At 38.4% G+C, this 72089-nt stretch overlaps 2 protein-coding genes across 3 annotated transcripts; both read right to left on the bottom strand.

Moving 5' to 3' along the window:
* Positions 1-8445: 8445 nt before the first annotated feature.
* On the bottom strand, positions 8446-11178 carry LOC133821920 (LEAF RUST 10 DISEASE-RESISTANCE LOCUS RECEPTOR-LIKE PROTEIN KINASE-like 2.8). The gene is made up of 3 exons (XM_062254096.1): positions 10389-11178; positions 10145-10183; positions 8446-9774 (listed from the first exon to the last, which is right to left on the bottom strand). The coding sequence occupies exons 1-3, from the start codon at positions 11074-11076 to the stop codon at positions 8669-8671; spliced, it is 1833 nt and encodes a 610-aa protein (XP_062110080.1). The 5' UTR covers positions 11077-11178; the 3' UTR covers positions 8446-8668.
* Positions 11179-27401: 16223 nt separating this feature from the next.
* Positions 27402-42996, bottom strand: LOC133821918 (LEAF RUST 10 DISEASE-RESISTANCE LOCUS RECEPTOR-LIKE PROTEIN KINASE-like 2.1). 2 transcript variants are annotated; one of them, XM_062254094.1, is made up of 5 exons: positions 42189-42996; positions 40669-40687; positions 40290-40477; positions 31841-31876; positions 27402-29128 (listed from the first exon to the last, which is right to left on the bottom strand). In XM_062254094.1, exons 1-5 carry the CDS (start codon positions 42847-42849, stop codon positions 28005-28007), a joined length of 2028 nt encoding a protein of 675 aa, XP_062110078.1. In that variant the 5' UTR covers positions 42850-42996; the 3' UTR covers positions 27402-28004. The 2 variants fall into 2 exon arrangements, with proteins under 2 accessions (XP_062110078.1, XP_062110076.1); XM_062254092.1 differs by having other exon boundaries at positions 40567-40687; positions 42189-42991.
* Between the last annotated feature and the right edge of the window lie 29093 nt (positions 42997-72089).

Below are 72089 nucleotides of genomic sequence, written 5' to 3'. Positions count from 1 at the left end.
CAAATATAGTGTTAAAAAGGCACAAAATCCAATCCAACCCAACTTTATTTATCATACCATTATACTGTCAAGCTACAGTAACCTACCAATATGGTGGGGTACTGTAGCAATGGAAAAAAACAAAAAACAGTACTATTTTGTTTTTTATATTAGTATTTAATAATAAATATATATGTATATTATGTTATATCACTACAAGAAATTCAGCCTTTACCTACCAATTTTATTTGTGGGTAAAAATAGTGCATTGGTAGGTAAATCCCTTTACCTACTAATTTTGACCAATAACCTGTTGATATGTAATAGTTAGTCGAGAAAGATATTATTACCTACGATTAGTATATTGGTAGGTAAAAATCGTGTGGACCCCACAAAAAATGAGTCAACTTCATTAACTTAGTGTTTGACGTGGCATTATACGTGGTGAGTGATGTAGCACTCCACGTGGCACATGACGTGGCACTAAATGATTGGGTTACTTGTCCCTTTTTATCGGTTACATGGCACTAAATAACTAGTCCACATGGCATGAGCTGGTATACCTATTTTTACCTACACTTATTTATTTGTGAGTAAAGATAATGTTTATATGTAGGTAATTTTAATTATATCTTTAAATTTAATTTAATATAAACAATAAATGAAGTAATTAATTTTAAAAATATTTGTCATTATTCCTCAAATAAATTATTTAACATGAATAACAAAATAAACAAACATATATTATAAAATATTCATTGCTTATTAAATGTTGAGTGTTACATTAATTACATTTCATAAAATAAAATATCAACAATTCTATACAATTCTCTTTTCTCTAACTACATTTTTCTTGATATTCTTCACTTTGGAATTATTGCACGAGAGCCTCCTTCCTCTAACTGAACTTTGAGAATGTCGATGATGGCTTTGAGAGGTGAGGTTTGGGTTGGCAATAGTGGGAATGACTATAATTAACTTCAACATAAAAAATATCCCCAATTTAATCATCATAAGGATTTCAGATTATATATGACTTATTATTATGTGCATTTATGACATACCATCATATATTAAAAACAAATATATGAGCACATCAAGTCTCATAATCACCAACATAGAATAAGTACACTTATTCTTGAACATCATAGGCAAAATAAATTCAAAGTAACAATGGCGAAAATCTACAAACTATAAAAATCAGATTATAGACACAGAACCAAACCCTATAGCCAAAGAGCAACACTAAATCTTAATACAAATATCAGAAACAAAGTATCAAACAAAATATACTAAAATATAACTCAAAATAGATCCCTTCATATATAGGCATTAAAACAGATTCCTTCCTCAAAACAGAACCACACCCTACACTCAAATAGCAACACCAAAGCTAAATACAAATATCAGAAACAAAGTACCAAACAACATATATTAAATCAAATCCTTACTCAAAACAGATCCCTTCATACATAGACATATTAAAACAGATTGTTTGCTCAAAACATATTAAAAAAAAACTCATCCTTAGTCAATTTCATCAGCTATAATACATAAAAGAAAGCTTGATCAATCAGATTTAGGACAGTGAAACACACTAATACTTGAAACATATTAGTTACGCTATAAAGAAAGATACATTTCCTAAGTTTCCCATTAAAGTTTATACATGAATAAATAAAAGTTAAAAACGGCATTCAAGTATAATCAATTAGATTTATATAGAACTACATGTAAAACTAACTTTTCATCAAAATAAAACTAATGAAAGCATAGGGAAAACAATATCAGATATGACAAACTCCCTGAACATGAACAAAACCCCAAAACCATGAATCACAACTCAAAGCTTAAGGATAATCAAACAAATAAACTAGAATATAGCAATGAAACACATAAAACCAGATTACAACAATGAAACATAACTGAAAAACTCTACACAACTCAAAGCCGAAACACACTAATCATCAAAACAGAAATTTGTCAAACCTTATCTCAATAAAACAATAAATAAAGTTTAAATCTGCAAAAGAATCATAAAAACTAGTTTCTTATATACATATATATATATATATATATAGCAAACATCAAATAAGATCACTCAAACAAAATGACTAAGGTATTTTTCAATGAGATATTTACAAGTATGTTAGAAAATTTACAAACATGACACAAATCATAAAACACACTCCAATTAGATTAAAAAAATTAGATTCAAACACATAAATATCTCATACTTAAAAAACATTACAAATATCATTTATGCTTCAGAAAAACCAAATAACAACAAAACAGAGATATATATAAGAGAAAGTGTAAAAAGTCGCCATCATCAATTCTTCATATTACAAAAGACATAAATCCACAAAACATATTTTAAATATCTTGAAAGAAAAAAATACTAGAAATTTGAGTCTTATACTAACATAGCATCCACAATCACAGAGGCAAAATAAAGACTAAACCCAACCTAGAAACACATAGGTCTACAACAATGAAGATCTTTATATATTTTAGATTGTTCAACAATGAAAAAAAAATAAAGCTTCAAAACAATGAAACAAACCTCAAGAACAATAAAACACAACTCAAGCCTCAGAACAACAATGAAACACATAAATCGCCAAAACAGAAATGCATCAAAGTCATAAATTTGATCCCTATAAATCCCACACATTTAAATTCAGATAAAATGAATCCAAAAAAAACATGTATGTGTTAAAATCAATTAATCTGAAAAATGAATCACAAAAACAAAATATAAATCTAACATTAAAACACAAACATACCGTAAAGCTAAATACACATAACATGATCATAAAGAAAACATCACAAAAAACCTCAGAACAATGACTCATCATAAACCCTTCAGATTATTGGGGATTTCATCACCATTGTCTTAAATATTACCTCAAACAACCAGCCAACCAATCTGAAAAATCTCAAACCCACCAAGGCCACAAATCCAAAAATCTGAAAGCCACAAGCCGAAACTCATATTAAAACTTAGATTTACATATTCAAACTTATCCAAAATAAACCATAATTACATTTGAAAACCAAGCAACGAATACAAAAACCTCAAAGCCACTAGCCAACCAATATGAAAACCTCAAACTCGTTCCAAAGCCGCACCTTAATCGCTGCAATCCAAAGCCATAACCCAGCCACTGCAATCCAAAGCCAGGCCCGAGCTCCCTGCCTCCAAAAAAAACCACAAATGAAATCTAATAAACACATATACTAAAAACCACACAATAATCAGAATTGGATAAAACAATACCCACCACAAACATAAAGTTAAAAAAAATTAAGGACCAACCACAAATAGGGTCGAAAATCGAAGGTCGAGCAAACAGAGAAAAAAGGCAACAATGGGTGGCTCTAGAGGCGGTGATGGGTGGTTCTGGATGCTGCAATGGGTGGCTTAAGAGGCGTTTGGGTTCCAACAAGAGGTTGAATAAATGAGGTGTCTCAGAGAAGAGAAAAGAGAGGGTTGGCTGAGTGTTTGGAAGAGATGAGAGGAGGTGGCTAGGTTCGTCGATGGGGAGGTGGCGGCTAGGCCCGATGAAGAGGGAGGCGGCTGGGTTCGTCGATGGGGAGGCAGCTGGGAGGGACTGGTTCGTCGTCGTCGATGGGGAGGTGGCTGGGAGGGACTGGTTTGTCGATGGGGAGGCGGCTGGGAGGGACTGGTTCATGACTAAGAAGAGAGAAGAGAAAGAGGGATTTGAGAGATAGATAGTTTTAGGTTTAAGTTTATAAAAGTTATATTTATGTTTTTATTAAATAAAATATATGTATATAATTATATTTGTTTTTTTTATATATAAATGTATATGATTATGATTTTATGAAGAAAAAATGAATATTATAATGTTAATGTTGTCCGCATCAGCATTAATTTTAATTAAAAAAAATTAAAACTTTAAATAAAATTGGTGGGAAAAATGAGCTCAAAAAGCTGAAAAAATTTCCCTCCAATATATTCGTAGGAAAAACCCGTTACCTACCAATATTATTGGTATATAAAATATAATTCTGGAAAATTTTAATATTTATCTACCAATAGTGCCTACCATTAAATTTTGGGTAGGTAAAAGTAACTTTACCTACCAATATATATAAGTAGGTAATAAATTGGTAGGTAAATGTCAAATTTTTTGTAGTGTATATAAGATAAAATAATAAAATAATAAAGAATATACTTTTTGGTGTTGTGATTGGAATAAAAAAAAAATACAGTGCTAAGATTTCTTAGTTTTGGTATTGGTGCACACCATATATAGTATTATAGGTTGGAGATGGCGTATCCTTTGAGCACAAACTTTTTATCCTTTATCCTTTAACTGCAAAAAGGAAAGAAACAAAATAAAAAAACATTGAATTAGCGCACATTCACAAAGACTCCAAAACTTTCATCGTAATCACTGCAATTTTAATCCCACCAACTCCAAAGTCTCCTTTGTTAAATTTGCTAACTCTATACTATAACTATAGGATACTTTAAAGCTTAAGCAACTTCAAGCTGCGTCGTGACCTGATCATCCTTGTGAGAGATGAGTGTTTGTTTATTATTGTGGTGATATGAGAAATTAATATTTATTGAAGTTTCCAATAACATATGTACTAACCAAGTTGGAAGGTCATACTTTTAATAGAAATACTTGGTATTTTCTCAAATTACAAAATGAAGTGAAAAAACAAAATTGCTAAATGATGATTATAGTTGCCAAAATAATTAACTATAATGGGAAAATATAAATATTATATTAGAAAAAAATAGTACTTTTAGTGAGAAGAAAATAAGAAAAATAAAATTAGTTTTATATTTTAAAAAATATATATTATATTATAGGGAAGTTTTTAAAATTATAGTTTTTTAAAAACTAATGTATAAAAATATGGGTTTACAATATGTGTAAGCTTTTCTTGAATTATTTTTAAAAAGCCATAATTTATAGGTTTTTATTTTGCAATTATTTTAAAAAAAATCACATATCCTAACCTGTGTTAACTAAGCATGCAACAAAAAATATTAAACATGAATAATTAATAAACTATTTATATAAAATACACTCAAAATTAAAAATTTATATGCCTCATTTAAATTTATATATTTATATATAAATATATAGTTTATTGTTATTGTTTATATATACATATAAGTAGTTTATTATTCTTTTATTTTTTTATTTTATCCTGGGTAGTTTTTTTTATATATTTTTTATTTTTTATTTTTTGTTATATAGTTTTATATTTTTTATATAAAAAGTGTGTAAAATTTTTTTTTTTTTTTGTTTTAACGGTTTGTTTTGTTTAATTTTAGTGGAATATTCTAAATATTTAACGGAATATTCATTTAAAATTAACTAAAATAGATATCTATTAATTATATTAATATAAATTCAAATATTATAAAATAGCATTATTATAATAATATTTAATATAATACTACATATATAATCATTATATTTATATAAATTCAAATGTTATAAAATATTATTATTGTAATAAAAGACTTGATATTTAACAATTATATTAATATAAATTTAAATGTTATAAATATTATTTTGATAATAATATATAATCCTAATTTTTTACTAATTATATTAATATGAATGCAAATATTATAAAATATTATTATTATATTAATATATAATATAAAATTAGATATTTAATACTTATATTAATTTAAAAATGTTATCATATTATATATATATATATCAATATTTAAAAAATTATAAACAATGTTTTTGTTTAATTTTTTATTTAATATGTTTATGTCATTATTTTATATATAATATTATTTATTTATTTGACAATTATATGACAATGATATAAATTCAATAAATATAATAATTGAAAAATTCTATAAATAAAATTAAGGAAACAACATGCATTACACATTGCTTGTATCTAGTATATATACTAGGTAGAAGCAACGTGCAATGCACGTTTGCTTAGTTTTAAAGTTGTAAACATTGTCTATCATTTTGATAAAACCTTGTTCGCTATTTTAAATATATATATATAATAGAATGAATTATAGTTCTATAGTATATATAAATATTTATATCAATACTCTCTACATATATGACATCTAAACACAACATTGACATATATATATTTACATGACTACATGACACATATACATAAATTACAATAATATTTAAAAAGAAATTAATAATAGAAAAAGTCATAGTGTAGACATTAATATACATGCATCGACTATTTTTAGTTTCTAATGTATCCCGTAATGTCCTTTGGTGAATTTGATGAAGAAAAATAGCTCCAATCACTTGATAAAAAAAACCATCACACAAAATTATAAGATAAAAAAATGATATGTATGTCTTTATTATTTTTAAATAAATATGATTTAATTATTTTAATTGTCATAAAATATCTTAAAAATATCATATTTTAGTTAATTAATTTTTGTTTAAGTTATTGTTTATTCTAGTTTTTGAATTTGGCAGTGATAACAAAAAATTATATATTATATATTTAATATAATATTAAGTTTAAGTTTAAGTTCAATTAAATTTTATTTAAGTTATAAAATATATGGTTTATTATTTTTAAATAATTATCATTGTAAAATATCTCAAAAATATCTTATTTTAATTTGTTTAATTATTTATTTATTAATTTTATTTATATTTAAGTCATGTTTACAATCTACCATTAAATATAAGAATATTCTATTAAATATAAGAATATTCCGTTAAAGTTAACGGAAAAAATAAAAAAACCGTTAAAACAAAAAACTTTCGTTATCTACACACTTATTATATATAAGAGATATATGAGGACACTCTTAATGGTTACTACCCATGAATAATTATTTTAATATTAATTATTGGATTATGATCAGTGATCCATATTTATAATTGCTAATTAATATTTCTAAAAATAAATTTGGACTTTTCAAACTTTTAAAAGGGCTACCTGATGACATGATGGTCACATAATTATTAATTAAAGAATAAAAAAATCTTATTTAATATTCATTCTCTATTCCTTCTTCATTGTTGATTTATTCATTTTATCCATTCCATAAGAAATAAAATTCATTTTGGAATTAATGGGAATGATTAATATGAATATTATCTTTCTAATTAATATTTATTGCCAAATTAATCTAAAAAAATTGAAATTATTGATTTTATATATTTTCATCATTATTATAATAATTCCTCATCAAAAATTTGTTTATTAATTTATGGTAACCATCCATGAATAATAACCATTGAGAAATCTTTCATATATATATATATATATATATTGTGGTGGATTAAAATCTCAAATGTGAGAATGATTATATAAAAATTTATATTTATATTTTAACAAAATCTAAGTATTATAATTTATATGTATATGAGTAGTTTATATATATAAAGAAGAGTAAGTATTATTCTTTGTGCATTGTATTAGTTGTGTTGTGTGTCACGAGCTGACATTTTGACAGGGAAAATACCTGTGCGGCACCTTGACTCCTCTGAGCCAAGGTTAACCTTCCAACCATTCAGATAACAATGGGCATATTTTTCGTGCGACCGTGTGCCTATGCACACTTCTGTCTCTCGATACTATCTGAATAGCTCATGTCATAGACCAATGACTCCCATACGTCCACGGTCCAATCCTCAAGGCACCATGCCTTCACGCATGTTAGCAGGCCCTCGAGACTAGCTGCCGGACTAGTAGCACACACTGGACCTCCGTCATTCTCAAGCATTGCACACTCTTCAATACCTGTATGCTAGCAAGTCCCACGAATGACTTCCCGTGTCATCTCGTGTCAAGACTTGTGGCCATGGTGCCCCACGACGACTCTCGGAGGTTTGGGCCATGTTCCATGGAAGCGGCATACTGACAAGCCAAGAGAACCGTACCCATAAACCTCTAGCGGCACACTTCAACGCACTTCAGGGTAGCTCGGTAATGTCTAAGGGTACTACTATTCATGGAGACATATGAGTCCCCTCGTGGTTCTCATATGCCCGCCCTACTAGCCCTCCTAACTAGTAGTGGCCCACTTGACGCACCTGCGCCAGTGGGTGGTGGAGAGCTGACACTAGGTGCTTCCCCTACATTGCCTTCTGAACTTTTAGCCTTCTACCAGGAACATATATGATTTTTTTCTTGGGAGACATATTTAGCTCTCATCACGCCAATTCTCTGAATCTCCCAAAGTCAATCGCACCATTGCATTCATTGACCCTTCAATATGGAGCCTACCCAGTCCCGTCCATTTCCGGGCAATATTGAAGATATTTACAGAAATGTCACTGCCATACAAACTACGCATCAACATGCTCACCAACCTACACCCTCGCGTGTGCATCTGACCGAATACCAACCTAGCTTGTAACATGCCCTCAAGGCTGACATGTTATATTGTGCGGGTCCTAATCCCTAATAGCAAATAAAATACAAACTGACAAGGTGTAAACCAAATGCTTTAGGGAAATTCATGGTAGTTAGTACCCTTTTTATAGATAATGGAATTGTGATATAGCTAAAAAAAAAAATTAGAGTACAACATTTTTGCCCAAATTAAATATTTGGAAAAATCTTGAAATTTTCTCAATGAACGTTGCTAGACAATTTACTCTTTAACCAAGTGCTTCCATTATACAGATTATGTATACTCCCAAATTTTATGTTTGAGATTTTATACTACTTATAGAGATAAAAATGTAGTAGAAGAATCAGATGATGGTGGTCTTGGTGGGGAAGACAAGAAAGGCTTGGGTGGTACTTGCAATGAGTCAAGGCTACCTTCCAACATTTCTATGACTTTACTCATTGTTGGTCGGCTTGAGGGATCAGTCTGTATGCACCACAAACTCGTTATAATCATCTTCCTTGCTTTTACATTATCATCTTCGTTCATAACTGTCTTGAGCCCTAGTTCTTCAACCTCAAGGCGCTTGTAGATCCATTGTGGAAAATATATATCATTGATATCTTCTGTTCTAACATTCACATTTTTTCTCCCACCCACCAATTCTAAAATCATCATTCCAAAACTATAGACATCAGACTTATGGGAAACCGCTCCAAAGTTTCTATAGATAACTTCTGGAGCAATATACCCAATAGTACCTCTTGGACCCAACATTGAGAGTAGACTATCTTTCCTAGTGCAGACTTTGGCTAGGCCAAAATCTGATATTTTTGGCACAAAGTCTGCATCAAGAAGAATGTTATGAGGCTTGATGTCAAAATGTAAAATCCGCGTGTTACAACCTCGATGCAAATATTCTAATCCCCTAGCAATGCCAAGTGAGATTCCATAGTATGTTTCCCAATCTAATTGATAACTTTCTTCAGTTTCATTTTCATCGTACACAAATTTTTCAAGAGAGCCATTAGGCATGAACTCATAGATGAGAGCCTTTTTAGCACCCTCAAAACAAAATCCTAACAATCTGACAACATTGACATGGGAAGTTCTGCTGATTGCTGCGACCTCGTTAATAAAGTCTTCTCCATCATTGGCTTTCAATTCGTTTAACATCTTCACTGCAACAAGATGTCCATCATGTAATTTTCCTTTGTAAACACTACCAAAGCCTCCTTGGCCTAGTTTTTTTGTGAATAAGTTTGTCATTTTCTTAATATTCGAATAACTATATCTTCTAACTTGAAGAGGGCCACATGTATTTAGGAATGCCTCAATACTTTGATGAGCATCATTATGTTTCTTCCAACACAATATTGAGAACTTCCTCAAGCAGCAGATGAGCACAATCACAAGTATCCCAATTCCACCAAAAATAATTGCTGCAATACCAAAGAAATTAAGAATAATGACAAACTCACATTGCAAAATTATCCCAAAAACAGAGTAAGCTATTCCTTGAGAGGTTTTCAAATATTTCCAAACACTCGCCCTCACATGCTTAACTATGCACATAATTGTCCATAGAAATAATTAAATAAATCACAAAAAAAAGGACAATGCACCTAGTGCGAGTGGTTTGAGCTTCAACATTTAAGGCATTAAAGAAAATAATTTCTAGAATCATTGTAATGGGCATTCAAGCGCTTGAAAGCCTTGAATTACTTTCTTAGCTTTTGTGCTTTAGATGAGAATAAGGTTAAGGTATATATATCTACAACAATCACAAATTCAATCAAAGAGGACTCTTACCTAATCCTTCTCCTAACTTTAGCATTTTCCTCTTGTGTCCTGAAACAATTCTCATGAAGAAAACATGTGTTAGTTAAACAACTGGAATTTACAAAAATCAAAATGTGCAGACTCATAAAATAAAATCTTCCTAGAATACTATTCATTTTACATAGTTGATTGAAATATGACAAATTATAAAAATTAATTAGAAAGTTTATATGAGTGCTGAGAATTTGTATTGTGTTCCAATACAAATAAATACCTTTTTTGGGGGGCAAAGAACACCGAAATTGATTGTTGGTAGTATTGTGGCATTTCCCTCCTCTCATATCACATCCAAAACAAGAAGAGCTTATTTTCACTTGCAAAGTGAAAGGAATAAAAGGTGAATAAAATGGAAGTGTGGTGTTTGGACATTGTTTTTCGTATGGAAAACTCATGTTTGGAGGTTTGTAGTAGAAATCATACCCAATACACTCAGTCTTGACAAAATCTTTCGTAGTAGAGCCAAGATTTTTGGTGCAATTGTAAAGCGTTGATGAGATCTCAGCTGTGAAGTTATAAGAATCAGTTGGGCTGGGAAGAGAGTACTCATTCATCAACTTACAACGATCTTGTAAATCCGCAGGTAGTGCGTCCTTGACATCTATTGAAATTGTAGAATCTGGCTGAGACTGAGAGATGTTCTCAATCTTAAACCAGTGGCCTCCTCCTTTCAATTGGATCCTGGGTCCATTTTCTGAACAGTTCAGCTTGACCACCCCACATTGAGGGTTCATCACTCTGTTGAAAGGGAGCTGAGTCCGACCATTTTTTCCACACAGAACTGGTGGACATTTTGGAAGGGTTCCCTTTGCTTCGGTGGAGCTTGGAAGCACAGAATGAGTGATGAGAAAGAAGATAGCAAAAGATAGAGGAATAGTAGCAGTTGCCATCTTGAAGCTGAACATCACAAGAGTTTAAATTTGTAAATTGTAATCCTTTGTGGCTAGGCTAAGAGCCACAGCATATTGATATTAAGGCTTTTCTGCTTGACCAGGTTGAAAGTTGGATGGGGACTTCACTTGTTGGCTTTCAAAAGTCTCCTAGAAAATGTTCATTTTAAGTATTGAGTCCACAAGTTACGGCGAAACAGATCTCGAGAAAGAATAAAAATGAACACATTGTCAAACATGAAGCAGTTTACTTTAGAGTGTTACCCATAAGTTGGGTTGGGACGTCGTGGTTATTCTTCTCTCTTAATGTTTATTAAATTCAGATATAAATTGGATCCTATGTTGGGTTAGACTATGACACCTTCTTGTGATGTTAATATTTATGGAAGAGTTTATATTTGTTTTTAGATTATGTGTTTTGTCTTATTATTTATTTAGATTTTGTGTTTTGATAAATTGGTTTTTGGATTCTGTGTTTTGTAAAATAGTTCAAATAGGCTCATAAACCTGATAAATCTGATTTTGATGAATAAAAAATTGAATATAACAACACAATTTTTAGGCAGAATGACTGTATTTTTGTTATGAGTTATTAGTTTGATGAATTATTTGTGATTTTAGTTCAAATTTTTTTCATCAAAATCAGATTTAGGGATTTATTTGAACTATTTTAGAAAATATATGGTCCAAAAAATAATTTTTTAAAACACAGGATCCAAACAGCTAATGAGTGAAAATACATGGTCTAAAAAAACATAAACACTTTATTAAATTCAAATATAAGTTGGATATGATATTGAGTTAGAAAAAATTACTATTTAGATTTTATTTAACTAATTTTTTTAGAGCTATTAGCTTTTTACTTTTGAAGTGAGCTTTCTCACGTAAATCAATTTTTAGTTAAGGCCGATTTCTTACTTCACCTAAAGTGTGTATTATATATACACTATTATATTTAATTTGAAAAAAATTCTATCTTTTTAACATTCTTTTATTATATTTTTTGTAAACTTTTCATAATTTTTTATGACAACTTTTTTTGTTGTCATTTTTTAATCTAATTTTAATCTTTAAAGTTTTAATAATTAATGCTTCCCCTAAAAAAAATTAAGAGTAATGATATGTGCACCCAAAATATGCACCCAAACATTATACACAGTGACGTGTCACTATTTTTTAAAATAGTGGGTCCCAGTTTTAATAAATGTGATTGGTTATGCTAAACATCACTGTGTGTAATGTTTGAGTGTATATTTTGAGTACACATATCATTACTCAAAAATTAATGGATAGTTTCTACCATGGGGCATGTATTTTTCCCCGGGAATGATAAACACAAAATGTTTGATATTTTTATAATAAAAAAAGAACATTCCACTAAATATTTAATGAAATATATTTTAAAAAATAACTAAAAATAGATATTAATTAATTATATTAATATAAATTTAAATATTATAAAATATTATTATTATATTAATATTTAATATAAAACTACATATATAATAACTATATTAATATAAATTTAAATTCAAATACAAATGTTATAAAAAATCATTATTATAATTGTTGACGCCGTTTTTCGTCAACAGATAAAAGAAGAGAGCACGTAAATAATTAAAGACAATGGCTAAAACAAACAAACGAATCAGACACACGGTTTTTACGTGGTTCAGCAGTTAAATCTGCCTAGTCCACGAGTCTCTGTTATTAATCTCAAGATTATCTCTGAACAATTCTTTAGCATGAATTCTCCAGAGTTTTCTCCCAAGGATCAGAATTTCGGTCCTTTACAATGGTGCATGACTTCTCTATTTATAGAGAAAGATGCAGAATACTATCCCACATATTTTGGGTAGTTACTCTTTTGTGAATAAAAATAAATGGCCTTAAATGCCAATAATCAGATATAAAAGGAAACGTTCCCCAAAGATCAGGAAACGCATAACTGACTAAATAATATCCCACGATTCTTGGGGATTTACATCAATAAATGAGGATTACATCCCATATCTACAATACTTGTAGATATTCAAGGTGATCATAGCGTATCTCCAAGGCTTCAGCATCTAAGGTTTCACGTCATTGTGCGAGCCACTGACATCTCCCGAGCTAACATTGCTTTCGAGATAGCATATCGAGCTCGAGATCCCTGCTCCGAAGTTGTTCCTGAAGATGAGGGGCTCTCAGAGCTATCTTTCGAGATCGAGTTCATTTCGAGGTCAGTACATTCTTTGCAGGTTCCGATTTACAATCGTAGAGCATTCCCTAACCCTCACAAGACCATTTAATGCGAACTCAGCTTTCGAGGTCATATTTACTATGGCTCGAAATCTGGGTATAACATTTTGCCCCCTCAAAAGTATTTGTTCGAGTCCTAAGAGAAGGAAACTTTTGAACTACTTTTTCTGGGAACCATACCGTCACACTCTTAAAAACGGACACGTGCCAGATGGGTATTGCTCACTTTAGGTACTTGAGTGCCTTGGGAACACGCCCACGATCGTTCGCCTGACAACTTTTCGGCGCCATCTTATCACCGATTCCCCTCCATTCGATCTGTTGAGGATTTTAGCCAACGCTCCTGATTGATTTAGTTTTCCCACCTATATATATAAGATCTCCTCTTCGTCTTCTTCTTTACGTTTGTTCATTGTAAACCAGAAAGAAAAGAAAAAACAAGAAAGCCAGAAACTTTCTCAAGAAGCTTCCATCCCGTGCATGTTTTCTCGACCCAAAAAACAAAGGAACCCTGGTCTGTTCGAGTCAGTGAGTTCTTTCCTGCAACCTCTTCTCCACTCGACGATTTCGCTGTACTCACCACCACTGTGTAAGTACGCCATTTTCGTTGTTCTTTTTATAATGTGCTTGCTATGTACGTTAGTATGTGTTCTTAGCATAATGCGATAGGAGGTTTTGAACCGATAGGTTTTTATGTTTTCTGGATTTTCTTTCTGGATGTTCGCCTCTGGTTTATGCCCAGTTTTGTCCTTTGAATGGCGTTTCAACTTTCTGGGTTTTGAAAATTTTAGGCTATGTTTCTTGTACACCAAGTTTTCGGGTAAAAACCCTTATTCTTGACAATTACACGAAACCCGAAAAAGCCCTTTCATGGCTAACCGCCACCTTTCTTTCCCTTGAACTTCGGGATTTTCAAAAAATCATCCACGTTCTTTTTCTTCCCTGTGGAATACGCGCTCTGACTCTTTAGTGAGGGTCTTAATATTTAGTTTCTTGCCCTTAGATATCCGAGCTCATCCTATCGAGTTCGTGATCCTTGCATGCATGGCCCTCACCATTTTTTCTTTCTCGTTAGATGTCACAGAATCTGGAAAGACGGTGGGGGTCATTACGAGCAATCCCTTACGAGCCCAAATCTCCGAGCCCGGAATCGGTCTTTGTTCGGAACCAGCGTCGGATTAAAGAATACGAGATCGCACGCGAGCAAGAAGACATTCGAGCCCACTATCGCCGCCAGATTGACGAGGTCATCGAAAAGAAGAGAAGGGTCCTTCGGGAAGCCATCTATCCGGAGCCGAACCTCGGACCTAGGCCAGTTCCCCTCGACCCCGCGTTAAAAGTCACGGTAGCATACCACCCAGGGGAACTTCAGTTTTCCTTAATGGCGGAGCCTTCATCTTCGCAGCCTAGGAGGGAGATGTTTGAAGCCGAATTCTATCAGAGCTCGGTTACCACCTCCGACCAGATAACTGACATCCTGGCCATTCATGGTCTTAGCTCGTTGGACACACTGAAGTGTCGAGCTCCGACAAGGCATGAACGGAGCTGTTTCGCTCCTGGGGGCCGCGATTCCAGTGTGAAATACGCGGCCTGGAGCCAGGAGCACCTAAGGGCAGGAGCTTTGTTGCCCCTGAAGTCCTTTTTCAGGGACTTCATCGATTTCGTTGGGTTGGCTCCATTCCAACTCAACACCAATTCATACAGGGTGCTGTCTGCCCTGAGGTCCTTATTCCACGAACTGGGGTGGATAGGACCTTTACCCCAAGAGATTTTATATCTCTTTTGTTTGAAGAGTAATCCCTCCCGAGCTCGGGGAGGAGATGGTTTCTACTATCTTTCGAGCTACCCCAAAGAGACAAAAATCTTTGAAGACCTTCCGAACCATCCTCCTGACTTAAAGAGGGCTTTTTTCTGGACAGACGGTCTGTTCCCGTCTCGACATCGTTCGTTTAGGCGAATTCGTAAGTATTCTCGTTACTTTCTATTTTTGAGCTCGAATCTTTAGCCCTCGAATCCATGTTTAGTTGAAGTGTATCTCGCCTTTCAGCTAACTTTCAGCGTCCCACCCCTGACGAGACAATGAAGGAGCACAGAGAGAGCCTGCTCCGACTCCCTTATGGCAGGAGGTCTCTCTCATTTATGCTACATGAGGACAAGCTACGAGCTTGTGGGTTGTTGGGACAGGGCCAGTCAACCTCTGACTGGTCCAGTAACAAATATGAACGCTGGGAGGAAGTGCCTCTGCCCACAGGCATCCTTCCTCCGAGGAGGGAAAGGAAAGCATCTCTCCCAATTCGCTCGAGAAGTCTGCGGTCGGGGAACGAGGCCAATGATGAAGCCTCGAGTTCGGACTCCGATGGAGGTAAAACCCTTCCTACTTCGCGAATGTGGTCCCCCACTTTATTAAAACACAGGCCCAATAGACTAGTCTCGTGCCCACAGGATAGATACCACTTCTACATATGGAGTTGGGTAGATGACTGTGTCCATAGGTTTGATAGTGGGCTCGGGAAATACGACACTATGTATACCACGGACGAGATGTGGAATGGGATAGCTGTGCAGTATGGGACCAATGATTATAGGGACCTTTCGAGGTTATCACCAACTTATAGGGAAGGCCCTCCCCCCGCCTCTTCTGAAGACGGGGGAATTTCATGGTCCCCAAGCTCAAGCTCGGGGGAAAGTTCCAGTTAGGTTTTTTCTTACACCACTCTATATATAGTGTTGAGGTAACTTGTATTTCTTTTACTGACTCACTGTGATGACTTGTTCAGGCGATATGGACTCCGACCTCGACGCCCTTATCGACAATGCGGGTGCCAAGAGGAGCAAACGCCCCAGGGCAGGGGGACTGAAAACCAGCCAGCTTGGGAAAAGCTCCAAGAGATCTAAGAAAACAAGTCCTCCTCCCCCGCCGGCTTCGAGCTCTGCTGCTGCGTCGACTGGCCAGACTAACGCCCCCACGACGATACCACCCTCGCAGGCCGTCGTCTCTGTGGTGGCGCCGGCCTCGCAGACTGGTATCGCTGCCGTGGTCGAATCCCAACCTCCTGTGGTGGGTCAAATGCCTTCTACCCAGCTCGCCAAAAGACCTTCTGCTTCCCGAGCTCAGAAGCTAACCATTTCCACCCATATGGATTCGTATGTGGTGGACAATGCGGTCGGTCCTCACGGATCTACACTGATCTCGGATGTAATGTCCCGGATCGGCCAGAGCTACATCAGTTTCGAGGCCCCTCAGTGGCAGAGTCTAACTGGCACTCGAGACTGCACTGTCCTGTACGAGAAGAGTATCGAGCACACTGCCGCGGTAAGTATCCTTCTATATTCCCTTTGCTTACATTCATACTGTCTCGAGGCCAATGATGGTTTCTTCCTTTTTTCAGGCTCTTGCTTTCACTGCCCAGCTCAATTACGAGCTGAACAACGAGGTCCATTCGAGCAGGACCCTCGCCCAAGAGGAGAGGGACCTCCACCTTAAAGCGAATGATGACCTGAAGGCAGTGAATACTAAGCTCGAGGCAGTGGTTAAGGAGCGTGAGGAAATGGCCAAGGAGCTCGGAAAGCTGAAAAACGAACTCGAGGAGCAGAAGAAAGACAACATCCAGCTTCGGGAGACCAATAAGAAGCTCGAGGAAGACAAGGCCATCACCCTCGACCTCATGGAGGATATCAAAACCCGCCTTACTGCCGAGTTCAAAGAAAAGAAGGAAACGGCGGTCGATTCAGCCATGTACCGGATGTGGGCCTATAACGAAGAATTGGACACCAGTTTTTTGGGTCCCCTCGAGGCGTCCTTCCTCGAACGATGGAATGCTCGGCTCGAAAAGGAAGAGGCTGAGCAGCTCGAGAAGGATAAAGCTGCTCCGAGTACCGTTTCGGAGGGAGCTCAGGAGGATAGTCATGCTATTCGTCCTGAGGGGTCCGGTGCCACTGATGATGAGAAGGCCAAGGAGACTCCTCTTCTTTGAATCTGACCTCGGGGAGATCAGTTTTCGGGGCTGCGTCCCATTATTTCTGTAATTATTTTAACTTATGCCCACGGGGCTGATACAATTCCCATTACTATTTTTTTATATGCTTACATTTCTTGGCTCGAAATATTTTGCATATTTTTATAATTGATGGACCGGTTATGTTTATTTATGCATACAAACATAGTTTGGATTTAGGCTCGAAATTCGATGCATTCATGCATAGTTTATTCGAATTATCCGTTTCCAACCTCGTTATTTATCAAGGTCGTACATTACTTTAACCATGAACTGAAAAGTACTTATATGGCATGTAATATGAATGATTTGGTTAATCTTTTAGTCACTTTTCCTCATCCTTAGTATCTTAGCTTCGAGGTTATGAGTTCGAAACTATTTTAAGATGTTCCAGCCTCGATCTCGACATATTTCGTGATGGGTTTAGGCTCCCATTTATCATTGATCGATAATTTGGCTGGTTTGTTCCAAACCTGTTATGCTTGCACATCTGGTTAACTCCAAACGTTTTTGGTTTTTGGTAGTTCGGTAATGTCCGAACTATCTAAGCCCGTGTACTTGGTTATTTCCAAATACTTAATGTTTTTGATAACTCGGTTAAGTCCGAACTATCTAAGCTCGCTCGGTTAAGTCCGAACTATCTAAGCTCGCGTATTTGGTTATATCCAAATACTTTTTTGTTTTTGATAACTCGGTTAAGTCCGAACTATCTAAGCTCGCGTACTTGGTTATATCCAAATACTTTATTGCTTTTGATAACTCGGTTAAGTCCGAACTATCTAAGCTCGCGTACTTGGTTATATCCAAATACTAATGTCCGAACTATCTAAGCCCGTGTACTTGGTTATTTCCAAATACTTAATGTTTTTGATAACTCGGTTAAGTCCGAAATATCTAAGCTCGCTCGGTTAAGTCCGAACTATCTAAGCTCGCGTATTTGGTTATATCCAAATACTTTTTTGTTTTTTATTTTTTATTTTTAAGCTGGAGGTATGTATACCAATGATGCCCCCTTAATATCCTATGAGTGTGACCATAGGTTATTAAATTAAGAGAGATTGCAAAAATAAAAATAAATTACATGTGAAACAAAGTAGACCCTTTATTTGAAATTCAAAAACAAACTAAGTACAGAAAATCATGGTTACGGGCGACACTTCCTACACTATTGATAATATGGTCTAAGGTGTTCGCCATTCCATGCTCGTGGTATGAGGCTCCCGTCTAATCTCGCAAGTTTGTATACGCCAGGGCGGATGACTGATTCTATCTGGTATGGTCCTTCCCAGTTTGGCCCGAGTACTCCTGCTGCTGAATCTCGGGTTGCTAAGAATACGCGTCTCAATACCAGATCTCCTACTCCGAAATTTCGACTTCGAACCCTTTTATTGAAATATCTTGTTGTTCGTTGCTGGTAAGCAGCATTTCTCAGCTGAGCCTCCTCCCTTTTTTCTTCGATCAAGTCTAGGGTTTCTTCGAGCTGAGTATGATTGGAACTTTGGTCATAAATCTGAGTTCGAATCGTTGGAATTTCGACCTCAATGGGCAACATTGCCTCGCAGCCGTATGCTAGAGAAAATGGGGTATGTCCAGTTGATGTCCGAGCTGTAGTTCTATATCCCCAAAGGACTTGGGGTAATTCCTCAGGCCATCGTCCATTTGCTTCTTCCAACTTTTTCTTCAAGGAACTCTTGAGAGTTTTATTAACGGCTTCGACCTGACCGTTCGCCTGAGGGTGAGCCACTGACGAAAAGCTCTTGATTATACCGTTCTTGTTACAAAAGTTGGTAAATAAGTCGCAGTCAAACTGGGTTCCGTTGTCAGACACAATCTTTCTTGGCACTCCATATCGGCATACGATGTTCTTTACCACGAAATCTAGGATCTTCTTTGAAGTTATGGTCGCTAGTGGTTCAGCCTCTGTCCATTTTGTGAAGTAATCAACCGCGACCACAGCATACTTTACTCCTCCTTTGCCAGTTGGGAGTGAGCCTATGAGGTCGATGCCCCATACTGCAAAAGGCCATGGGGACGTCAACATGGTTAGTTCGGAAGGTGGAGCTCGGGGTATCGTGGCGAATCTCTGGCACTTGTCGCACTTTTTCACGAACTCGAAAGAATCCATTTTAATGGTTGGCCAGAAATATCCTTGGCGTATAATCTTCTTGGATAGGCTGTGCCCCCCGGTATGATCTCCGCAGAACCCTTCATGAATTTCTTCAATAATCTTCTTTGCCTCGGGGGGAGTCACGCATCTGAGCAATGGCATGGAATACCCTCTTCTGTATAGTCTTCCATCCAGGATGGTGTAACGAGGAAGTTGATACATTAGTTTCCGATCCTGACTTCGATCTTTTGGAAGAATTCCATTTTCGAGGTATTCAACGATCGGGCTCATCCAGGTCGGTTCTGTCTCGATCATGCACACATCTTCCTTGTCTGGCTCAGTAATGCTGGGTGTTGACAAGTGCTCTACGGGTACAACATTCAGCTCCTCATTTTCGGCGGAGGTGGCGAGGCGAGCTAAGGCATCTGCGTTTGAGTTTTGTTCTCGGGGAACCTGTTCGATTGCATAAAACTCAAAAAACTCCAATGCGTACTTCGCCTTCTCCAGATAAGCTGCCATTTTTGTGCCACGAGCCTGGTACTCTCCCAAGATTTGATTAACTACGAGCTGAGAGTCGCTGTAACAATGTATAGCTTTGGCCTTGAGTTCCTTTGCTATTCGTAGTCCCGCCAGTAAAGCCTCGTACTCAGCTTCATTATTAGATGCTTTAAAGCCGAACCTTAATGCAGAGTGAAATTTGCTCCCTGCAGGAGTGATCAAAATAACTCCCGCCCCCGCTCCATTTTCATTTGACGACCCGTCGACGTAAAGTTTCCACAGCTCGTGGGCCGTGGTTGTTACCTCGTCATCAGCGATGCCGGTGCACTCCACTATGAAATCCGCCAATGCTTGTGCCTTGATGGTCGTCCTCGGATGGTAGGTGACCTCGAATTGTCCGAGTTCAACAGCCCACTTTAGGAGTCGACCAGACGCCTCTGGTTTAGACAAGACTTGCCTTAGTGGTTGATCTGTTAATACATGGATAAGATGTGCCTGAAAGTAAGGGCGGAGCTTTCGAGATGAGTGGATCAGACTGAGGGCGAGCTTCTCCATCAGTGGATACCTTGACTCTGCCCCCAGTCATCTTTTACTGATATAGTAGACGGGTTTCTGTATTCTCTCTTCCTCTCGGACGAGCACCGCGCTTATCGCGTGTTCGGTAGTTGAGAAGTACAGGAACAGTACTTCTCTCGTCTCAGGCTTTGATAGGATGGGCGGTTCGGCTAGGTGCTTTTTGAGCTCCTGAAAGGCTAGCTCGCACTCATCTGTCCATTCGAACTTCTTACTTCCTTTCAATAAGTTGAAGAATGGGAGACCGCGGTCTGTTGACTTCGAGATGAACCTGCTCAGAGCTGCCATCCTGCCAGTCAGGCTTTGAACATCTTTATGCTTCCGAGGCGAAGGCATATCGATGAGGGCCTTTATCTTGTCGGGATTAGCCTCGATCCCACGAGAATTGACAATGAAACCCAGAAATTTTCCTGAAGACACCCCAAAAGTGCACTTCTGAGGATTCAACTTCATGTTGTACTTTCTGAGCACGCCAAAGCACTCTTCGAGGTCATCAACATGGTTCTTGTTAAGTTGAGACTTTACAAGCATGTCGTCAACATAAACTTCCATGTTGTTCCCTATTTGCTCTGAGAACATCATGTTTACGAGCCGCTGGTACGTGGCTCCGGCATTCTTGAGTCCGAATGGCATGACATTGTAGCAGTAGAGCCCTTTATCTGTAATGAAGCTCGTATGCTCTTGGTCGGGGGCATGCATGGGAATCTGGTTATATCCAGAATAGGCATCCATGAACGACATCAGACCATGCCCCGCCGTGGCATCCACGAGCTGATCAATTCTCGGCAGGGGAAAACAGTCTTTCGGGCAGGCCTTGTTGAGGTCCGAGTAGTCAATGCACGTCCTCCATGTCCCATTGGGTTTCGGGACCAACACTGGATTGGCCACCCAATCAGGGTAAAAAGCGTCCCTTATAAAATTATTTGCTTTCAGCATGTCCACCTCCTCCTTTAGTGCTTTCTTTCTGTCTTCATCCAGCTGCCTTCGCTTTTGCTGCTTCGGGGGAAAGATTTTGTCTATATTCACTGCGTGGCTCGCTACATTAGGGCTTATTCCCACCATGTCAGAGTGGGACCACGCGAAGACATCCTGGTTTTTCTTCAGAAAGCAAATTAATTGCTATTTTGATTCGTCTTGGAGGTGTTTCCCGACCTTCACCTTCTTTGAGGGATCAGATTCATCGAGCTGAACCTCTTCGAGCTCCTCCAAAGGTTGGAGGTCAACCTTCTCTTCAATCCTTGGATCGATCTCCTCATCAATTTCTAAAACTGTCCCATCTTTATTCTGTATGACAACAAGTGCTTGCGCGCTTGTTTGTTTCTTTCCCCTTAAGGAAATGCCGTAGCACTCCCTTCCTGCCAATTGATCTCCTTTCAATGTTCCGACCCCGCTTGGAGTTGGGAACTTAAGGGCTAGATGCCTTACAGATGAAACTGCCCCCAGCCCGACCAGGGCGGGTCTCCCGAGCAATACATTGTAGGCAGATGGTAACTCTACTACCACGAACTCCATCATCTTGGTCACCGAGACTGGATAGTCTCCCAAGGTCACAGGGAGTTCAATGGACCCCATACAGGCGGTTCCTTCTCCAGAAAAGCCATACAAAGTGGTTGCACAAGCCTTCAGGTCGCGAAGGGAGAGTCCCATTTTTTCTAGGGTTGCTTTATAAAGAATGTTAACTGAGCTCCCATTGTCTATGAGAACTCGGCGCACTCTTTTGTTGGCAAGCTGTAGGGTGATGACGAGTGGATCATGATGAGGGAACTGGACGTGGGAGGCATCCTCCTCGGTGAAGGTTATAGGCTGAGTCTCAACCCTTTGGCTTTTTGGTGCCCTTGGTTCGGGTTCATATGGAGACCCGTCCCCTGTCTTCAGCTCATTCACATATCGTTTTTGAGCATTTCTGCCCCCTCCTGCGAGATGAGGACCTCCCGAGATGGTTATTACGTCCTCTCCATCTATCGGCGGAGGCCTGTCCTCATCCCGAGATCGGGAGTTATTATTCTGTGCTGCCGGAAGCGCGGCTACTCTCTGGCTAGCAGTAGCCTGTCCAGTATTCTGGTTTTTGACGTACTGCCGGAAATAACCTCTCGAGATCAACCCTTCGATCTCGTCCTTCAGCTGTCGGCACTCATCAGTTGTGTGGCCGGTGTCCCTATGAAATCGACAGTATTTGCTGGAATCCCTCTTGGATTTTTGATTCCTCATAGGGTCCGGACGCCTGAAAGGGACCTGGTTTTCATTAGCCAGGTATATGTTTTCCCGAGACTCGTTGAGCTCAGTGTGCACTTTATATACGGAGAAATACCTTTCTCCTTTTTTCTTCTTTCCTCCATCAACCTCGGGATTATTTCCCTCGCTCTTTTTCCTCTTGGAGGGATTCTCCGAGGTAGGCTGTGTAGCTGCTGGGTCAACCGAGGTTGAGGCAGAGTTAATGTTTATCGTTGTAGTTTCAATCTGCGAGGTCGCCTTGAGTGTTGATCTCGCCTCCTCTACATTGACAAATCTCTGCGCCCGTCTGTTAAACTCGGTTATCGACCTCACCGGTTTCCCTTGCATGTCATCCCAAAGGGCACTCCCGGGTAAAACACCAGCTCGAATGGCCATCAAATGCCCACTGTCATTCACGTCTCGAGCTCGGGCGACCTCTAGATTAAATCTTGTCAGGTAGCTCTTCAGTGTTTCGCCCGGTTGTTGTCGGACGTTAGTCAAAGTGGATGCTTCGGGTCTGACTCCCATCATAGCTCGGAACTGCTTCTTGAAGTCTCTAGACAATTGATCCCATGAAGTTATAGAATGTCTCTTGTACTTCTCGAACCAACTCTTGGCAGGCCCGGCCAGTGATGTCGGAAACAACATACATCTGAGCTCGTAACCCACGTTACTAGCTCTCATGATAGTGTTGAATGTACTCAGATGGCTGCATGGGTCAGTTTTTCCTTCAAACGCTGGGACGTGAGGAATCCGGAACCCTTGGGGGAACTGAGTGTTAGAAATATTGGGAGCAAATGGCTCGAGCTCCTCATCAGAGTCCTCATATCGACCGTTCCCTCGTTCATTCTTCAAAAGCCTAAAGGCTTTTTCGAGCTGATCGATCCTTTCTTGTACTGGGTCCTTAGGCGGTGTTTGGAATTGATAGTCATTAATCGCGATCCCAGGCTCGCGTCTCCGTGAGGGATCTCTACGCCCATTCAGATGATTCCTAAGATCCGGGTTTGTCTGATCTCCCTTTCCCCTGCTCTGATTTAGATGATTGCGCAGGTCGGGATGGCTCTTGTGATTTCCAGTATTTTTACGACCCCGGTCGTGTTTACTGACAGACCTAGTTTCTCCGGACTCATCACTGGTGAAACTCATCGATCGGTCATTTCGTGACGGATCCTTTCTACGTCGCCTTGTCCCTGCAGTGCGAGATCGGGACGTCTGACTTCTCTCGGATGGCGCGCCTTTCCGCCCCTGGAACGTCTCCCTGTTTCCTTGTCTTTCCCCTGTACGCCCTTGATCCTGATCTCGACCAGGTTGAGCGTTCCTGCGGGGAGGTGAAGGATATCTTATGGGAGACGGAGGAAACCGTATAGGAGACGGTGGTTGCCGTCCTTGCCTCGGCCTAGAGGGTCCAGAATTTGCCCGAGATGGGCCAGTTGCGTTTGGTGCACTACCAGGAACCTGAGTCCGAGCCTCGGCAGGAGCTCGGTTGTTCTCAGTTCCTGCAGGCACTTCCACAGGTGGATTAGGCAGGACCCGAGCTTGGGTACTCCTCTGAGGCCTAGAAGGAGCAGATGGCTCTGTTGGTGCTGGAGGTTGTGCTGGCCTCCTTGTGGTAGCATTTTTTCGTGGACGCCCACGGGGCCTCCGGGGAGGAACGTGCACGTCCCTTGGAGGAGGGACTTGGTCTTCGCGCGGAAGCGGGGGCTGAGCCACCTGCACCTCCGCGGCTATCCTAGTCAACTCCTCGTTACGTTTGTTGGCATCTGCCAGCAGTTGTTTTAGCTGCCGATTCTCCAATTCTACAATAGGGACATAACGCTCAGGGTTATAATACATGTCCTCATCCCTTGGTTGTGGAGGTGGTCCTCGGGAATCAGAGGACCCACTCCTTTCTTCAGCGTCCGGGTTCTCCATTGGTTGTTTTCCAGGACGCCTTGGGTAATTTTCTTCAGGAGTGTTCTGATTGTTTGCAGCCATGAATCTCTCTGGGATGGATGCTTGAGGCTCTCAATGAAAGCACCAAACTGTTGACGCCGTTTTTCGTCAACAGATAAAAGAAGAGAGCACGTAAACAATTAAAGACAATGGCTAAAACAAACAAACGAATCAGACACACGGTTTTTACGTGGTTCAGCAGTTAAATCTGCCTAGTCCACGAGTCTCTGTTATTAATCTCAAGATTATCTCTGAACAATTCTTTAGCATGAATTCTCCAGAGTTTTCTCCCAAGGATCAGAATTTCGGTCCTTTACAATGGTGCATGACTTCTCTATTTATAGAGAAAGATGCAGAATACTATCCCACATATTTTGGGTAGTTACTCTTTTGTGAATAAAAATAAATGGCCTTAAATGCCAATAATCAGATATAAAAGGAAACGTTCCCCAAAGATCAGGAAACGCATAACTGACTAAATAATATCCCACGATTCTTGGGGATTTACATCAATAAATGAGGATTACATCCCATATCTACAATACTTGTAGATATTCAAGGTGATCATAGTGTATCTCCAAGGCTTCAGCATCTAAGGTTTCACGTCATTGTGCGAGCCACTGACATCTCCCGAGCTAACATTGCTTTCGAGATAGCATATCGAGCTCGAGATCCCTGCTCCGAAGTTGTTCCTGAAGATGAGGGGCTCTCAGAGCTATCTTTCGAGATCGAGTTCATTTCGAGGTCAGTACATTCTTTGCAGGTTTCGATTTACAATCGTAGAGCATTCCCTAACCCTCACAAGACCATTTAATGCGAACTCAGCTTTCGAGGTCATATTTACTATGGCTCGAAATCTGGGTATAACAATAATAATATATAATACAATACTAAGTATTTAATCATTATATTAATATAAATTTAAATGCTATAAACTATTATTATGATAATAATATATTATTGACGTCGTTTTTCATCAACTCAATTATGTAGAATAATTAAACAATCAATAAGGAAGAAAAGAAAATAAAGAGATTTTTACGTGGTTCAACAGTTAAAATCCGCCTACGTCCACGAATCACTTTTATTAGTCAACATTAAAGCTTCAAGAAAAAGCAATTTTCACAGAGTATTTTTCTGTGCCCAATTGTGCCTCAATATAAATGACTAAATACATACTATTTATAGACCTGGTTACAAGAATATCTTCCCACTAATTTCGGGAAGTTTCAACATAATATTCAAATTTAAATTCAAATTAATATCTGAATAATACAAACTAATTGCATTATCAAATAAAAAATCCCTTAAAAATAGAGTTATCTGTACACGGTTTTCACCAATACCACATAAATAAGGATTTCATATAACATCTTTGTGTATCACTTTAACACGTATTTGAGCTTGATCACCGCCTCAACACACTTTCGAGATCACCCAAAGCTTTGAGCTCACCATTCCAGTTATCACTACCTCCTCACTTGATCAGTTTGTCGAGCTCATCCTTTGGAGAAGGTTAATGCCTTCGAGCTAGCAACTCATGCTCGACCTTATATTTTACGAGCCTATATTTCGAGACTACTTATTTATTTTCGAAATTTTGGTGTAACATATATAATCTTGATATTTTACTAATTATATTAATATGAATTCAAATATTATAAAATATTATTATTATAATAATATTTAATACACGACTAGATATTTAATACTTATATTAATATAAATTTAAATATTATAAAATATCATTAAAATAATATAAAATACATAATCTTAATTTTTATTAAAAAATTATCATTTATGTCTAAAAAGTTTATCATATTATTTATATAAAAAAATTATAAACAATGTTTTGGTTTAATTTTTCATTTAATATGTTTATGTCATTCTTTTATATATAATATTGTTTATTTATTTAAAATTTATAAGACAATCATACGAATTTAATAAATATAATAAATAGATTCTATATATAAAACTAAACAAACATGTATTGCACGTTACTTGTATCTAGTATATATATAAATAAAATGTGTTGATAACAATAGAATCTTTAGTTAACTTTGACAATGTTTTGGTTTAATTTTTCTTTTAATATGTTTATATCATTCTTTTATATATAATATTGTTTATTTATTTAAAATTTATATGACAATCATAAAATGTCTATTTATTTAAAATTTGTATTAATATAATTATTAAATATGTAGTTTTGTATAAAATATTATTATAATCATGATATTTGAATTTATATTAATATATTTACTAAATATTTATTCTACTAAAATTTTATAAAAAAAATTAAGATTATATTTTATGTATTATCATCATAATAATAAAATTTGAATTTATATTAATATAATTATTAAATATCTAGTTTTGTATTATATATTATTATAATAATGATATTTTATAACATTTAAATTTATATTAATATAATTATTAAATATTTAATAGAATATATTTTAAAAATCAATTAAAAATAAATATTTCTGCAAATTTTTTAAAAAATGGTTAAAATCAAGAAAAATTATTAAATATGCATTTTTTTATGTATAAAGATATATATATATATATATAAATATGGTTATTTATATTATTAGACATATTCCTTCCTAAAACAATATTAAATATAGAGAAAAATAAAACAACTCAACATGCTATTTAATTAACAGATCAGAATGCGACAAAAAAAAAACAGAACAGAATTAAAAATCTAACATCTGTAATGATAAAGTAAAACGGTTAGATATTCTTACAAAATATTGCGTACTGTAGTAAAATTTTAAAGTATCAAATTCCAGCCCACTTTTATTAGTTTAACATATTATTTAAAAAATGTAATTGGTATCTGGTAAAAATTATACTGTAAAATACTGCTATGAGTTAATGTTGTACTAGACTACCTCTTCAAACTTCATTGGACTATAGTTTGTTGCACCACAGTAAGAATGAAGTCCAAAACTTGAAGAGATTGAATTCGAGATTGTTTATTAATAATGTCACAAAACTATACATATATATATATATATTTCAATATGTATTACTTAAGATGGTAATTACTTCACCTCTGTTACTACTGCTAGTAAAGATGTAAGATCTTTAGAGCAATATAATTCTCTGTTGGTCTTCCAATGAAGTAAAGCAAATGCATTGGGCTTTGGGGGAGGGAAACAATTCGTGGGGTAACTAGTGCTGTTTTTATAGGTACATGGAAATGTGATGTAGGTAAAAACAATCTACTACAACATTTTGGCTCAAACAAAAACATTAGGGAAAGAATTGAAATTTTCTTGATGAACATTGCAAGATAGTTTTGCTATTTAACCAAGTGCTTCCATTCATACAGTATTATCTGTATACCTCCAAATATGTTTGAGATTTTTTTATACATCTAGAGAAACAAATGTGTTAGAAGATTCAGATGTTGGTGATCTTGGTGGTGAGGATAAGAAAGGCTTAGGTGGTACTTGCAAGGAGTCAAGGCTACCTTCCAACATTTCTATGACTCTGCTCATTGCTGGTCGGTTTGAGGGAATAGTTTGTATGCACCATAAGCTCGTCATAATCATTTTCCTCGCTTTTTCATTGTCTTCTTCATTCATAATTTTCTTTAGTCCTAGTTCTTCAACCTCAAGACGCTTGTAGATCCATTGTGGAAAATATATTTCACTGGTATTGTCAGCTCTAACATTCGCATTTTTTCTCCCACCCACCATTTCTAAAATCATCATTCCATAACTATAGACATCAGACTTGTGGGAAACCCCTCCAAAGTTTCTATAGATAACTTCTGGAGCAATATACCCTATAGTACCTCTTGGACCCAACATTGAGACTAGACTATCTTTCCTAGTGCAGATTTTGGCTAGACCAAAATCTGAGATTTTTGGCACAAAGTCTGCATCCAAAAGGATGTTATGAGGCTTGATGTCAAAATGTAAAATCCGAGTGTTGCAACCTCGATGCAAATATTCTAGTCCCCTAGCAGTGCCAAGTGAGATTCTATAGTATGTTTCCCAATCCAATTGATAACTTTCTTCAGTTTCATTTTCATTATATGCAAATTTTTCGAGAGAGCCATTAGGCATGTATTCATAAATGAGAGCCTTTTTAGGACCCTCAAAACAAAATCCTAACAACCTGACAACATTGACATGGGAAGTTCTACTAATTGCTGCCACCTCATTAATAAATTCTTCTCCATCGTTGGCTTTCAATTCATTTAACATCTTCACTGCAACAAGATGTCCATCAAGTAATTTTCCTTTGTAAACACTACCATAGCCTCCTTGGCCTAGTTTTTCTGTGAATGAGTTTGTCATTTTCTTAATATTTGAATAACTATATCTACTAACTTGAAGAGGACCACAGTTATTTAGGAATGTCTCAATACTTTGATGGGCATGATTATGTTTCTTCCAAAAGAAGGTTGAACAATGTGATGGGAACTTCCTCAAACAGCAGATCAACATAACCACAAGTGTCCCAATTCCAGCAAAAATAACCGCTGCAATAAAAATGAAAGAAAAAGAAAGAAAAATGACAAACTTACAATGCAAACATTTCCAACAAAAAAAAAAATAGATTAAGCTATTACTTAAGAGGTTTTCAAATATTCCCAAAAGCTCAAACTAATACAAAGTAAAACCTTGTGTTACTCTATATTGGAATAATTCTTATATAGTTATAAAAAGCATTAGTTCCAATTTGTGATCAATGATAAATAGGAATAAACTCTATATTGTAATAAATTATAATATTTTTTGGTTCTGTCTTTAGAAAATATGCCTCCACATTATAATAATTGACTAATATTAAATAATATGTATATATATGCTATTTTTTACATTCTAAAAATTCATGATAAAATTAATTATCAATTTAGACTTGTAAAATAACTTTGTATATTTTCAACATTATATAGATATGTAGTACATTGTAGCCATATCTTTATGTCATTTTCGTTTATCAATGTTTTACATTGAATTTGACATGTTTTATCAATTATTATTTAATTTATATTTAAATGTCTATATTTCCAACATTGTATAGATATAATTCTATTAAGTTATATAATCCTCACAGTAATAAAATATGTTGTTCCAACCTTATTATTATAGAGAGGTTTTAGAGTTAGAGTATATGCTTAACAATGCATATAAATTAGCACAAGTACATTTTCAAAACTCTAATGCACATGAAACAGACGTTATTACTTCATTGTGAGGGGTATTTCCTTGGTTTAGTTACCCTAAAAAAATTGTGTAAGAACCGCACGCTCACTTATGTATGGTCGATTAATAGCTCTGTTGATGTTCAATGTTTGGTTTGATTTTAGAAAGATTATTCATAGAAATAATGAAAAAAAAAAAAAGGCTAATGTACGGAGTTATTTGAGCTATTTTAAGGAAATGCACTAAGCTAAGAGCTTCAACATTTAAGGCAATAAAAAAATTAACATTTAGAATCATTGTAAGATTTAGTATCCCCAGGGCATTTAGGGTCTGTTAGACACTTATTAGCATCAAGTGTTAGTTAGCAATTAGTTAAGGATAGTTAGAAGTTTGTTATAATTTGTTGTTCTATTATAACATAATTGTTGTAATTATTCAAGGATAGGACAATTCTTCTATAGGGGCTTCACTTTAAGTCTTACTGGCAGAGCTCTTAGTGTTTCTCGACCCGTAAACAGTTTTCGATGCGAATTTTTTATGACCGTGTATATTGTAGCTATTTAGAGCATCCTGCAAATTTTCAGAAAATTTCGAATAGTTTACAGTACCGAAAACTAGGTTCAAACATGTTGTTTTCCATGCGCATAAAAAAAATTAGTCACGCATGCAACATGTTTGAACTTAGTTTTCGGTACTGTAAACTATTCGGAATTTTCTGAAAATTTGCAGGATGCTCTAAATAGCTACAATATACACGGTCATAAAAAAAATTGTGCCAAAAACTGTTCACGGGTCAAGAACACTGAGAGCCCCACCGGTAGAGCTTAAAGTGAAGCCTCTATAGGAGAATTTCCCTATATATATTTATATATATATATACTCCTTCACTCAATAAGAAAATCATTCTCTCTAAATTTTCCATCTCATTTTTATTTTCTTAACTGGTATCAGTGCTTTGGTTTATTTTCCTTCAACTCACTCATCTATTCTTGATTCTTTTGAGCCCTCACTCCAATGGTTCTTGCCAACAAGTTGTCTCTTGGAGATAGTCCTTTATTTGACAAACCAGAGGTCTATAGGAGTGTAATTGGTGCTTTACAATATCTCACAATTACAAGACCAGACCTCTCATACTCGGTTAATAAACTGAGTCAATTTCTCAAAGCACCTACATCAAACCACTGGAATTCCTGAAAACGAATCCTTCGGTATATAAGAGGCACAATTCATCTTGGTTTACACTTTTAGTCAGCTCTTGTTCTCACGTTAGAAGCATATTTTGATGCCGATTGAGCTTCTAACTTGGATGATCGAAAGTCCACCAATGGTTACTATTTTTTTCTTGGTGTAGATCTTATAAGTTGGGGTTCATGAAAACAACAAGTTGTTGCCCGCTCCACCACAGAATCTGAGTATAGAGCTCTCGCTTCAGCTGCAACATAATTAGTGTGGCTTCATTCACTTATCTCTGAAATAAGTATCAAGCTTTCAAGTCAGCCCCCAGTACTTTGGTGTGATAATCAGGGAGCACAAGCCTTAGCTCTCAATCCTGTTTTTCACGCCAAAACCAAGCATATTGAAGTTGATATTCATTACATTCGGCATCTTCCTGCTAACAAACAACTTGAGGTTCGTTATATCTCTTCATAAGAAAAACTTGTTGATATCTTCACCAAACCACTCTCCTCACCACGATTTGAGTTTCTTTGTACCAAGCTAAACTTGGATTACTCCAACTATAGCTTGAGGGGGGCTGTTTAGACACTAATTAGCATCAAGTGTTAGTTTGCAATTAGTTCACAATAGTTAAAAGTTTTTTATAATCTGTTATTCTGTTATAACAAAATTGTTGTAATTATTCAAGGTTCTCGCACCTTGCACCGACTACCTCAGTTTCATTTTCTTAACTGTTATTCTGTTAGAACAAAATTGTTGTAATTATCTCAGTTTCATTTTCTTAACTGGGTCATGAAATAATTTTCAAGCTTCCCGCTTTAGATTATGTATATTCAAGAGTTAGAAATTCAATCGAAGAGAACTCTTACCTAGTCCTACTCCTAACTTCAGTTTCCTCTTTTGTCCTGAAACAACATTCATGAAGAAAACATGTGTTAATTAAATAAATAAAATAAGGGAGAGGCAGTCACAGAAGAATTGGAGGTCCACACTCATAATATAAAATCTTTCTAGAATATTATTATTTCTCATAATTAAATGCATTACTTAACATTAGCAAATAAAGTAAAGTGGATATATTAAAGAAATGAGATAAAGGTTAAATGATTGACATATCACATATGACAACTTGTATATGAGAACTGTTATTGTAACAGCTATGTATACTTACTTGTTATTGGCTATTATCCTAGTGGCTGTTAAGATAGTTACTCTCACTTGTAAAGTTCCTATGTGTATATATAGTGTCTCGGTACTATTACTTTGTAATTGAGTTGTATCATTCAGATAAGAGTAATAAAGCTAAGAGATTGGTTTTCCTCTGTGGAGTAGAATAGGGTCTGCCTTAGACTCTATTTGAACCACGTAATTGACTAGTGTGAGTGTGTTTTCTCAGTAGTTCTTGGAAGTGTGTTGGTGTTATTGTGTTTTGTTAGTGTTCTCAACAAGTGGTATCAGAGCCATGTTGTTCAGGGATCTTTTTTTCAGTTCAAGATTGGAGGTGAACGATCCAAGAAGATGGGAATCGCTAAGTTTGATCTTGAAAAATTTTCTGGCAAGAATGAATTTGGTTTGTGTCGTATGAAGATGTGGGCTCTTCTGGTTCAACAGGGTCTTCAAGCAGCCTTATTGGGGGAAAAAGATTTACCAGTTGGGCTAACTGAGAAGGAGAAGACAGAAATGTTGGAAAGGCTCACAATGCTATACTCTTAAGCCTTAGAGAGAAGGTTCTTCGAGAAGTCTCAAAAGAGAAGACATCATCTGGATTGTGGACAAAGTTAGAGAATCTCTACATGACCAAGTCTCTGACAAACCAATTATTTCTGAAGCATTAATTATATTCTTTCAAGATGACACTAGGAAGAAGCGTTGAAGATCATTTGGATGATTTCAATAAGGTGATTCTTGATCTCGAAAACATTGATATCAAGATAGGTGATGAAGACCAGGCAATCATCGTTTTGAACTCTCTTACCATGGAAAGTTATGAGCACTTCGTGGATACCATGATGTATGGTAAAGAATCCTTGACTCTTGAAGAGGTGAAGAATGCTCTTATGTCAAAGGAAATGAAGTGCATATCAGAACTAAAGGAAGAAACTGATGGTGATGGATTGATGGTTCGTGGGAAAGCTTCCAAGAAGGAGAACAAAGAACAGAAAAGGCAGGGCAGAGGAAAATCATCTTCAAAATTCAAGAGAAGGTGCTTCATTTGTAACAAGACCACTCACTTGAAGAAAGACTGTCCAGTCTTCAAGGAAATGCAGATGTTGTATCGGATGGTGATGAAGACAGTGAGGGATATGAGAGTTCGAGTGTCTTGGTTGTTACTAAAGCAGATTTTGATCGTGGTTGGGTGTTGGATTCAAGGTGCTCTTTTCATGTATGCCCAGACAAGAAGAAGTTTTATAACTATAAGAAAATAAAAGGTGGAATAGTAAGACTTGGTGACAATAGAGCCTGCAATATAGCTGGTATAGGAAATGTGAAGATATAGCTAGAAGGTGGGAATGTTACTGAACTAAAGCAAGTTAGGCATGTTCCAGACATCAAAAAAACCTTATCTAAGTAGCTATGCTTGATCATGATGGCTACTTAGTTAAGGTGGAGAATGGAACTATGAAAGTCATTAAGGGCTCGATGGTAATCATTAAAGGTACAAAAGAAAATGGCATATATGTTTTACAAGGAAGGTCATTAACAGAACAAGTGAATGTGGCAACAAGAGGAGTTAAAGATGCAACAATGGTTTGGCATAGAAGGCTCGGACATATTGGAAATGAAGGGTTCAAAATTCTTGGCAAGAAAGGTGTACTTGGAAAGTCTAAGATTCATGATCTAGAGTTTTGTGAGCAATGTGTCCTCGGAAAGTCAACCAAGGTAAAATTTGGAGTTGGCAAGCACACTTCAAAAGGCATCTTAGACTATATTCACTCGGACTTGTTGGGACCTTCAAGGACAACATCTGGAGGTGGAGCCAGGTATTTTCTATCCCTTATTGATGATTTTTCTAGACATGTATGGATTTACATATTGAAGAACAAGAATGATGCTTTGAAGAAGTTTGTAGAATGGAAAACTTTTCTAGAAAATCAAACTGGAAAGAAAGTTAAAATGCTAAGAACTGATAACGGTTTGGAGCTTTGTACAGAAGAATTCAATCTTTTTTGCAGAAAAAATGGAATTGGAAGACACCTAACAATACCTAGAACTCCTCAACAAAATGGCTTGGCTGAGAGGATGAATTGAACCATTTTAGAAAGAGTGAGATGTATGCTCAAATTTTCAGGATTACCAAAGAATTTATGGGCAGAAGCAGCAGTTATTGCATGCTATCTCATAAATAGGTGTCCCTCATCTGCAATAGAATTCAAAACTCCAATGGAAGTTTGGCCTAACAAGTCTGCAAAGTATGCTCATTTTGAAGATTTTTGGATGTGTGGCTTATGCTCATATCCGACAGAACAAGCTGGAACCAAGAGCAAGGAAGTGTATTTTCCTTGGATATCCAGAAGGGGTCAAAGGGTATAAGCTGTGGAGCATTGAGCCAGGAAATCATCATAAATATTTCATTAGCTGAGATGTTGTATTTGAAGAAGACAACATGTACAAAGATACTTTAAAGAATAAGCAGCCAACTATGAATGAAGAACTGAGTTCTCAGTTTGAGGTAGAGATAGCAAATGATCAGGTATCAAAAGAACATTTCAATGTGAAAGAAGAGCCCCGGGAAGTTGAAGATAGTTATGATTCAGTTGATGATTCTCAAGAATATCAACTACTTAGAGACAGAAAAATGAGAGCTATAAAAGCACCTGATCGGTTTGGTTTTGCAGATGTTGTCCACTATGCTCTAAATGTGGTAGAAATGAGTGGAGATGAACCAATTTCATATGAAGAAGCTATGCATTCTGCTGAGAAATATGAATGGGAAAAGGCAATGCAAAAGGAGATAGAATCACTTAATAAAAATGGTACATGGATAATGGTACATAAACTAATAGGAAAAAGAATTGTAGATTGTAAATGGATCTATAAAAGGAATCCCAGGGTTAGAAAAGGCTCGATATAAAGCAAGGCTCGTAGCTAGGAGATTTACTCAAAGGGAAGGGATAGATTATAATGAGATTTTTTCACCTGTAGTGAAGCACACTTCTATTCGGCTATTGTTGATTATAGTAGCTACTGGGGACTTGGAACTTGAGCAGCTTGATGTTAAGACAACATTTTTACATGGAGATTTATAAGAGGAAATCTTAATGAGATAGCCTAGAGGTTTTGAAGTGGAAGGAAAGGAAAACCAAGTCTGTCTATTAAAAAGGTCTATTTATGGCTTAATGTCACCAAGGTAGTGGTATAGACGGTTTGATGAGTTTGTGATCAAAGCTGGTTTCAAACGAAGTGCTTATGACACATGTGTTAATGTGAGAAAGGCTACTGCTCTAGTATACCTATTACTATATGTTGACGTCATGCTAATTGCATGTAAACATATGAGGGAGATAGACAAAGTTAAGAAACCACTGAGCAAGGAATTTTAGATGAAGGATCTCTGGTCTGCAAAGAAGATTTTGGGCATAGAAATTATAAGAGACAGAAACTAGAGGAAACTCAAGCTGTCTCAAGAAGTGTATATCTAAAAAATTCTTAGCAAGAGTTTGGTTTCTCTGATGTTAGATCAGTTAGTACACCAATAGTTTAGCAGTTCAAATTATCCTGCTCTCAGGCTCCTTCCACTATAGAAGACATTGACTATATGAGGGGGATACCTTACACTAATGTTGTGGGCATCATTATGTATATTATGGTTTGCACTAGACCAGATTTGTGTTATGGTGTTAGTATAGTCAACAGGTATATGAGTAACCCACACCGAGAACATTGGAGAGCTGTGAAATGGATTATGCGATATCTAAATGGAACATCAAATGTGGGGTTAATTTATGGACCAAGTTCAGACAAAACAGATGTTATGGGGTTTGTAGATTCTAATTATGCAAGGGATATAGATTCACGGAGGTCACAAATAGGCTATATAAGTTTTTCAATTAAGGCTGCATAATAAGTTGGAAAGCCAACCTTCAGTCAACAGTTGCATTTTCCACAACTGAAGCTGAATATATGGCTTGTACAGAATCAGTAAAAGAAGCTTTGTGGCTAAAGGGAATTACTAGGGAACTCGACATTGATCAGAAAGTCATAACAGTACATTGTGACAGTCAAAGTGCACTACATTTAAGTAAGAATCAGGTGTTTCATGAGAGAACCAAACACATAGATGTTCGGCTACATTTCATTCGTGATATCATTACAGAACGGAAGGTGAAGTTGAAGAAAGTATCTATATAAAACAACCCTTTAGACATGCTCACCAAGTCTCTGCCAACAGTCAAGTTCAGTTTCTGCCTGAACTTACTTCGGATCACTAACAACTAATTCACAGTGATCATAGGATTCCTTTCTCTCTTAGTACTTGTTATTCAAGTTTATTAATTCACATTAGCTGTTAAGGTGGAGAATTGTTATCATGTAATAGCTATGTTTACTTACTTGTTATTGGCTATTATCCTAGTGGCCATTAAGATAGTTACTCTCACTTGTCAAGTTCATATGTCTATATATAGTGTCTCGGTACTATTACTTTGTAATTGAGCTGTATCATTCAGATAAGAGTAATAAAGCTAAGAGATTGGTTTTCCTCCGTGGAGTAGAATAGGGGCTGCCTTAGACTCTATTTGAACCACGTAATTGACTAGTGTTCTTGTGTAAGTGTGTGTGTGTTTTCTCGATTGTTCTTGGAAGTGTGTTGGTGTTATTGTGTTCTCAACAAGAACAAAATTAGAATGTATGTTTGAAAGAGAAAAAAAAAAGTATACGAGTATTGAAGGACACAAACGTTTGTGATTGTGATCTAATACATTTACCTTTTAGCGGCAAAAAAAAAAAACACTGAAATTGGTTGTCGCATTTCTCACCACTAAAAAAGATGACATCTAAAACATTCAGACATTATTAACACTTGAAAAGTCAAATGATGACGAGGAGGATAAGGAGGTGGAGGTGAAAATGGAGGCATGATAACTGGACATTGTTGTTCGAATGGAAAACTCAAGAATTGTAGTAGATGTTATACTCTCCGCTTATAGTTTTATCAAAATCTGAGGATCTAGTAATGCCAAGACTGTGGCTGCAAATGAATTATTAGGGGTGGGAGAGAGAAATCATTGATGAATTTAGGATGATTGAAGAAATCCCAGTAAGACGGTAGTGCTTCCTCCATGACGACAATAAAATATAAGAAAAAAAATGGATGAGAGATGCTCTTTATTCCATACCAGTCTCCTTTTTTAAATTGGATCTTCGAAATATTTTCATAACAGTTTAATGCGAGCACCCTACATTTAGGGTTCGTAATATATTGTTAAAACGAAAACTAATCGGGCCACGATTTCCACTAGAGAATGGCCAACATTTTGGATTGAATATGAGCCATCTTGAAGTAGAACATCTCGTATTTTAAACTGTTGCGGGTACTCGTATTTTAAACCGGCTCATTAAAGTTAATACCCTAACAATAACACCCTTTCTCTTTTCTTTCTCTAGGCATGTAAATGGGGCAAGTCTGCCCTGCCCCACCCCGCTAACATTCCCCCCCCCCCCACACAATAAGTTGCTTGAGCGAAGCGAGTCTACTCCGATCCGTTTAACTATTTTTTTTAAGAAAAATTGAATTATAATTCAATTAGATTAAAAGTAAGAAATAAAATTCTAATTGAATTGGATATTTAGTTAACGAATAATATTTGTCAAAAATCAATTTTAATTGATCACTTCAATCTATTATAATATATAAACTTAAAATATATATATTAATATTTTCAATGATTATTAAAAAAAAATTATCCCTCTAAATAATAAAATAATTTTTATTAGAAAAGTTGAAATAAAATGATAAAAATGATTATTAAAAACTAAAATACTTCATTTTAATATAATATAATTTTTTTCTTTAAAAAAATACTTATAAAACGAATTAAACTGATGATAATATTGTCTTATGCATTAAAGTAAAAAAGTTGTAGTGTGATATTGTAGAAAAAAAAGGGTAAGTTGCAATATGATGGCAATATTGAGTTTGAGTATAGAAAAAAAAATGTATTTTCAAGGCACGTTTGGCCCGCCCCGTTTTAACTGGGGCAAAGACACCCTGTCGGGTTGGAGCCCTGCCCCGCCCCGCCTCACTGCCCCATTTTGCCATGCCTATCTATCACCCCACAATCTAGTAGCTTATCTCTCTCTCACCCACATCTCACATGCCAACCGACCCATTCCCCCTCCTATTCTCACATTTAATCTCTCTATCCCCTCTCACCCTCTCTTGCCTGATTTCTATATTTTCTCTCATGAGAAGCCAATTGCTGCAATGGATAGGCAAGGTGTGTTTTTTTCTCTCTCTCTACCTCTCTCTCGTTCGATCTCTCTTTCTCTATTTGTGTGTTGAAGGTTTGGAGGCAGGATGGCAGATCTTAGGGTGGTGTTTTGCAAAGAATGACGGCACGACCAAAATAGTGTTGCGCAAGGTGTCACGGACTCGCCTTTCAGGCAACAGAGTGTTCGTGCGACACCTTGACTCCTTTGAACCAAGTTCACACTTCCAAACATTCAAGGAACAATGAGCACATTCTACGTATGACTTAGTGCATCCACGATTTTATCCTTTGAATAAATCTCACAGAGTCATGCTTGCAAGCATCTATGAGTGCAACCATGCATCAAGACTCTTTATCCAAAATATACACATTGCCCATACGCCCCCATTATAGAAAGACGAATCCCAACACCAAATATTCACCTTGACATTTGTAAGTTAGGTTGCATGTGTGGACAAATGCCAACACCAAGCTAATGTACCAACACTTTTCATTATGCCCTATTCAAAATTGTCTGAATAGTTTTGGCGCAAGGACTCCCAGATATCCATGGTCCAATCTTTAAGGCACTATGCCTCCATGCATGTTAACATGCCCTCGAGACTAGATGTCAGCCTAGTAGCATACATCATACCTTTGTCATTCTCAAATATGGTGTAGCCTTCCCATGTGTGCACTAATACAATATATAAATATATATATCTAAATATTTGAATTAATAAATGACCCCTGAAATTAAAATATTAAAATAATTGGATCCCCTAGTAAATGTAAGAGAATTTCCAAAACACTCCCAATGGAACTGTCTTTGAGATGAACTGACATAATTAATTTAAAAGAGTGATAATATGTGTACACAAAATATACATCAAAATATTATATAATGTGATAAGTTTTTCAACTTATTATATTGAAAATAATATTTTAGTACATAATGCATGTATCATTATTAGTTGCAAGGGTAAATAGTACTTGGAGTCCCCAAGTTTTACCACTTGTATCACTTGGGTCCACAACCTTTATTTTGTAGTAATTAGATCCCAACCTTTCCTTTTAGACTCACATAAGTCCCTCGTGTTATATTTTATTAAATAAATTTTAATTTATAAGGGCAAGATAGGATTTCAGCCAAAAAATAAATAAATAAAAAACATAGCACCAAATATATTATTTCTGTAATTGACTTAAATATTCTCTTGAAATATTAAGAAATAATAAAAAAAAAAATTACATACTTGAAATTTTATAAACATGAAATTTATTAAAGGTGTTTCTATCTATAACATCATTTTTTTTCTCACTACACACATTTCTATTTAAACTCCTCATAAATTGTTAAAAATTATTTCCACCCATAAAAAAAAGTATTAAGTGTGTAGTGAAAGAAACGATGAGTTTAATAGAAATGTGTGTAGTGAGAAAAAAAAATGATGTTGTAGATAGAAACACCCTTAATAAATTTAATACTTCTAGAATTCCAAGTATGTAAATTTTTTTTATCAAAAGTAATAAACTAATTAATGTACAAGTTATATTAAATATTTTAAAGGTATAATAGAAAATAAGTTTATAATATTTTATAAGAATAGTTAGGTCAATTTACCAAAAATAATATATTTGGCAATAATTAATTAACTATTTTAATTAAAAAGAAAAAACAAATGGGTACTATATTTTTTGGTTAAAAATCTCAGTTTACCCTTATAAATTATATTTTATATAATAAAATATAATATTGGAGACTTATGTGAGACAAAATATAAAAGTTGGGATATTGCTAAAAAAAAATGTTAGGGATTTAAGTAATGCAAATAGTAAAGTTCGGGACCACAATTACTATTTATCCTAGTTGTAATAAGGAGGGATGGAGTAAGTTAAGGAAAATTACCTGAACAAGTAGTGGACAGGTTGAGTAAGGTGGTGAAGATGGTTTGGTTATTGAAACCAACATACGAACAGGTTGTGATGCTGCAACTGGTGTCGGCAGTGCTCTTCCCCAAAGCTAAATTCGAATTTGGACACTTCATGGAAGGGCACGCCTTGGTCGGCGTAAGTTGAGCTGCCTCACATTGTAATCTAAAAGGGAAAAAAGAAAAAGTAATAAATAACATCAGACTTGTCTTTGAAAAAACTTGTAGAAAAGTCATTCTAAAAAATATTCTCACGTCCAACTTTTTGAGGAATCGCAACTGCATTTGACACAGTCATTAGCAGTGACATCATAGGCCCCATTAGGCAAAAATAAAGGACTGTCTAACGAGTCTGACCTCACTGATGATGAACAAACTGCATCCAAATGAAACCACCGCTACTCCCATTAGTAATAAACATTGAGTAATGATTCAAACATACTCAAATTGTGTACAATTTTTACACACAATAATGTGTATTTAAGTTCAATCACACAATTAAAAGTGATGGTATGTAAAAAATGTGTACAATTTGAGTGTGTATATATATTACTCGTAAACATTATTTCATACCATAATCTGATAATAAAGATTAATCAATTCAAATCATACAAGTTTAGTAGAATCCAAAGGCAAGGCCATAAAGTCTACATAAGACCAGGGCCTGATCAGTCAAATATAAGTAAATTAAATTAAGTACAATTTCAAACGTAATAATTTAATCTAACATGGAGATCTAAAAATTCATATAAATAATACATACAAACAGTTGTAAAATAATATATTGTTCTACTTCTATGGCAAGTAATTGAAAAAATTATTCTTCAATCTATATACTCATTATTGAAACAGAATATGTATATTAAATTATGTAAAAAAATTACTAAGAAAATGTTTAGTGATAATAATCTATGTGAATTTATGGTAAGATGTTTAAAATATATATGTGACATGTTTTTTAATATTTCAAATCACAAAGTCTGCCCTAAAAAAAGAGAAATTTACATAATGTCACTTAATTTTGCTAAAATTTATATTTTTACGGACTAACAATTTTTTTTTTTCAATTTACGATTTTGAGGAATTTTTTTTTTTTTTACAGTTTTGTCTGTTTTTCTTCTTTTGTATTGTTTTTAGTTGTTTCATCTCAAAGCATAAGTTACTTTATTGTATTGATATCTAATTATTATTTTGTTATTTTCAAATATATATTAATTTTTTTAAACGGGTTAGTATGCAGTAGGTTGACTTCTAATTACTGTCAAATTGTTATTTTTTAGTTTTTTTAATGTGTTAGTGTACAGTAAATTAATATTTAGTTATTGTCTAATTATTATTTTTTTAGTTTGTTTTTTCACTTATTATTTTTATAAATAAAAAACTTTGAAAATCTTATTACTGAAGAAAAAAAATCAAAACCTTAAAAAATAGTAACAAAAAATTTTATGAAAAAATTCCCTAAAAAAATATATTGTTAATAACATTATGGCAGGGTTTAACGAGTCTTCAACTTATTTGATGGATGATTAAGAGATTATTTATGGTTAAACTCTTCACAACTTATCAACATTTATAACCCTTTTGGGATAAATAGTTTATATATATTCTTATTTAGATATTTTGTTTAGGCTACTAGATTTATGTTCTTAATCTTCTGGTGTAGATATTGATAGGAATTGATTAAAAGTTTATTATATAAGTATTGTTATTTGATATTTTAAGGTGTAAAATACTATAAAAAAAAATAACAACTGATATTAAATTGCACCAATAGAAATTGCACCAATAGCTCTGGGCTAATTTTAGCATTTTGAAAAATAAAAATAAACCATAAATTCTTCAGTTACGGTAAAATGAAAAGATAGACTAAACCAAACCTTTAAGAGGAACGTCGAGGAGTTGACCGGCCATGAGAGGCGTACCGTCAGCAATCGCACTGTTCAGGGTCAGTATCGCTTCCTCTGTAGTACCAAATTTCTGAGCAATCCCCTTCACCGAGTTCCCAGTTTCCACCACGTGTCCGTAATGGATCACCTTGGCTCCGTTCAACTCGTCACAGCTACATGGTAGCGGAATCCACAACTTCTGCCCCACCTCAATCAAACTCACATCAGATATGTCGTTAACATCGACGATCCGCTTGTAAGATGCCAGATTCGAGAAAATATCATTGGCTATATGATAGAGTGAGTCTCCGGCCTGCACGGTATACATCGGGACCTGGTTCGAGGCGCCCGTTTTGTTAATATAGGCGCAGGGGAACGGGATTTTGATAGTCTCCCTCGCGGCCACTTTTGCTTTGTGTGGAGTCGAGGTCGGGAGGTCGTTGGCACCGAGGAGAGTGTATAAGCTTTTGATACCAAAGAGAGCTTGGACGCCGCCGAGAGTGGTGGCGTTGGGAACCACGTAGTCTACTAAGCCTCGACACGTCGCACTGAAGGTGAAAATCGGCGCCTCCTGGGCAGAAATTTGGGCCTTGAGGTAGGCCGAGATGAAGAGCAGGCTGAGGAGAATCGCCGGATAAATTGTGGAACCCATTAATTTCTTGTATTTATTTCTCTGGGGCTAAGAGCGAGTGGTGGTGGTAATGGTATAAATAGAGGAGGAGGCTGAGTGAGCCCAAGCAGATTGAGCTGGAGATATGCTAGGCTTCAGTATCTCCATCTTTGTTTGGTTATGAAGGTGTGAGTCACAGCTTCAAACCTTGTGAAGTAAAAAATAAAATTGCAAAGGAGCACCACTACAGTCAAGGTCAGCCAAGGTAGGCCTGACTTTTCTACCACGGCACCAAGTTGGATTTGGGCTTCTTCCATTCCATTCCACCACTCAACTCAACTCCAATTCAATTATTATTGTTGTTATTATTTTGAAAGGGAAGTCATTTCATCGCACAACACAACTTAATAACAAGAAATAGATAAGTCAAAAGCCAAAGCTTAAGCAGCAAGGGGTAAGTTCCCATTCTTAGTAGCGCTTGCTTTATAAGATAATGCATTATTGGCTAAAAAGGGAGAAAGAAAATTGGTACATCTTGGGCTAACTTGAATACTGCAGCCCACGGTCAATACGGACAGGGATTTGATTGACTGCAGAAGTCTCTCAAAGTCGCTGCAACCATGCACACCATTATTAACTAACTTCACTGCATTGACACAATCAGATTCGATAATTAATCTAGCCAAATTTAGCTCGACACCAACCATTAATCCTTCAAAAATGGCGAACAATTCAGCAGTAATAGAGTTGAATGTCACGCACCAACTGGCCCTTGTTGTCTCTCGCTGCAATTCCAATTCCAATTCCACAACAGCCTTCACTTGAACACACTCCAACATCAACATTAATCTTTAAGCATGCCGCATTAGGAGCTTTCAGCTTCATTTCAAACCGTCCAATTATTATATTGGGCTGGTTGAAACTTTTAGCAACCCGCCCAATTAATCCGACCCGCTCAATTAAATATTTGCTTACTTTTATTAATTTTATATTTATTTAATTATTAATTATACATAGATAAAACTAAATTCAAAATTTTTTTTTATAAAAGACCCTACATTTTAAAGTAACACTTATTTTAGTTACAAATACAAACTAAAAATAGAGAAAATAATAAAAAATATTAGTGAAAAAAATGATTTTTTTAGAAAAAAAAAGTTTGGGCGGTTTGGGCTGGTAACCCGCCCAAACCAATGGTTGGGTTGAGATTCAATTTTTTTTAATTGGGTGGGTTACGGATTGAAAAGTACCAACCCGATTATAAGTTTGGGTTTGTCAAAAATTCACCCAACCCGCCCAAACCTACCAATGAACACCCCTAATTACATTAAACATCTCTTCTATAAAATAAATGTGTAGATAACGGAAATTCTTGATTTTAACGGTTTTTAATTTTTTTAATGTTAACTTTAATGGAATATTCTTATATTTAATCGAATATTTTTATATTTAACAGTTTGTAAACACTTAAACTTAAATAAAATAAAATAAATAATTTAAAAAATTAAAAAAATGATATTTTACAATGATAATTATTTAAAAATAATAAATAATTAAACAAATTAAGATATGATATTTTTCATATATTTTACAATAATAATTATTTAAAAATAATAAAATCATACTTTTTATAACTTAAATAAAATTCAATTAAACTTAAACTCACTTATTAGAATAATATCATATTAAAAATAATATAATCTACTGTGAATTAGTAACAAATTATTATTTTTTTTAAAAATTAGCAAGAAACTTGTTATACCCAGATTTCGAGCCATGTTAAATGTGACCTCGAAAGCTGGATTCGCAGCGAATGAACTCGTAAAGTCTGAAGTATGTTTTAAGGCTAGACGTCGAGCCTGCAAAGATGAGACGACTTCGAATATGGTGGCCTTGAAATACACACGATCTCGAAGGGTAGCACTCGAGATGCATCTATCCTCAGGGATAACCTCGTATCAGGGGTTCCGAGCCTGATACGAGTACGATCTCGAAAGCCATGTGACCTCGGGAGATGTCATTAGCTCGAAAGTTGATGAGAGACCTGGGAGAACAAGGCCGTAGAGATATATGATAATAACCTTTAACATCTTCAAGTGTTATCCATAAGAGACGTGGTCAACATTTATTAATGTAAATCCCCTAAAATCATGGGATATTATTTGATTAGTTATATGCTCCCTGGTCTTCAGGGAACGTTTCCTTTTATATCAGATTATGGGCATTTAAAGCCATTTGATTTATTTACAAATAAAGGGTAACTACCCAAAATATGTGGGATAGTATTCTGTATTTTTCTCTATAAATAGAGAAATCATGCACCATTGTAAATGACCGATATTTTGGATCTTGGGAGAAATCTCTGAAGAATTCATGCTTGAAGAATTTTCAGAGATCATCTTGAGTTTAATAACAAAGACTCGTGGACTTGGCAGATTTAACTGCTGAACCACGTAAAAATCGTGTTTTGTATTATTATATTTATATTGGCCATTACTAGTTATTGTTTACGTGCTCTTCTTTCACTGTTGTCGAAAAACGGCGTCAACAGTTTGGTGCTTTCATTGAGAGCCTTAAGCATTCATCCCTGAGTAAGTCATGGCCACTAATGATCAGAACACACCTGAAGAGAATTATCCAAGACGTCCTGAGAAACAGCCAATGGAAAACCCGGATGTTGAAGAAAGAAGTGGATCTTCCGATTCCCGGGGACCACCTGCTCCACCAAGGGATGAGGATATGTATTACAATCCTGAGCGGTACGTTCCCATTGTGGAACTTGAAAACCGGCAATTGAAGCAGCAGTTGGCGGAGGCCAACAAACGGAATGAGGAGTTGGCAAGGATAGCCGCAGAGGCGCAGGTGGCCTAGCCCCCGCCTCCGTGCGAAAACCAAGTCCCTCCTCCAAGGGACGTACGCGTTCCTCCCCGGAGACCCCGTGGGCGTCCACGAAAAGATGCTGCCACAAGGAGACCGGCTCAACCTCCGGCACCAGTAGAGCCTTCTGCTCCACCTAGGCCTCAGAGGAGTACCCGGGCTTGGGCCCCGGCTAACCCGCCTGTGGAAGTACCTGCAGGAACTGAGAACAACTGAACCCCTGCAGAGGCTCGGACTCAGATACTTGGGAGCGCACCAAATGCGACCGACCCATCTCAGGCAAATTCTGGACCGTCTAGGCCGCGACATGTATGGTAGCCACCGTCGCCTATACGGTTTCCTCCATCACCTATAAGATATCCTTCGCCCCCTCGCAGGAATGCCCAACTAGTTCAAGGTCAGGGCGAAAGACTTGCGGGAGGAAGACAAGGAAACGAGGAGGCTTTCCAAGAGCGGAGAGGCGCCCCATCTGAAAAAAGTCAAACATCTCGTCTCGAACGGTGGAGACGAGGCGACATGGAAAGAATCCATCACGAAATAACCAGGCGACGAGTTTTACCAATGATGAATCTGGAGATACCAGGTCGGTCAGCAAGCATGACCGAGGTCGTAAGAATACTGGAAACCGCAGGAATCGTCCCGACCTGCGAGAGCAGCTAAACCAATGTCGAGGTAATGATGACCCAATAAATCCAGACCTGAGGGATCGCTTGAATAGGCGTAGAGATCCCTTGCGGAGACGCGAGCCTGGGATTATGATCGATGATAACCGATTCCAAACAGTGCCTCTTGCGGACCCAGTCCAAGAAAGAATCGACCAGCTTGAAAAGGCTTTCAGGCTTTTGAAAAATGAGCAAAGGAATGATCGATATGAAGACTCTGACGAGGAGCTCGAACCGTTCACTCCCCATATTTCCAATACTCCATTTCCTCAAGGGTTTCGGATCCCTCACGTCCCGACGTTTGAAGGAAAGACCGACCCGTGCAGTCATCTGAGCACGTTCAACACCATAATGAGAGCCAGTAACGTGGGTTACGAGCTCAGATGCATGTTTTTTCCAGCATCATTAACAGGACCTGCCAAAAGTTGGTTCGAAAAATATAAGAGACACTCAATAACTTCTTGGGAACAGTTGTCTAAAGACTTTAAGAAGCAGTTCAGAGCAATGATGGGGGTCAGACCAGAGGCATCAACCTTAACTAACATTCGACAACAGCCGGGCGAAACACTAAAAAGTTACTTAACAAGGTTTAATCTGGAAGTCGCCCGAGCTCGGGACGTGGATCACAGTGGGCACCTAATGGCTGTCCGAGCCGGCGTAATGCCGGGAAGTTCCGTTTGGGACGACAAGCAAAGAAAACCAGTAAGGTCCATAATCGAGTTTAACAGACGAACGCAGAGGTTTGTCAATGTAGAGGAGGTGAGGTCGACACTTAATGCGACTTCCCAGCCCGAAACTACAATGATAAACGTCAACTCTGCCTCAACCTCGGCGGACCCAGCAGCTCCAAAGCCTGTCGCGGAAAACCCCTCCAAGAGGAAAAAGAACGAAGGGAGTAACCCCGAAGCCGAGGGAGGAAAGAAAAAGAAAGGGGAGAGATATTTCTCCGTGTACAGAGTATACACCGAGCTCAATGAGTCTCAGAAGAACATATATCTGGCTAATGAAAACCAGGTCCCCTTTAGGCGTCCGGGCCCGATGAGAAATCAAAAATCCAAGAGGGACTCCAGTAAGTATTGCCGATTTCACAGAGACACCGGGCATACAACCGATGAATGTCGACAACTGAAGGACGAGATCAAAGGATTGATCTCGAGAGGTTACTTCCGGCAATATGTCAAAAACCAGAGTACTAGCCAGGCGGCCGCGAGCCAGAGAATAGTCGCGCCTCCGATGGCACAAAACAATAATTCCCGAGCTCGGGAAGAAGACAGGCCCCCACCAATAGATGGAGAGGATGTAATAACCATCTCGGGAGGGCCTCATCTCGCGGGAGTGGGCAGGAATTCCCAAAAGAGATACATTAACGAGCTGAAGACTGGGGATGGGTCTCCTTATGAACCCGAACCTAGGGCTCCAAAAAGCCAGAAGATTGAAACACAACCAATAACCTTCACTGAGGAAGACGCATCCCATGTCCAGTTTCCTCACCATGATCTGCTGGTCATTACTCTTCAGCTGGCCAATAAAAGGGTCCGCCGAGTTCTCATAGATAATGGGAGCTCAGTCAACATTCTTTATAGAGCAACCCTCGAGAAGATGGGACTCTCCCTTCGCGACCTGAAAGCGTGTGCAACTATTTTGTACGGCTTTTCAGGAGAAGGAACCGCCTGCATGGGATCCATCGAGCTCCCTGTGACCTTGGGAGACTACCCAGTCTCGGCAACCAAGATGATGGAGTTCGTGGTAGTAGACTTACCATCAGCCTACAATGTGCTGCTCGGGAGACTCGCCCTGTAACGCCCCAACCCCAGGGACCGTTACGGTGTGCCTTGTAAACAGTGCTAAACTCGCTAATCGAGACATTTGGCCAAAAACGTGTAACTAAGTATGATTAGCGGTTTAGGGATTAAACATTTGGTTAAGATGTAACGTTTCACTAGAACGTTTAATATATACATTGGGATCCCGAAAATATAATTTCAGAGTTTATTATAGAAAATGTTTACAACAGGCTGTTCTAAGCGGAAAAACAGGGTTCAACCCTAGTTCCACTTTAAACCTCGGCCGTGGCGGACGAGCAGCTGCATATGTACACGTCATCACCTAAGCTCTCCAACTCAAGGATGGTCCAGCTTCCTTTTGCCTTTACCTGCACCACGTAGCACCCGTGAGCCATAGCCCAGCAAGAAAACACAATAAAGCATGATATAATATCAACAACAATCATAATAACCGTTCAGGACTATCAGTCCAAGCATATAGGTGACAATAGCCAAAAGTCACAATAATGAGCATCACTCCCTCTAGCCATGTGACGATAGGGTCACCAGGGCTTAACTGATAAGTGATTCTTTCATAAGTCTGATCAGGACAGGTGCACGGTGAATGGTCACCAACATAATCTTCCTCCCGACTCTAGAGCCGTGCGATGGACAGCGTCCCCTAGCCATGTGACAAACAGTCACCGGGGTCATATACCTTGGCTATAAACATCTGGTCATAGACCAGGCAAGCGCTTATAAGTTCTTTGACCTTAGAGTCGGTCCCGCATTAATGCGATGGAGCTATTAAATGCGTGATTCATCGACCTTAGAGTCGGTCTGGCATTAGTGCCTTAGAGCCACTCAATGCGCAATTCTCGACTTTAGAGTTGGTCCAGCATTAATGCCATGGGGCCATTCAATGCATGATTCATCGACCTTAGGGTCGGTCTAGCATTAATTCCATAGAGCCATTCAATGCGTGATTCTCGACTTTAGAGTCGGTCCCTGACTAGTCAGTGTCATACACAAGTAAGCCATGCCGCCAGTCATATATCACATGTTCCATATCCATAAACAAGGTCTTCAGCATGCTTACTAACAAGTATTAGTACAATTAGGACCATGCATAAACACAGAGGCTTAAGCTCTGGACGATATCATACTCATTATACAAAGCATGTCCTAATCACATGTTTCTCATGCATCATATGCAATATATCCAGCAATCCAACATGCATCAATAACAGCCATGCATGTCACGCTTAATAATCAACCAACATGCATCAAGGATAGCCATGCATGTCATTCTCAATAATCAACCAACATGCATCATAATAGCCATGCATGTCATATTCAATAATCAACCAACATGCATCAATAATAGCCATGCATGTCACATGTACACAGGGTGCAGTTTTTTTACCTCAAAGTCGAGCTAGAACGATTAGAAGAACGACCCTTGAGAACGATCAACCTTTAGTCCTTTAGTGGTCACCTAGTCATAACCAAATATAAGGTATCATCAATAAAAATGATCAACATAAGTTCCCAAACCAATATCTAGCCTCCGGGACATCAATCCCCACTTAACCGGGTACTAGGTTTAACCCCGAGGCCTATGGTAAGCATCCCTAGGCTAAAAACACAATTTTGGTCAAATCTGCCCTAATGGGCCACGGCTCACCACAGCCATGCCGCGGCTCATCCCCCTGACAGAGGCATTTCTACCTCAAAAGACACCTTAGGCCGCGGCACACAAAAGCCAGGCCGCGGCTCATTACCCAGATCAGCCAAAAATCAGCAACGCACCAGCTCGACCTCCCCTGCATATTCCCTTAGAACCAAGCCTTCAAACTAGTTCCAAACCTTCTCCAAACACTCAATTAAACCTCTAAACATCACCCATAACTCCCCCTCATCAAAACCCAACCAAACATACACAAAAACTCCCCTTGATTCCCTCTTTCTACATCGAAAATCACAAGCTGAAAACCAAAAAGGAAAATAGAGCATAACCTGAATTCAATGGCTAGAACTCACCTTAAAAAAGATTTTGAATCCCCTTAAATGTCTGAATCAAGATCCCTAGCTCCCACCTTTGATCTCCTAGCTCAATTCCTCAATTTGGGCTCTCAAAAATCAAAGAAAAGTGAAGGGAGAAGCTTGTACGGGAGAGAAAGGAAGAGAGGATGAGGATGGCTCTGTTTTATTATATTTCCACAGCCTTCTAAAACTCCCAAGGCTGATATAAATCCTTAAGGTCAAAAGACCATATTGCCCCTAGGCCAAATAAACCCCTTTAAAGGCTTCCAAGGGTAAAATTGTCCTTTCCCGCTTATCTCGTTAATTATAATTAACGCTCTCCAATTCCCGCCATTCTCAATATTCCCAATTACCAATAAATCATATCCCATTACCCTTTAATTCCCGGTAATGCTCTAATCATTAAATTCTCCCCGAGACTCACCCCGAGCCTCGAACTTAAACCCGTTATGACTAGACCGAACACTGACATCTCATGATCGTCTCATGTCGATTAGCTCGAACCAATCCACCTTATAATGTGGCTATATTAATTAATCACAACCATGCACGCCAAAATATACAATTACGCCCACAGTGGCCAAATTACCAAATTACCCTCATAATTAACATATGAGCCCATATGCATTCATTCACCATCATATAATAATATAATTCACGTAAACATGCATATAATCATCAAATACTATAATAAATCAACTATGACCCTCCCGGCCTCTTAATCAAGGTCCTAAACCTTATTAGGAAATTTGGGGCATTACACGCCCTGGTCGGGCTGGGGGCAGTTTCATCAGTAAGGCATCTGGCCCTTAAGTTTCCGACCCCTAGCGGGGTCGAAACATTGAAGGGAGACCAATTAGCAGGGAGGGAATGCTACAGCATCTCCTTAAGAGGAAAGAAACAGATGAGCGCACAAGCACTCGCCATCATTCAAAACAAAGACGGAACGATCTTAGAGATTGACGAAGAGATTGATCCAAGGATTGAGGAGAAAGTTGACCTCGAACCTTTAGAGGAGATCGAAGAAATTCAGCTCGAGGAAGCCGATCCCTCGAAAAAGGTGAAGGTCGAAAAACACCTCCAAGATGAGACAAAATAGCAATTAATTTTCTTTTTGAAGAAAAACCAGGATGTCTTCGCGTGGTCGCACTCGGACATGGTGGGGATAAGCCCGAATATAGCAAGCCACGCACTGAATATGGACAAAAGCTTCCCCCTGAAGCAACAAAAATGAAGACGGTTGGACGAAGATAGAAAGAAATCACTAAAGGAGGAGGTTGGCAGGTTAAAGGCAAATCGATTCATTAGGGATGCCTTTTATCCTGACTGGGTAGCCAATCCGGTGTTGGTCCCAAAGCCCAATGGGACGTGGCGAACCTGTATTGACTACTCAGATCTCAACAAAGCATGCCCGAAAGACTGTTTTCCGTTGCCATGGATTGACCAGCTCGTGGATGCCACGGCGGGGCATGGCCTGATGTCCTTCATGGATGCCTTGTAAAGCCCTAGATAGCCAAGACCGTTACACTGTGCGTTTATAAAGTGCCAGACTTGCTAACCAGGTCATTTAAAAAAAATCATGTTACTGAAACTGTAAAGGAACTGGGGTTAAAAGCGTTTTGGTCTCAAAAGTCACGTTTTCATTAAGAAACATTGTTTACTTACACGGGATCCCAAAAATATCAGTTTAAAGGCCATTTACAAAAGTTACAAGGTTCAAATACATTAACCAGCCATACTAAGGAAAAACGAGCAGTTAGGTAATCCCTGTCCTGACTCACTCCTCGACCATGGTGATCGAACAGCTGGCTAAGTACATTCCACCTCGGGGCTCTCCACCTCAGGCTTGGTCCAGCTTGCCTTTGCCTTTACCTGCACCACGTAGCACCCGTGAGCCAAAGCTCAGCAAGAAAACACAACAACAACAGAGCATGAACAATTAACAGACAAATCAATAACTCACATTGCATCTTATAAACTCAGATATATCATCAGTCAGTATAATCAAGTATTCCACATACTAGGAATTTCAGTTCATAATATACACAATTCACAAACGATAACCAAGGCTAGCGCCCTCAGGCTGCTCCCTCTGTTATCCAGTTGTTCCTGGCTCCCAGTGGCCAACTCGCGCCCTGCGCGCTAAAATCACGTACGGTACTCTTAGACCGCTTTCACATGTCCCATGGCGCTATACCAACATTGACACGATATAACTTTCGGGAACACTTAGTCCCATCACAATCCCACAAACGGGTGTAGTTTTCTTACCTTTCAATTCACTGGTTTCCGATGCCACGAAGTCGCGAGCACGGTCCTCTACCCCGAGCCTCTCCAAAGTCCTAATCACAACACAAATGAAACATCCTTTGTCACTAATCAATCCAAGGCTACCTCCCCGGAACCAATCCCACACTCTCGGAACCCCCAAATCCCTAAAACAATGCACCGAAGACATCCCCCGAACCCCCGGAGCAAAGGCTCAAAATTGCAAATTCTAACATCCTGAAATTGGCCTAGCGCCGCGGCGCAGCCCTGTAGGGCCGCGGCGCCCAGCAAGTCAGAGGACTTGCCCTGCCCAGAAAATCAACCTCGCGCCGCGATACTCCTTCGTGAGCCCAGAAAATCTGGGTTTTCCCTGCGTTTTTCCCGAACCCAAATCACTCCAAACCATCCCAATTTCACACCTAAGTCCCAAAACCAACTCAAAACCCTGAATAGACCTCACTACAACCTAGCAACATCATACCCTAGCTCAATTACACAATCATTCCCAAAATTCACTCTTGAGTTCCATGCCTTAGTAACTCAAACCAGAAAGTTGAAACTTAAACCTAAACCCAAACTAAACTTCAAATTCCCTAATCCATAACAGAAACAAGCTTTAAAATTACACAGAAACCTTACCTTGAATATAGGATCCAACCTCTAGCTTCCTTGCTTCCAGCTCCAAGTCAAGCTTTATAACCCCACAAGCTGAATTTCCACAAACAGCCATAACTACCCTTGAGTTCTCATATTCAATCTCTGAAAATCCAACCTTAAATTTAACAAAACAAAGTGCTAATCCTTACCTCCGAATAACCTTGGCCTAGGCTTGATTTGATAACCTCAAACCTCTTGATTCTCCTTCCAAGAGCCAAATTCAGCTTCCTTCTTCTCCTTTTCTCTTACTCTACCTCTAGGTCTCCCAAAATTCAGCATAAATCCATTTCCAAAGTGTTTATACATGATTGCATTTTCCTTCAGCTGAAACTTAACTAAACCACTGCCAAAAGACCTCTTTATCCCTCCATAAATATCCATCTCTAACTAAACCTCAAGGGCACACTTGTCCTTTTACTAACATTACAATTCTACCACTTTTCCAATAAAACCTGTTACACTCTATGGTTACTAACAGTTACGCAGGTTACCAAATCACCAGTTACCATTATCTAGCTTTCTAGGACCGTCTCGGCACGTGCATCACATTTTGAAATCACCGCACCCACGTGGTACAAATCACATATCATAATTATCACATAACATAATACACATAGTCATATAACATGCTTAAAATCATAACCATACATCGAAATCATTAAAATCACACATAATTCCCATTATGCCCTCCAGGCACACTAATCAAGGCCCTTTAGCCTAATTAGTGACTTTGGGTCGTTACATGCCTATTCTGGATACAACCAGATTCCCATGCATGCCCCCGACCAAGAACATACGAGCTTCATCACGGATAAGGGGCTATACTGCTATAATGTCATGCCATTCGGGCTCAAGAATGCTGGGGCCACATATCAGCGGCTTGTGAACATGATGTTTTCAGAACAAATAGGGAACAACATGGAGGTTTATGTTGATGACATGCTTGTCAAGTCTCAACTCAACAAGAACCATGTTGATGACCTTGAAGAGTGCTTCGGCGTGCTCCGAAAGTTTAACATGAAGCTAAATCTTCAGAAGTGCACTTTTGGGGTATCTTCAGGAAAATTTCTGGGCTTTATTGTGAACTCTCGTGGAATCGAGGCTAACCCCGACAAGATCAAGGCCCTAATTGACATGCCCTCACCTCGAAGGCACAAAGATGTCCAAAGTTTGACTGGCAGGATGGCAGCCCTAAGCAGATTCATCTAGAAATCTATGGACCGTGGTCTTCCATTTTTCAACTTATTGAGAGGAGGTAAGAAATTCGAATGGATGGAGGAATGCGAGCTGGCCTTTCAGGAGCTCAAAAAGCACCTTGCAGAACCACCCATCCTGTTGAAACCTGAAACGGGAGAAATATTGTACCTATACCTCTCAACCACCGAACACGCAATAAGTGTAGTGCTCGTTCGAGAAGAAGAGAAGGTGCAAAGACCCGTTTATTACATCAGTAAAAGATTACTAGGGGCAGAGTCAAGATATCCATTGATGGAGAAACTCGCGCTCAGTTTGATTCATTCGTCTCGTAAACTCCGCCCCTACTTTCAGGCGCATCCCATCCATGTGCTGACTGATCAACCACTTAGGCAAGTTTTGTCTAAACCAGAAGCTTCAGGTCGACTTCTTAAATGGGCTGTTGAGCTCGGACAGTTCGAGATCACCTACCACCCGAGAACGACCATTAAGGCACAAGCATTGGCAGACTTTATAGTGGAATGTACTGGCATAGCCGACGACGAGGTAATAACCCCGGCCCACGAGCTGTGGAAACTTTACGTCGACGGCTCATTAAATGAAAATGGAGCGGGGGCAGGGGTCATTTTGGTTACCCCCGCAGGGAGCAGATTTCATTCTGCCTTAAGATTTGGCTTCAAAGCGTCAAATAATGAGGCCGAATACGAGGCTTTACTTGCGGGACTTCGTATAGCAAAGGAGCTCAAAGCTAGGGCTATACATTGCTACAGTGACTCCCAGCTCGTGGTTAATCAAATCTTGGGAGAATACCAGGCTTGCGGCACGGGAATGGCAGCTTATTTGGAGAAGGCAAAATCCGCATTGGAGTGTTTCGAATTTTACACAATCGAACAGGTTCCCCGCGAGCGAAACTCAAATGCAGATGCCTTAGCTCGGCTCGCCACATCCACTGAAAATGAAGAACTGAACATCGTGCCCATAGAACACCTTTTGGCACCTAGCATTAATGATCCAGAAGAGGAAGATGTGTGTATGATCGAAACAGAACCTACCTGGATGACCTCAATAGTTGAATATCTCGAGAACGGAGTCCTTCCAAGAGACTGGAACCAGGCTTGAAAGTTGATGTATCAACTTCCCCGCTACACCATTTTGGACGGAAAGCTGTACAGGAAGGGATATTCCATGCCGTTACTTAGGTGTGTAACCCCTCCCGAAGCTAAGAAGATCCTTGAAGAAATTCATGAAGGATTCTGCGGAGATCACACCGGGGGCATAGCCTGTCCAAGAAGATCATACGCCAAGGATATTTCTGGCCAACCATTAAAACGGATTCTTTCGAGTACGTGAAGAAATGCGACAAGTGCCAAAGATTTGCCACGATACCCCGAGCTCCACCATCCGAGCTGACCATGTTGACTTCCCCATGGCCCTTCGCGGTATGGGGCATCGACCTCATAGGCTCTCTCCCGACTGGCAAAGGCGGAGTAAAATATGCTGTAGTCGTCGTGGATTACTTCACGAAATGGACAAAGGCTTAACCATTGGAAACTATAACTTCAAAAAAGATCCTTGATTTCGTAGTAAAAAGCATCGTGTGCCGATATGGGGTGCCGAGGAAGATCGTATCCGACAACGGAACTCAGTTCGATTGCAACTTGTTCACCAACTTCTGTGAAAAGAACGGCATAATAAAGAGTTTTTCATCAGTAGCTCACCCTCAAGCGAATGGGCAAGTCGAAGCTGTGAACAAAACTCTCAAAATTTCTTTGAAGAAAAAGTTGGAGGAGGGGAAGGGACGGTGGCCCGAAGAATTGCCTCAAGTCCTATGGGGATATAGGACCACAGCTCGAACGTCAACAGGACATACCCCGTTCTCTCTAGCATACGGTTGCGAGGCAATGTTGCCCATTGAGGTCGAAATCCCAACGATTCGAACTCAGATTTACGATCAAAGTTCAAACCAAACTCAGCTCGAGGAAACCTTAGACCTGATTAAAGAAAAGAGGGAAGAGGCTCAGCTGAGAAACGCTGCTTACCAGCAACGAACTGCCAGGTATTTCAACAAGAGGGTTCGAGATCGAAAGTTCGTAATGGGAGATCTAGTGTTGAGACGCGTATTTTTGGCAACACGAGATCCAGCAGCTGGAGTGCTCGGGCCGAATTGGGAAGAACCGTACCATATAGAATCAGTCATCCGTCTCGGTGTGTACAAACTTGCGAGATTGGACGGGAGCCTGGTACCGCGAGCATGGAATGGCGAACACCTCAGACCTTACTATCAGTAGTGTAGGAAAAGTGTTGCCTGTAACCATGACTTTCTATCTGTATTAGTTTGTTTGCTTTTGAATTCCATCAAATAAAGATCTATGTCGTTCAATATATTATCCCTTTTTATTTTTGCAATCTCTCTTAATTTAATAACCTATGGTCACACTCATAGGATATTAAGGGGGCATCATCGGTATATATACCATTGATTTAAAAAATAAAAAATAAAGTATTTGGATGTAACCAGATACACGAGCTTAGATAGTTTGGACATAACCGAATTATCAAAAACATAAAACTATTTGGATGTAACCAGATACACGAGCTTAGATAGTTTGGACATAACCGAATTATCAAAAACATAAAAGTATTTGGATGTAACCAGATACGCGAGCTTAGATAGTTTGGACATAACTGAATTATCAAAAACATAAAAGTATTTGGATGTAACCAGATACACGAGCTTAGGTAGTTTGGACATAACCGAATCATCAAAAACATAAAAGTATTTGGATGTAACCAGATACGCGAGCTTAGATAGTTTGGACAACCAAATTATCAAAAGATAATAACGTTTGGATTTAACCAGATGTGCAAACTTAATAGGTTTGGAACAAACCAGCTAAAACTAATCGACGAGTTGGAATTTAAACCTACTTCGAAATAAGTCGAGATCGAGGCTGGAATATCTTAGAGAGAAATAGTTTCGAACTCATAACCTCGGGGAGATAACCGAGAATGAGAAAAAGTAACTAAGCAATAAGATATAACTAAACCATTCACATTACGTACCATACAAGTGCTTTCAAGTTCATGGTTAAAGTAATATCCGACCTTGATAAATAACGAGATCGGTAGCGGATAATTCGAACAAACTATGCGTGAGTGCATCGAGTTTCGAGTCTAAAATCCAAACTATGTTTGTATGAAGAAATAAACATAAAAAAAAAAACTCATTCATATAAAATATGTAAAATATTTCAAGCCAAGAAATGTAAAGCATATATAAGTTTATAAAAAAAAAATTATCAGCCCTACGGGCATAAATAAAAAGTTACAAACAATTGAGGGACGCAGCCCCGAGGTAAGAATCAAGAAGGAGCAGTTCCCTTGGATTTTTCGACGTCAACGACACTAGACCCCCCAGGACGAATAGCATGACTATCCTTCTGAGCAGCCTCTCGAGCAGCTTCACTCGCCTCAAGACGGGCACTCCACCGCTCTACATATTTGGCCTCGAGAGGACCCATGAAGCTGGTATCGAGGTCGGCATTGTCAACCCAAATTTTGTACATGGCCTGGTCAACTGCTTTCTCCTTCTGCTCTTTGAACTCGTTATGGAGGCGGGCCTTCTCGCCTTCCATGATGTCGAAATTAGCAGCCTTCTCCTCTTCGAGCTTAGCGTTAGCCTTCTCCAGCTCGGCAAGACGAGTCTTCGCCTGTTCGAGCTCGGCCTTCGTCTTCTCCAGCTCCGCGAGACGGATCTTCACTTTCTCAAGTTCGGTCTTCGAGTCCTTGAGTTAATCAGCCATCTTAAGCTAGAGATCCCTCGACTCTTGGGCCAGATACATACTTGTGTGCACTACTTGTGTGCACCTCGTTGGTCAACTTATAATTAAGTTGTGCTGAAACGACAAGGGCCTGAAATGCAAAGAACGAATTAGATCGCGAGCTGAGACACAAACAGTTAAAGGAGAGTTACGAAGGCTACCGCGGCAGTGAGTTCAATACTCTTATCATAAAGAGTATTACAATCCGAGGCCTTGTGCACGAGGTCCCACTGGTCGGCACCGAAGCCAGAAAAGCTCTGACCCACTCGAGAGAGGACGTCCGAGCTAAGCACAGCCCCTTGGGTCCCAGTGGCGCTGTCTAGCACGAACTCCTCAATATGAGGTCGGGTCATTGGCAGTCGAACCTTGGTGACCGAAGGTTTCTTCAGGGGCTGGCCGACTGTTATTTAAGTGTCGGTCGGAGGAAGCGAGACGAGCGCAGTTGAACCAGACGCATCAACCTGGGCAACCGGTTCCTTGGTTGTGCTCGCAGTATCCTGAGCCGTTGGGGTATTCTCGAGGCGTCTGGGGACCTTGGATGGTCGGTCGGACCTCCGCGAGGCTTTTGGGCGCTTACTCTTCTGAGCTCCAGTTCCCTCATCACTAAAAAGCACAGTGTCGAGATCGAGATCCATGGCACCTGCACAGTTCCAATCGAAGTTAGACATAATGATAAAGAGCTTGGAAAATAAAAAAGAAAAAACCAAGTAAAGAAAAGACCTAACTGGAATACTCCCTCGAACTAGAGCTCGGGGACCATGAAATTCCCTCATCTTCAGAAGAGGCGGGGGGAGTACCTTCCCTATAGGTGGATGTCAACCTCGAAAGGTCCCTATAATCATTGGTCCCATATTGGACAGCTATCCCGTTCCACACCTCGTCTGAAGTATACATGGTGTCATACTTTCCGAGCCAACTATCAAACCTATGAACACAAGCGTTTACCCAACTCCATATGTAGAAGTGGTATCTATCATGCGGGCATGAAACTAACCTATCGGGCTTATGCTTTAGTAAGGTGGGGGACCACATCCTCGAGGTAAGGATGGCTTTACCTTCATCCGAGCCTGAACTCGAGGCTTCGTCATTAGCCTCATTCCCCGATGGCGGACTCCTTCTGTGAACTGGAAGTGGGGGCCTCACCTCGCTCCTCGGAGGGAGGATGCCTGTGGGCAAAGGCACCTGCTCCCAATGTTCATACTTTTTATTGGACCAGTCAAAGGTGGACTGGCCCTCTCCCAAAAGTCCACAATCTCGGAGCTTATCCTTATGTAAAAGGTACAAGAGAGACCTCCTGCCATGAGGGAGTTGGAGCAGGGTCTCTCTATGCCCCTTCATTGCCTCGTCAGGAGTAGGACGCTGAAAATTGGCTGGAAAGCAAGAGACATTTTAACTAAGTATGGGTCTTACAGCTAAAATCCCGAGCACAGAGATATAGAAAACTGGAATACTTACAAATCCGCCTGAATGAGTAGTTCGAGACGGGGACAGGCCATCTGTCCAGAAGAAGGCTTTTTTGAAATCAGGTGGATGATTAGGGAGATCTTCAAAGACCTTTTTCTCTTTGGGATAGCTCAAAAGGTAGTAAAAACCATCTCCTCCCCGAGCTCGGGAGGGGTTGCTTTTCAGACAAAAGAGATATAAAATCTCTTGAGGTGAATGCCCTTCCCACTTCAGCTCGTGGTATAGCGACCTCAGGGCAGACAGAACCCTGTAAGAATTGGTGTTGAGCTGGAACGGAGCCAACCCAACAAAGTCCTTGAAGTCCTTGAAAAAAGACTTCAATGGCAGTAGAGCTCTTGCCTTCATGTGTTCCTGGCTCCATGCCGCGTATCTCAGCTTGTTGTCACGGTCCCCGGGGGCGTAACAGCTTCGTTCGTGAGCGGCCGGAGCTCGACACTTCAAGGAACCTGACAACCTGAGGCCATGGAGGGCCAGAATGTCAGTTATCTAACTTGTCGAGGTAACCGAGCTCCAATAGTGCTCGGCCTCGAAGATTTCTTTCCTCGGCTGCGATGAAGAAGGCTCCCCTATCAATGAAAATTGAAGTTCTCCCGGACTATACGCGACGGTAACCTTTAAGCGGGGTCGAGGGGAATCGGCCTAGGCCCTGAATTGGACTCTGGGTAAAGGGCCTCCTGAAGAGTTCTCCTCTTCTTCTCTATGACCTCGTCAATTTGGCGACGATAATGAGCTCGAATATCCTCCTGTTCGCGCGCAAGCTCGTACTCTCGAATTTGACGTTGATTCCGAGCGAACAGCGACTCCGGGGTCGGGGTTTTTGGCGAGTAAGGGATTGCCAGCAACGACCCCCATCGTCTTTCCAGATTCTGTGACATCTAGCGAGAAAGAAAAAATGGTGAGGGCCATGCATGCAAGAATTACGAGCTCGATAGGACGAGTTCGGAGTATAGAAACAAAACAAGCTCGATACTAAGACCCTTATTAAAGAGTCAGAACGTGAGTTCCACGAGAAAGGGAGGAGAGTAGACAATTTCTTTTTGAGAATCTGAAAAATAAAGGGAAAAAGAGTGGCGGATAACCAGAAAGGGTAACCTTGGGTATCGTGCATTTGTCAAAGCCAAGGTTTTATACCCGATATCTTGGTGTACAAGAAACGTCTTTTAAAATTTTAAAAACCCAGAAAACAGGAATCATATTCAAACATCAAAACTGGATATGAACCAGTGATGTAAACCCAGTATGGAAACTTAAAACATAAGAGCCTATCGGACAAAAATTCCCTAATGCATCGTACTAAGAAACAAACTAGTACATTCACAAAAATATCAAGAACAATACGAACAAAAACTGGGATAAGGGAAAACAAAGATTGGACACTTACACAATAATGGCGATTGCAGAGAAATTGTTGACTGAAGGAGAGGCTGCAGATATGAGCTCACGGTCTCGAACAAACTGGCGGTCCTCTGTTTCTTCGGTTGAGAAAACATGCACAAGAAGAAATTCTCAGGGATAGTCTCTGGTTTTGCTCTTTTCTTGCTTCTGATGAACGAAAATAAAAAAGAAGATGATGAGAGGGGTCTTATATATAGATGGAAAAAGGGGATTAATCTGGGGCGTTGAATAAAATCCTTGCAAGATCCAACGGTCAGGGATCGATGACATGATAGTACCGAAAATGTGGCAGACGAATGATCGTGGGCAGATTTCCAAGGTACTCGAGTACCACAAATGAGCAATGTCCAACTGACGCGTGTCCATTCTCAAGTGTGTGATGGTACGGTTCCCAAAGAAAGTAGTTCAAAAGTTTCCTTCTCTTAGGATTCGAACAAATACTTTTGAGGGGGCAAGATGTTATACCCAGATTTCGAGCCATGTTAAATGTGACCTCGAAAGCTGGATTCGCAGCGAATGAACTCGTAAAGTCTAAAGTATGTTTTAAGGCTAGACGTCGAGCCTACAAAGCTGAGACGACTTCGAATATGGTGGCCTCGAAATACACACGATCTCGAAGGGTAGCACCCGAGATGCATCTATCCTCAACGATAACCTCGTATCAGGGGTTCCGAGCCTGATGCGAGTACGATCTCGAAAGCCATGTGACCTCGGGAAATGTCATTAGCTCGAAAGTTGATGAGAGACCTGGGAGAACAAGGCCTTGGAGATATATGATAATAACCTTGAACATCTTCAAGTGTTGTCCATAAGAGACGTGGTCAACATTTATTAATGTAAATCCCCTAAAATCATGAGATATTATTTGATTAGTTATATGCTCCCTGGTCTTCAGGGAACGTTTCCTTTTATATCGGATTATGGGCATTTAAAGCCATTTGATTTATTTACAAATAAAGGGTAACTACCCAAAATATGTGGGATAGTATTGTGCATTTTTCTCTATAAATAGAGAAATCATGCACCATTGTAAATGACCGATATTCTGGATCTTGGGAGAAATCTCTGAAGAATTCATGCTTGAAGAATTTTCAGAGATCATCTTGAGTTTAATAACAAAGACTCGTGGACTAGGCAGATTTAACTACTGAACCACGTAAAAATCGTGTTTTGTATTATTATATTTTTATTGGCCATTACTAGTTATTGTTTACATGCTCTTCTTTCACCGTTGTCGAAAAACGGCGTCAACAAAACTTAAATTTAAAATCCACGTATAATGTTTAATATTACATTAAACATATAATATATAATCTCTTGTCTGTCGTGGAAATTAGACGCGGTACCCATTTTAAATAATCCACTTTAATTTTTACCCACTATTTTGAACTCTTATTTTAGTACCCAAATTTTCAATTAATGTACCCATTATACCCCTTCAATTACATGTTTTTTTTTCTCCTTAAACACGCTACAATTAGAATGCATTTCCAATTTAACTATAATATGACACATATAATACACATTACAATAACACTTAGAATCATGTGCTCAAATAAGGGTAATTTGGGAAGTCTCATGATAATAATGGGTAAAGTTCAACTAAATATATTTAGTGTCTAATTTTAATTAACTACTCCTAAAAGTGGGTAGTTATCAACTTACCCCCTTGTTGTCACTCCCAAATTCAAAAACTAGAACAAACATAAACTTAAACAAAAATAAATAAGCTATTTAATTAAAATATGATATTTATTTCAAAATTTATATGGCATTGATATAAATTTAATAAAAATAATTAATAATTCTATAAATAAGACTAAGCAAACGTGTATGTTGCACATTGTTTGTTTGTATCTAGTATAATATATAATCTCTTGTAGTTACTCTCAAATTCAAAAACTAGAACAAACATAAACTTAAACAAAAATAAATAAATTATTTAATTAAAATAAGATATTTATTTGAAATTTATATGTGAATAATATAAATTTAATAAAAATAATTAATAAATTCTATAAATAAAACTAAACAAACATGCACGTTACTTGTATGGTCCTGACTTAAAAGCAGGGTTCGAGTTGGTTGGTTTAATACTTTTTTGGACCCTGTGTTTTTTTAATTACCTATTTGGACTCTGTATTTTGACAAATTACTTTTTGGACCCTATGTTTTGTAAAATTGTTAAAATAGAACTCTAAACCCGATTTAGGTTAATGTTTTCTCAACTAAAATTACAAATAATTTACCAAACTAAAAATTCAGAACAAAAATAAAATCATTCTGCTTAAAAATTATGTTGTTATATTCAATTTTTTCTTCATCAAAATTGAGTTTAGGGTTCTATTTTAATCATTTTACAAAACATAGAGTCCAAAAAGTAATTTGTCAAAACACAGGGTCCAAATAGATAATGGAGAAAAACACATGTACCCTTTTCATTTATTATTTTGACATGGTTGTTCTAAAATTTTATCAAGTGGCCTATTCTCTTATTTGTTTTTTCTGCTTTTATTTATATAGTACTGAGATTAATTACTACTACGTACACATAAATTTATAGTAGTAATTAATCTTACTTCGTTAAATTTGTATTAAATTTCAACCACTTTTACTTTAAAATTTTGGTTGTCCTAAATTAGCATGTATCTCTATCAAAATATCTTATAACAGTCCAAATTAATAATACTAAAAGGGAAATTTGATAAATCATGCTTACATTAGCTTAATAATTAAAATTTGAACCAAAGTTAACCACCATATGATACAAATACTCATCTTTCATTTAATACCAAAAATACCTCTCTCATAACAAAATCTCATACCTTTCCTCTCTAAAATCTTGCAAGAAAGATACACATGGGTAAGTGATTTTATTTGATTCTTGTTGTTGTTGGTTGTTTTTATGATTTAGAATGCTGTTTAGATATTGGATCTGTAGTTTGTTGGTATTTTTTGTTGTTTTTTGGGTGAAAATCGTGTTCTGTGAAAATCTACGTTTTTTTTGGGTTCCTTGAGTTTTTTTTTTTCTAAATGTCCGATAGTGTCCGATAGAGGCCCGATTCGGGCACGATAGTTGTTGAGTTTCAAGGTTAGGGATGAAGGTCCGATGGCAACCCGATGGTTGCCCGATTATTATTTTGAATCTATACAGCCTTTAAGTACGATAATGGATCGATAGTAGTCCGATATATGCCCGATGGTTGTTATTAAGTTACTGCTGACCTAATAGTATGATGGTACACGATGGTACCCGATACTTGCCCGATAGTACGATGGTACACGATAGTGATAAAAAGCATAAATAAAAACCATAACTTTTCCCCTGCCATTTCCAGTTCCCTCTCTCTGCCAAAACTCTTCACTCCCACAAAACCATCGAGCAACCCATAACTACCCTCACCCGACGCATCTCTCTCCCTCACCCGACGGTTAGAAAAACCCCCACCACCCGACAAAGGAAAACCCAGACCACCGGAGACCAAGCCTCACCCAAACCCCAACCACCACCGGAGACGAAGAAAAACCGACACCCCATTACGCAAAAATGTTTAGGGTGTAACGACCCAAATTCACTAATAAGGCTTAAGGGCCTTGATTAGTGTGCCAGGAGGGCATTACTGGAATAATTGTGATTTAATGAGTTATTATATGTTTAGTGATGCGTATATGATAATTGATTATATTATGTGGTAATATGATATGTGATATATGCGAGAACCACATTATGATGTGGATAAATCTGCAGCCGGCAACTCGGGGCGATCCTAGGGCTAGATAGCAGGAAAAGTCACAACAGTGCATTATAATTGACTTTGGACAAGTCAAGGGTATTTTAGGTATCGGGTAGTGGTTTAGACTATCGGGTGATGAAAATAAATAATTGGATATATATTTGAGGTTAGGATGTCTAGGCGGGATTATTGGGGGATTTTATCGTTTTGGCCTCGGGGACGCTTCCGGCACCCCGAGCCTTGGGATTAACTTAATGGATAAGTTAGACTTAAGGAAGCCTTTAGAAGAAAAACACAAACCGACCTTAACTTAGCTTTATCTCTCTCTCTCTCTCACGCTTAAGGAGAAAAACCAAAGGAAGGAAAAAAAACACAGAAAATCAAAGGGGAAACAAGCTGGATTCTGTGATTTGAGGTGAGGAACTGAAGGTCTAGCTCAGGGATTTATCAAGCACTAGAACAGGATTAAGGTAAGCATGTAACTCTGTTTTCTGTGGTTGAATTATGAGTTTTAGTTGGGTTTTAGTTAAGTGCTGAAACAAGTTTAATTGTGATGTTCTAAGGCAGAATTAAGAAGGGAACTTGGGGACCTAGCTTGGCCACAGCTTGGTGAAGTGATTCTACAGCAAAGGTGAGTTCTAACTCCAAGTTTAGAGGTTCTAGATTGTGTTTCAATGATTGGTTTGGGTGTTTGTAGCATTTGGATTTCAGAAGTTGAAAGGAAGAGATTGAAGTGTGTTGGGTTGTGTTGTCTTGGGAATTATGTTGCTTTGATCATGTTAAAGAAGTTGGGAATTAATTGGTTTTGGTTTGGGGGCTTTCGGATAGCTTTAGGTGAGGTTTAGAGATTGAAAATGGTGGTTTTTTCTGGGTTCGAAGGGTCGGGCCGCGGCATGGTTCTTAGTGAGCCGCGGCCCTTCAAGGGTGTTGCATGCTGAGGAAGAAGGGCGGGCCGCGGCATGGTCCAAGCAATGCCGCGGCCCTTACCTGTTATTGTGCCTTGGATGGCTCTATTTGGGGGCCATGCCGCGGCATGGGTGACCTATGCCGCGGCGCTTAAGGGATTTTGGGATTTTAAGATTTTAGGCTTGGAAATTTAACCTAAGGTGCTCGGGGTTGAGTCTTTTACTATATTTGGTGAAGTTCAATGTTCCGAGTACTAGAACTTGGCTTGGGAACTCATTTAAGGTTGTTAATGGTGTCTTCCCTCATGGTTGTGACTAGGTGGCTAGCTAGGACTCGAGGATCGGATCGCGCTCAAGGAGTGTCGCCCATAGTTAATTCATCTGAAAGCTAAAGGTAAGAAACCTGCACCCGGTTGTATGTTTGTGATGGGACTAAGTGCTCCCGAGAATTGTATCGTGTCAATGATGGTATTACGCCATGGGACATGTAAAAGCGGCCTAAGAGTGCCGTACATGATATTAGCGCACAGGGCGCAGATTGGCCACTGGTAGCCAAAGACAACGGGATAACAGAGGGGGCAGCCTGAGGGCGCCAGCCCTAGTTATCATTTGTGAACTGTAAATGACATGAATTGATATGCTTATTATTTGAATACCTGATTATGCCGATTGTTGGCATGGTTGAGATTATGCAATGTGATGTGAGATATTGACTTGTTGCTAATTGCTTATGCTTTGTTGTTGTTGTGTTTTCTTGCTGGGCCTTGGCTCACGGGTGCTACGTGGTGTAGGTAAAGGCAAGGGCAAGCTGGACCAAGCCTGAGGTGGAGAGCTCTGAGGTGAAATGTACATAGCCAGCTGTTCGATCGCCATGGTCGAGGAGTGAGTCAGGACAGGGATTACCTAACTGCTCGTTTTGCCTTAGTATGGCTGGATTATGTATTTGAACCTTGTAACTTTTATAAATGGCCTTTAAACTAATATTTTTAGGATCCCGTGTTAGTGAACAATGTTTCTTAATGAAAATGTAGCTTTTGAGACCAAAATATCTTAAACCCTAGTACCTTTACAGTTTCGTAGACACGCTTTCAACTAATATACTTGACTAGCAAGTCTGGCACTTTACAAACACACAGTGTAACGGTCTTGGCTATTCTGAGCGTTACATAGGGTATGTGTTTTTTTCACTTTCTTTTCCATTTCAAAATGTTATAGTATGTATTGTTGAATTTGACTGTGTGAAATCTGATAAACCGTAAAATTTTGAAAAAATTTCTGGGTTTTTTTAGAGGTACGATAGTGGGTCGATACAAGTACGATAGTGTTTTTGTTTTCTCATAACTTCAGGTTGAAGATGACTGTACGATAGGGGTACGATAGTGGTTCAATGTTGGTATGATAGTTATGTTTTTTCTGATAACTTGAGGTTGAAGATGAAGGTACGATAGGGTACGATATTGGGTACGATGTGTGCCCGATATTGGGAACAAATTGTTGTGTTGTTATATTCCGATGGTGTACGATGTGAGGTACGATGGTGCATGATAATGTTATAATTCCTGTTTTTATTTTTTTTTAAGTGGTGTCCGATATGGTGCGATAGTGTTCGATAGTTGCTCGATAGTAGATTGCAGAATATAAAATTTGATGTTTTTTTTTTGTTATTCTATTTAATTGGGTATTTATTTGTTTTATGCAGAATTTAAGACCTCCACAACTGATAGTTCCAGTAGAAGAACATTTTACAGGACGTATCACTTGGCGTGGCAGTTGGTACTTTCCAAAGATTAAAGAAAAATTTATACAGTGTGGTTTATTGGATAGGGTGAAGGAATCCCCTTTCAAACAGTTCTTCATGGCGGAACCATTAAATTTTTCTGGTGCCTTAGTCCATCAGCTGTTGTTGCACAAATTCAGAGGGGAGAAGACTGACGAAGTCCAATTTTATATTGGGAAAAAACGATGTAGATTTAGCCAATTGGAGTTCGCTTTAGTTACTGGTTTAAATTTCGAGGCCGGACCATCTGAAGCTGAGATTAAAGCGAAGACCACTTCGGATCGGTTGATTCTTGAGTACTTCAATGGTCATTCCCCAGTGAGCATAGGGCAACTGCGCATAACTTTTGAGAGTTGTCAAATAGTTGATGATGTGTACAAGATGGGTTTGTGTTTATTAGTAAAGGGTGTTTTGAAAGGTCGTGAGGAGAAGTTGATGGTTTGGACTGACATGCTGAAGATGGTAGATGACGTTGACTTCTTTTTCCAGTACCCGTGGGGGAAGATATCATACCAGAAGGTTTTACAAACTTGTCAAAAGATTTTGTAGAAATGAAGAAGCATTTACAGAAGAAGATTGAGAAAGGAAAGACTCAGAAGGAGGACAAGTACTCTATTTATGGGTATGCTGTAGCATTGCAGTATTGGGCTTTTGAGTCCATCATTGAGTTGGGTCAGAATTATGCTGTGAGATTGGGCCAAGGCATTCCAAGAATGATCAACTGGTAGAGCAAGGAGAAAGTAGAGATACACAAAGAGCAACTTATTAAATTGTTTTCCAAAAAGGTGAGCTTTTACTTTACTTTTTAAATATTTTGAATGTTCTATATTTTTTTCTAGATATGCAATTCTATGTCAACTGTTTGAAAACTGGCTAAGGGGTACGATTTGGTACGATGATGGTCCGATTGGGGTACGATATGTATTCTTTATTAATGTAGTTGGAGAGGTACGATATGGGTACGATGTTGTACGATGATGGGACGATAGTTAGCAAGTAATTCTCACTTACGGGTACGATATTGTTATGTTATGGGTACGATATGGGTACGATAATTGCATGATATGGGTACGATATGGTCCGATTGAGGTACGATAATTGCATGATATGGGTACGATATGGTACGATTGGGGTACGATAGGTTACCATTGTTCACCGATGACAATTACTTATTTTTTATATTGTTTTACTTTCCAATCTAAATATTCATTGTTTTTTGTGGCAGTTGACAGCATACCTCTACCTGTGTGCCCGACCTGCTGAAGAACAGTATGTGAGGACCCTTATAGACAATGAAGCCCCATTGTATGTGGACATGGGGTTAGAGGAACTAGAGGTGGGTGCCGATGGACAGCCTACACAGGAAGCCTTACAGAGCCAGGCTGAAAGCTTGCTGAAAAGTTAGCTGAGCAAGCAGAAGCATCAAATATTTTTAAGGAGGTTCCACCACCTCCAGCACCTGAGGCACCTGAGGTTCCCCCATCAGCACCTCATGCCAGCACCTCCTCCCAAGCTGAGCAACCAGGCTACTCTATGATTTTTGCTAGGTTGGAAAAGGTTGAAGGGAAACAAAGTGCCCTTATTAAAGGTCAGTCCGATATCTTGGGTCAATTGCAGAAGCTGATGACAATGATGGAAGATCTTAGTAGGCCAGCTCCAGATCCACACCCTCAGTCCACTGAAGAAGGCCCTCAGTCTCCTGTAGATGAAGACATTCTCCCTAACGATTACAGACTTGATGATGTAGATGATCACATTTTTCGCACACCAGAGGATATGCAAATTACTATAATCGGAGATACTGAATATTCTGAGGTACAATTCTTAGACATAGCTCCACCAGCGCCAGAGAAGAGGAGAGAAAGAAAGAGGCCTAGGTGGTTCAATGAGTACACTGCAATGAAGAAAATGAATAAGAAAACGAAGACAGCAGTGAATATGGATCCATTGAGGGTTGTTGATGGAAAATTACTTATGACCTTTCACAAGTGGTTGCTTGGCACTATTGGGAATAAATATCTGAGGGAATGCTTCTCAGGGACACACGATGCTGCTTGGTTCCTGAAATTGCATACTCCGAGGACATGGCTTTCTGACTCTGTAAGTTTTCTATAACTTCATAATTAAAAAATGTTGAAAATTTATTTAAATGTTTCTATATGTAGTGGTACGATATAGGTATGATTGGTGTACGATGGTAGTACGATATTTATAAGTGTCAAATTATAAACTGTTTATATTGTCAATGGTACAATGGTGGTATGACACTAGCACAATAGGGGTACGATATAATTTGTTAAGTAGTTACTATTAACATCGTAATTTTAGAATTTGTAGTGGGACGATATAGGTACGATGGTAGTACGATAATAGTTAGTTTCTATATGTTAACTTACTTTGTCAATGGTACGATGATGGTACGACAGTGGGACGCTAGTGGGTACGATGGTGTATACTACTGTAGTTTTTTCCATAAAGGTACGATGATGGTACGACATTAGCACGATATGGGTACGATAGAAGGTTTTATTGTTGTTATTTAGTTACTATATTCATATACGATTGGGGTACGATTATGGTACGATTGGGGTACGATAGTTACTATATTCATGTTTGATAGTTTTTTGTTTATTTATTTTGGTACAATAATGTGGTTACTAACTTAATTTTCCTTTAATGTAGCATTCCATCTCATGAGGAGGAGTCTAGAATTCTATCCTGACGTGTACCCTCAGAACTGTGTTGTTATGCCTACAATTTTTCCCGAATCATTGAAGGCTCGGTGGGACACGTTTCCAGGTTCTGACTACTCTAGCTTTAGTTGGGATGACAGTATATTGGACCTGGTTAGGGGTGATGCAGTCCAATTCTTACCGAGTTGGCAGAACAAGGAGTTCATTTATTTTGCCGTCTTCTTGAAAGACCAATTGCATTGGGTAGCTGTAGAGGCAGACCTGAATGGGTGGATGCTCAACATCTTTGACTCCAGTATTGGATCAATTTCCAAAAAAGATTTTGTTGACTGTGTTTTTAGCCAATGACGTGAGAACGTCAAAAACGATAAACCTTCAAGAGAATTTAAACGACACAGACAGTTTAATCAAGAAACGTAAATAACACACAAGATTTTATAGTGGTTCAGCCCCGATCAGTCGGTAATAGCCTAATCCACTTAGAGATTTTATTACTTTATTACACTCAAGATCAGATGAACCAATGTCAACTGAGTTTCTTCAGTGTAAATTTTTAGGAATACAAAAAGGGTTCTCTCAAGAAGACTCACTTTCTCTCTCTAGAAACTCAGACCAATTGCAAATTGCCCAAAAAGTCCCTTTTTTCTGATCCCATTAACCTTTTATTTATAGGCTTGGGACCAGAAACTGATATCCCCTTAGGATCGGGATATTTTATTACTCATATTATATTTAAATTACACAAAATATTAAAAATACAACAAAATCCTCAATTTGAGCGAAGAATGAGGGATTCCCGCGCGTGCCCAGATCGATTCTTGCTGAAGCCGTTTCTGGGAATCTTGACTTAGTCCTCCTCTATCTGGTCGACCCATATCTCCTATTGACCACTCATGCAAGTGCTGGTCGGACACATGCATGGTGGACATATGCAAGTGCTGGTAGGACATACACTTGCTGGTAGGACATGCACTTGCTGGTAGGACATGTACATGTCTCTCCTCTAACATGGCAATCTCCTCTAGCATGCCATGTCTCTCGTTGGACAACTATGCACTTGCTGGACATATGCATAAGGACCAGACCCTTTGGGCTCTCCTCGGACCACATTCTTGGGGTCTCCTCAGACCAAGGTCCAACCACACCTCTAGGCTCTCCTCGGACTAAGGTCCGACCACACCTCATGGTTCTCCTCGGACCAAGGTCCGACCATACCTCTAGGCTCTCCTCGGACTAAGGTCCGACCACAACTCATGGTTCTCCTCTCTTCTAACATGGCACTCTCCTCTAGCATGCCATGTCTCTCCTCTAACATGGCACTCTCCTCTAGCATGCCATTTCTTTATTTGGACAACCATGCACTTGTTGGACATATGCATAAGGACCAGACCTTTGTCTCTCCTCGGACATGTGTCCGACCACGCCCCTTGGGCTCTCCTCGGACCAAAGTCCGACCACACCCTTGGGCTCTCCTCGGACCAAAGTCCGACCACGCCCTTGGGCTCTCCTCGGACCAAAGTCTGACCACGCCCCTAGGGCTCTCCTCAGACCAAAGTCCGACCACGCCCCTTGGGCTCTCCTCGGATGCACTTGGCTTGGACGTGACACCTCTCAAGCAGTCAAAACTCTTCATCAGTCTACCGGGTCACTTTATCACAACTCTGAGGAGTCAATGTATTTATTGACTATTTAATGTGTCTTTTACGGACCATGTACTGCCACATGTCACCTCTATTGCCACATCATCGATATCCAATTTTTGGGAATAACAGATTTGATCAGCTTGATGGTTGACTGGTGTACCATTTTCTCGTCGGTCTTGCGACAGTCCGGTTTATTTGAGAACCATGACGTTATACTCGCGCCTCAGTTGACAGCATCAGAGAGCCAGGTCAGACCCTTGGATTGGAAACTCACTCCACGTGAATTCGTACCGCAAACAAAATCCAGGTGAACTTTATTAAATATCACATATTAATTATTATTTCTTAATTACAAAACTTTATTAAATTATTGTTTATTTTCT

This window comes from Humulus lupulus, chromosome 3 (assembly GCF_963169125.1).
Source record: "Humulus lupulus chromosome 3, drHumLupu1.1, whole genome shotgun sequence".
Taxonomy (NCBI): domain Eukaryota; kingdom Viridiplantae; phylum Streptophyta; class Magnoliopsida; order Rosales; family Cannabaceae; genus Humulus; species Humulus lupulus.
The sequence above is the reverse complement of the archived record's forward strand: the minus strand, read 5'-3'. Positions and strand labels throughout refer to the sequence as shown.

Bases quoted from the DNA above. Each gene is read 5' to 3' on its own strand.
- LOC133821918 (XM_062254092.1), bottom strand. From the start codon at position 42,849: ATGGGTTCCACAATTTATCCGGCGATTCTCCTCAGCCTGCTCTTCATC. The intron at 40,688-42,188 runs GTTTGGTTTAGT...ATTTGGATGCAG, and splicing joins CCTCGACGTTCCTCTTAAAG to TTTGTTCATCATCAGTGAGG. The intron at 40,478-40,566 runs GTGAGAATATTT...TTTCCCTTTTAG, and splicing joins GATTCCTCAAAAAGTTGGAC to ATTACAATGTGAGGCAGCTC.
- LOC133821920 (XM_062254096.1), bottom strand. From the start codon at position 11,076: ATGTTCAGCTTCAAGATGGCAACTGCTACTATTCCTCTATCTTTTGCT. The intron at 10,184-10,388 runs GTATTTATTTGT...GAATTGTTTCAG, and splicing joins TTCTTTGCCCCCCAAAAAAG to GACACAAGAGGAAAATGCTA. The intron at 9,775-10,144 runs GTAAGAGTCCTC...TTGGTATTGCAG, and splicing joins AAAGTTAGGAGAAGGATTAG to CAATTATTTTTGGTGGAATT.